This window comes from Mus caroli, unplaced genomic scaffold (genome assembly GCF_978045245.1).
Source record: "Mus caroli unplaced genomic scaffold, Mus_caroli_1 scaffold_16, whole genome shotgun sequence".
Classification (NCBI taxonomy): Eukaryota; Metazoa; Chordata; class Mammalia; order Rodentia; family Muridae; genus Mus; species Mus caroli.
Genome location: NW_028227271.1, coordinates 47,027,641 through 47,099,729, shown reverse-complemented (window position 1 = coordinate 47,099,729; position 72,089 = coordinate 47,027,641). Strand labels below are relative to the sequence as shown.

General features: G+C 36.9%; 1 protein-coding gene across 1 annotated transcript; it reads right to left on the bottom strand.

The window, feature by feature from the left end:
* Positions 1 to 23,560: 23,560 nt before the first annotated feature.
* Positions 23,561 to 46,966, bottom strand: LOC110310888 (solute carrier family 22 member 22). Its single transcript, XM_021184035.3, has 11 exons — positions 46,900 to 46,966; positions 45,074 to 45,489; positions 41,009 to 41,112; positions 38,461 to 38,615; positions 37,334 to 37,502; positions 36,430 to 36,553; positions 33,051 to 33,166; positions 31,785 to 31,999; positions 26,880 to 26,988; positions 24,221 to 24,424; positions 23,561 to 23,982 (listed from the first exon to the last, which is right to left on the bottom strand). Exons 2-11 carry the CDS (start codon positions 45,470 to 45,472, stop codon positions 23,913 to 23,915), a joined length of 1,665 nt encoding a protein of 554 aa, XP_021039694.1. The 5' UTR covers positions 45,473 to 45,489; positions 46,900 to 46,966; the 3' UTR covers positions 23,561 to 23,912.
* Positions 46,967 to 72,089: the final 25,123 nt, after the last annotated feature.

Genomic DNA, 72,089 nt, shown 5'->3' with positions numbered 1-72,089 from the left:
TAGCAAACCCTTGCTCTTCCAAAGGGCTTTGATTTGCTATGTATCAGACAATGGAGCAACTTGTGGCACAGGAAATTATGAAAATTAATAGAGCACTTAAATACAACTTGTAGAGGCTCAGTGCTCCATGTAACTATAAAAGAAATGTCAACCAGAGATTAATAGAAGAGAGGAATGTGACAAAGAGAATCCACCCAAACTCAGTCAGCCCTGGTTTATTAGTGACAGTACTCATTCACAAAGAGACACTCTGAGAAACAAATGGAGAAAGAAATTCTAAGCTACAAGTACCAGGCTGGACAGCAATCAAATTCGACTCCCTAAGCAGTAAAGCAGTTGGTTAACCACCAAAGGATTCACGCTAAAAGATAAGATAAAAATCTCACCCAGGCAGGAGATGTGACTCCATTTGGTCAGTCAGTGGTTTTTCTCTTCTCAGTGCTAACTCAGGAAACACACAGAAACCCACTTTTAAAACAAAGGACAGATTACACTCTTGATTTTTCTAGGGTGTAATGAGCTTCCGAGCATGAGGACAGAGTAAAAGTCCCAGAACTAAGGAGCACTGGTTACTAAGTATAGTCCTATAACTCCAGCACTTAGACGTAAAATAGATTTGTGATATTTGCTGCCAGGAAGCCATCACCTCTAGGTTCAGCAGGAGACTCTGGCTCAAAGAAATAAGGCAGAGAGTAATACTGAAGGAAATCGCAATCCCTCCTCTAGTGTCTGCATGTGCAATGACTACATCCATTGACACATCGCATGCATGCATACTAAACACATAAACATCAAGCTTTAAAAAAAATATAAAACTAAAGCTAATATTTCCATAAACACTTCTAGATTCCCAAAACATTTAAAAAGTCAGAGCTGCAAGAGTTAAAATTGTAAGTCTTAAAAGAAACAATGAGGGAATATTCATGACATATTCATTAATCACTTATTGGATCTGATCCTGAAAACTGGTACCAAACCACAGATAAATGACAGTTCTTAGCAATGTGTAACTTTTATGTATCAAACAGTACTGTAAACAAAATACAACTTGCAGACAGGGAGAAAGCATTATAAATGATATATATCTGCAAAGAGATTCAGATGGGCAGCAGAGACTCAAAGGCATTAGCTTATCTATAGAGAGAACCAGGAGGTCTTTGTGCTCACAAATAAGCATAGTAGAAATCAGCAATGTTAGGCACTAGGGTTTGCCTCTTCAACTAAAGACCTGTGTATACACATTTTCCACCCAGAAGGCTGGAAATGGATGTTGTTAATAGCCTGCTTATCTGTGCTATCTATAGGGCCAAGCCATACCTGATTCTCCCAGACCAGCAGTCCTTAATTTATGAGTCATGACTCTTTGGGGAATCTAATGATCCTTTCACAGAGGTAGTCTAAAACCATCAGGAAACACAGATATTTGCAGTATGTTTAAATTGTACCAAAATTACAGTTACGAGTAACAACAAAAATTATTTTATGGTTGGGATCACTGCTTGGGGAATTGTATTAAAGGGTCACAGCATTAGGAAGGTAGAGAACCACTGTCCCAAATGGTTATGTTTATCCCAGACACTTCCTCCCTAGAACTTTATCTTAAGCATTGTTTCTCAGTCAATTGAAATTGTACTTAGAGGAGATGTCACAGGTGCTTTATAGCCTGATGGTATCTGTTCTGTTTGTATAACCAAAACCTTACCAGATCCTAGGTTCTTAAGCTATAGACCCCATCTTTGTGATAGAGGTCTCATGTACTTTGCAGAAGAGTTTCAATGTACTCACATCTTAAGCTTTCTTGTACATGTATTTGAACCAACATTGGCTAGCTATTGAGGCAGCTTTAGATTGTATTGTTTTCTGTGGTTTACACTTTTATTGATGGCTATTTTTAAATTTTTTATTATTATTATTTTATTAGGTATTTTCTTCATTTACATTTCCAATGCTATCCCAAAAGTCCCCCATACCCTCCCCCCCAGCTCCCCTACCCACCCACTCCTACTTCTTGGCCCTGGCATTCCCCTGTACTGAGGCATATAAAGTTTGCAAGACCAATGGGCCTCTCTTTCCACTGATGGCTGACTAGGCCATCTTCTGATACGTATGCAGCTAAAGACACGAGCTCCAGGGGGTACTGGTTAGTTCATGTTGTTGTTCCACCTATAGGGTTGCAGACCCCTTTAGCTCCTTGGGTACTTTCTCTAGCTCCTCCATTGGAGGCCCTGTGATCCATCCAATAGCTGACTGTGAGCATCCACTTCTGTGTTTGCTAGGCCCCGGCATTGTCTCACAAGAGGAAGCTATATCAGGGTCCTTTCAGCAAAATCTTGCTATTGTATGCAATGGTGTCAGCTTTTGGAGGCTGATTATGGGATGGATCTCTGGGTATGGCAGTCTCTATTTTTAAATTTTAATCATATTTTCTCCTTTAGACATACAACTTAACTGTTTAATGTAAAAGTTAAAAATCACTAGTTTGATGAATTTAAATCTATAACCTATTCTGCAACAATACATTGACCTGCAATTCACTTGTATATGATGTTTTCATTTTTCATCAGCTCAAAACTTTCTGTTTTTTGATTATTTATTGAACTTATAATTAATTACTATAAAGTATAAATCCTACATATTTAGACATTTTCCAAATCTTTGTACCTTTTTAGTTTTCTTTTTACTTATAACTTACTTATGTACTAGAAGAGAAAATATTTAAGTACTCATTATTGGCATATTATAAGAATAGAAGCATGTGACATAATAATATTACATACAATGCTGAATCTTCCATGAGCAGTAAAAATATTGTGTCAGCTCAAGCCTTGTGACAAAGATGTTTATGTCATTTATGGACTTACTAATTTTCTACTATTTATAACTTCTTAAAACTGAAAGTTTCAAATATTCCCAAGTAATGTAGATTTCTTTAATTTTCCCCCATTTTTTAGTTCTAATAATATTTGTGTTCTGTATTTTGAGGTAATTTCCTTAAGAACATGGTTGCTCATAAGAACTAATCAGTTTTCATTATATTAATATTGTTTTTTCTGTTTCTGAAAATAACCTCTACTTGAAAATCTGTTTTTATGATAGTGATAATACCACCTCAATTCTTTCAAAAAGTTGAAATGTGCCAACCTTATCTTTTTCTTGTTCCCCTAACTTCTATGAATGTAAAAGACTAAAGTGAGTTTCCTGCAGACGGCATGCAGTTTGTTCGTGAAATATACCCAGTCTAACCATCGCTAGTTTGTTATTAGGATGCTTAGAATAAAAACAGGAAAACTTTTCTGAAGAAGGCCTGATCATACATGTTTTCATGTTTGCAGCCCAGTAGTGGTCTGTCACAATGAAAAAGTTCTGGCAGTATAGTTTAAAAGCAGTCATTATTGATGTACAACCAGCAAGCATGACTGAACTTGGCTAATGAACCATACTTTGCTCACTGCTGGTTTAGATCACTGACATTTAATGTTATTATTGATATGGTTGGATTAAATTCTTTGGGCTGTTTTCTGTTTATTTCATCTGTTCTTTGTTTCTGTATGCACTTTTTTTCTGCTTCTTTTGGACTGGGTACTGTTCTTTATTTCTCTTTGTCTTTTCCATCCGCTTATTAGAGTTCACTAATGTGTTTTCATCTTCCCTGTGGATAACCTTTGGTTTTAATATATGCATTTAGTTATAGTGACCAGCATTGAATTAATAGTCTCTTACTGTAGCTGCAGTGATCTCAAACTATATACCCCCAATTCATTCCTCTGATTCACTGCAATAACTTTGTATCATATTTTACAGTTTTAAAAACATAGTATACATGCTTAAAATATAGATTTTTTTTAGTATTTAGTACATTTCTGTAGTAATGATAGTCTGATACTTTTTGAACTAAGAAAACAACATAATCACAAATATATTTACTAATACAAACTAATGACCCTTGTTTGATGATGGGTTGCAATTTTGCTCTTAAGAAAGATGTTTGCTATGCTGCAGAGATAGCTCAGTAGTAACGGGTACTTGTTATTGAGGGGACCCAGTTCCCAGCATACATGTGGCAGCTCACAACTATCCCTAACTTACAGATTTATGGGATCTGACACTGTCCTCTAAACTCCACAGGCACCAGGCAAACATGTAGTGCACATACATACAACACGCATACATATAAAATAAATAAACCTTAAAAAATAGAGATGATTGCTTTAGCCAAATATTTAGTCACTTAGGTATGATTAACTTCTACCAAAAGTGTGTTCTTCTAAAGAATCCAATTTAAATGATTTGTATATTGTTTCGGTGATTTTCTCCAAACAAGACTACATCTCATTAGAAAAACCAAGGAATTGTGTTGCTCACACCCAGATCTTCCAGTTGTGCATAATACAGGCTTTTCTCTAAGGGATCCCAGATGCACAGGATAAGGAAGGTGGCATTTAGATTGTAATCATGAAGTCTTAACAGCAATTACAGCAACCACTACCAAAACATCAGTTTTAATATTACTGTTTGAGATTTTCTGTAATCTGGGCACACACAAAATGTCTTCAGAGTCTAGATTTATTCACTGTATCCAGTAATCAATTGTGACATTTTAGGGCAATCTTTTCAAAACAAGGGTTTCAAAGTGCAACCAAGTTAGCAGAAACCATCATCAGCTCAGAGTTCTTGACTGTTACCAGAATGAGAACTATTTCCTTGTGATGAAAATATTTTGTAAAAGGTGATTCATCTAGCTTTCGCCTTCTTTATGCCTTTTATATTCACGGAGCTACATATTCTGGACCATTTACTTTCATTGTTCAGTACAGTGAAGTTGCTCCTCAACAGATAGGTCTCAGTGGAATTAAGAAACACTTCTTTATTGACAGTTGTTACAATACCTCAATTAGAAAACATGTTTAACTTATGTCTTGGGTATTCATGACTCCATGTGCATCTTCACTAAGTGGTTTTCCCTTTCTGTGTTTTGCTATGGGTTCAAAACATTTAAGGGAAAGTCCTTTGGCTTCAAGTTTGTTACACGTTGGTAGGTTTGGGCATTACTAGTTCAAATTAACCCCTTGCATGTCCTTACATGATGCTGTAGACCATGGTTTCTTGAATATCTCCCGGTAGCTCACACACCTGGTTAAGGTTTTAGCAGCAGTAGTTTTATCAACTGTGAGTGAATATTACAAAAAAATAGTGTTAGGTAGCCAACCACTGCCCCAAACAAACAAAACACCCAAAAAGATGGAACTCAGGGCTAGAGCACCCATTTTGCTTTTATACTTGCCAAAGCAGAAAAGGCATGCTACTTTTCCGATAGCTGTGGTTCTGTGTTTCGACTTGCTTCTCTGGGTATCTGTATACTATTGGCTCAGAGAGGACAGGGCAAAAATCAGAACAGGTATGGTCTGCACTCCAATTCTTCCCTCTGTCGAATTAGGTGCCATTGTATGCCTGGCCAGAAGGAGAAGCAGAGTTCAAGATAAGCTTTCTGAGATGATCTTAGCTTGTTTGTATTAGGGCTAGGTTTAGACACCTATATTTTATTTGTGGTAAACCAAGGGTTTTATTGTTTGGGGAGAGGGTGTGAGAATATCCAGGCAGGGAAAAGTTCATTGGCTGAAGGCTAAGGTTACTGAGATGCCTCATTTGCACAGGGAAGAAGTCCAGGTGTTGTGCTCTGTGAGTGACTATTTGTGACCACCTGGTTGGGGGGGGAGGTCTCTGGGTTAGCACAGAAACAGCAACAGAGTTAGCCCTACTCCTGCATGTCTCAGAATGAGATTCTAATATCAATTTTTGACATTTCTGGGGATCAAACATGCTCAAACCTCACTCATTCCATGACAATGTCTCTGATGGCACAGTTCACTTATACTACAGATAGCCATGTTTATTGGCAATTTAAGGAAATGTTTTCTATACTACTTATGTCATTTAGCCACTTAGTTGTGGCCAACTTCCATTTAAAAGTTGTCCAAATCATTTGTACATATTCACGTTTCTATCAGATACTATGCTCTTTTGTAAGGACAATGTCCTTTACAGCATCCATTCCATAGTAATGATTTCCACAAATGTTTTTCTTTTCTTTTTTTAAATATATTTTTATTAGGTATTTTCCTCATTTACATTTCCAATGCTATCCCAAAAGTCCCCCATACCCTCCCTTCCCCACTCCCCTACCCACCCACTCCCACTTTTTGGTCCTGGCGTTCCCCTGTACTGGGGCATATAAATTTTGCATGTCCAATGGGCCTCTCTTTCCAGTGATGGCCGACTAGGCCATCTTTTCATACATATGCAGCTAGAGTCAAGAGCTCCAGGGCACTGATTAGTTCATCATGTTGTTCCACCTATAGGGTTGCAGATCCCTTTAGCTGCTTGGATACTTTCTCTAGCTCCTCCATTGGGGGCCCTGTGATCCATCCAATAGCTGACTGTAAGCATTCACTTATGTGTTTGCTAGGCCCCGGCATAGTCTCACAAGATACAGCTATATCAGGGTCCTTTCAGCAAAATCTTGCTAGTGTATGCAATGGTGTCAGCGTTTGGAGGCTGATTATGGGATGGATCCCTAGATATGGCAGTCTCTAGATGGTCTATCCTTTTGTCTCAGCTCCAAACTTTGTCTCTGTAACTCCTTCCATGGGTGTTTTGTTCCCAATTCTAAGAAGGGGCAAAGTGTCCACACTTTGGTCTTCGTTCTTCTTCAGTTTCATATGTTTTGCAAATTGTATCTTATATCTTGGGTATTCTAAGTTTCTGGGCTAATATCCACTTATCAGTGAGTACATATCATTTGAGTTCTATTGTGATTGGGTTACCTCACTCAGGATGATGCCCTCCAGGTCCAACCATTTGCCTAGGAATTTCATAAATTCATTCTTTTTAATAGCTGAGTAGTACTCCATTGTGTAAATGTACCACATCACAAACGTTTTTCAAAGCTGAAAAAGTAATTTATATTTCATTATACTTGTAACCTATTCCTACTAGTTATAAAAGTCAAACCAAGATGAGGTTAGGGACCTGTCTACTAAGCACTCTAAACCAGGACTGAAAAAAATTGAAAGAAGACAAATATATTTCATTAGCAAAGTATCCCTTCTGGATGCATTACAATGAGCACCATCTAAATGTCCATCTTAATGAAAATCATTCACAAATTTAATATAGTCTTTGACAAAATTCACAGAAATAGTCCTAAAATTCTGATGGAGCCGAAACTTTCCCAAAGTAGTAACAGCCATTTCATTCAAAAGCAACATAGCTAGAGATATTACACTGTCTAATATCAAAACATGAGTATCATTATTCAAAACAGCTTACAAGCACAAGAGCATATGCACACATCAATGCAACAGAATTTAGCCCTGCGAAATGGGTCTCCTCACTGGAAACCAGCATCAAAACCATGCCATGGAGAAAAAAAACAGCCAATTCAGCAAATAGTGTTGGAACACTAGAAGTACAAGATTGAACATATCTTACTTCATGCATAAATCAGTCCAAATCTAAGATGAAAAGCTAAAAAACCAAACAATTAAAACAGAAGAACACTTGTTGACATCTGCCTAGATTGATTTCCTGGATACAGCTCTGAAGGTATGTGTAACCCATAGAAGAATAGACTCATGCGATTCATCAGGCTGCTGTGAAGTTAAGGAAGTTATCAGAGCAAGCTTACAAATTCAAGAAAGAATCTCCAAACTGTACACGGAGAGGCATGGCTGCCCAGTGGTAAGAAAGGAAACAATCTTAAGAAATAGTCAAAGGACCTAAAAAACATTTTTTTCTTCCAATACAGACATACAAATGGTCACAAGAAAAAAAAACGTTAAGCAATCATCAAGAAAAAAACAAAAAGGTGTTAGGGGTGTAATTTAGTACTAAGATGCTCTCCTTCTGTGGCATACATAAAGTTCTCAGCTTATTTATGAAACCTCAAAATCAAAACAATCAAACAGCAAAAAAATCACAATAAATTATTCTACTCAATTCTTCTTGGAATAGAGATTATCAGACAAAAATGAGTCTTTAAAGACAAAATGGTGAGGCTGGAGGGATGGCTCAGAGGTTAAGAGCACTGACTGCTCTTCCAGAGGTCCTGAGTTCAATTCCCAGCAACCACATGATGGCTCACAACAATCTGTAGTGGGATGTGATGCCCTCTTCTGGTGTGTCTGAATACACCTACAGTGTTCTTATATATATACAAATTAAGTAAATAATTTTTTAAAAAAATATATAAAATGTTAAGTGCTGGTTAAAAATGTGAATGAGGGACCTCTTCACAATTTGTGAGAGTGGAAATTACTAAACACATGGAAAACAGCATCAGGACCCTCAAAAGGCTAAAACTAGAACTACCCTATGATCTAAAATCCTTCTTGTGGATACATCCACAAAGGTAATTAAATTAGTATCTGGAAGAGAAATATGATCCCCCAGTCATGGCAACAGTATTCAAAATGGCCAGACACAGAGTGAAACTAAGCATGAGCAAATAAAAGAGTAAAAGCGTACATAAAACAGTAAGTTTCACGTAGACAACTGGATATAATTCAGTGTTTAAAAAGAAATAAGTCCCATCATTTGCAACAACAGAGACAAAACATGGTAGGCAACATGCTTAACGAAACAAGCCAGGCTCAGAGAGACAATCTATCATCTTACTTATATGTGGGATCATTCATGTATATATATATATATATATATATATATATATATATATATATATATATATATATATAATAGAAAAGGAGACAACAGAAGGTGGTTAGCATTGACTAGAAGGAGCAATGTGATTGAGGAATTGTCTGACAAAAGATAAAAGAATCTTGTTAGACAACAGGAAAGAGTTTGGAAGATGATGTTGACTATTGCTAATGACCACCTGTATGTATACGTGAACATTAATTACTAAATGGCTTTTAAATATTCTCAGTGCAGAAGCAAAGTTAAACATAGGAAGTAATAGAAATATTGCCTTCCTTGGCATGCCCGTCCCCTGGTATGTAAAACACCAGGCTCATGCACGTGCTGTGTATTTATTTACTGTTTAGTCACCCCAAAATATCATGTGTTATTCTGTTATTACCAGCGTGCATGTGAGAAACTCTTCTATTATTTTGCAATGCATGAGGCAGCTTTCAAAGTGGAAAGCACATTGTACTTTGGAACAGATCCAAAATGTGATAAACAAACATATTTATTTTAAATTAATTATGTACTTTTTATATTACCAGGAAGTCTATTTTTATCTATCTTGTAAATTAATTGTAATATTTTGTTTTGTTTTTTTGTGTGTAATCTGGATAGTAACACTATTGTAAGGGTGGCTGTAAAAATCACCTGTTATTATTGTACTGGGGACTATTTGTCTTTTTGTGTTGAGTACTTTTTGTTTTATAAAATGAGTTTCTTCACATTTGTGTATTATGATATGACTGTGTGTATGTGTGTGTATGTGTATTTACACAGGTCATATAATTTTTGAAAAGCTATTCTTTTCATGACATAATGATATTCTTGGTCTCTTCCGACTGATATTATAGTGAAGTTTGTTTTAATAAATATAGATGAATTTCTCCTAGATTGCTTTTGAACTTCATTTCCTTTGGATAAATTTACATACTTTCATTTTATGAGTGTGTACATTACTATCTGTTAGGGGTGCGTGTGCATGTGTGTGTCCTGAAAGTTGTGTCTTTTAATTGAAAGATTAAGACCATCACATTTAAGGTTACTCTTGAAAGGTATGTTATGCCTATGATTTAGTTGGTTATTCTCCTGGTTATTTCTTTTTTGCTGTTGTTCATTTTTGACTTAGGCATGCTTGATTCCTTCCTAGTTCTTATTTGCTTCTGTAGTCCTCTGGAGAAACTGCTTTTTGTTTTTCTTTTGCTTTTCTTTGGACTTTGATAGCTTTACTAAAGCATACCATGAAAACATTATTTTTCTTTTTGTTCAGATTTAATAGAGTTCTAAATGCCTCTGTACTTGAATAACTATATTTTCCTAAAACTTTGGCAATTGCTTGCTCTTATTTTACTGAGTTGTTTGCTATGATTTTTTTCTCTTAAATTTCCTGTATGCTCTATCCATCCAACTTTTGCCTTATTACTTCCTGAACATGATAACCCACTCACAGTATCTTCAGGTTAAATATGCTTAAGATCTTTAGCTGGAGTTTGGATTTTACATCTGAGTTTTTATTTTTAAAAATTCATGTGTGTCTCATTTTCATAATTTCTATATCTATGTTGAATTGGTCATATATATATGTATATATGTTACCCATATATATTAGCTAAGGAATATATATATATAATTATATATATATATATATATATATATGTATATATATATATATATATATATAATTCAGCAGAATATCCTTTGAATTAGTTAATAATTTAAACATTATTCTTGCGGATTCATTATTGAGCATGGTATTCACTTTGAAAAAATATTAAATCTATCACTACAGATTTTCTGAAATTTGGAGGGGTTGGTTCACCTTTGTCTGGGGATGATTTTATTTTTATTTTCTTGTAGACATAACATCCACAATTTTATTGTTTCTCTCTGCTGTTGCTATGGGAGTGAATGTTCACAATGAAGAACTTAGCCCTTCCCCGTGTGACTGTTTGGGACTGTGGCCTTAGGCAAGCATATTTATCTCCTCTGTTCATGTTGAACATTCACTGGTAGTTGAGTGCACTTGGAGTGTGGCTACAGAATGTGCAAACTTTTTTACAGTTCAGATACATTTATACCCCAGTGGCAAAGATTCTGTAAAATATGATAGAAGTGCCAAATTTCATTCCTAACTCACTTACATATAAAATGAGAAAACCACATTTGCTTTGCACATTTCTCTCTGTTACCTTCATGGTGATCTTGTTATTTAGCTGTCTTTAAATTATTTTATTAATTCTCAGCACTTTTTTTCTTTGAAAAATTGTTTATCCTTTGTTGTCCTGCCTCTTTTGCTCTCAAAGTCCTAAATTACATCATTTGATTCGTTCATCTTATCTGGAAGACTGAATCACCCATCCATGTGCATTAGGCAGGTACAACTAGTAGTCAGAGACCTCGGGGTATTTTGAACAGAAAAAAAAAAAAAAATTAAAACAGGGAATGAGATGGGCCACAGAGATGGCTCAGTGGGTACAGACACATGCTGAAAAACATGATGACCTGAGTTTAATCTCAAGGATTTACATGACACAACCATGTAAAGAACAATCCCCACAAATTGTTCTCTGACTTCTACACATATGCTGGGCCTACATGGCTACTGCCCCTCCCCCTACACACACATACAAACTAAGCACAAAGAAGGGATGAATGATAATGTTTGGATATTTACATATTACTAGAAAATAAAAGAGATTTTTATAAACTACCCCTAAATTGAAAAGATGTAGCCATTAAAGAAACAAGTACAAGTTCAGATCCACATCACAGTTGGGGTTGATCATCACTGACAAGACATAACTACAGCTCCCTGGATGGGAAGACGTCTCCTAAAGTATTTAGGCCAAAGAATTTTCCTACAGCTGGCACTAAGGGTCTCAGGAGATGAGTTTGACAGTTCTGGAGATGGAAACTAAGGATGGCATACAGTACATTCCCAGAATAGAGTACAAGAAGGCTGTGGTTGGTGGTCAGGAAAGCACTGTCTTAGGATACTGAAGAGTTCTCAGTCTGTTTATGGTGACTTTGAAAGAGCTAAGAAGCTAACTAGAGGACAAGAGAGTCAAAAAACAGCTCTTCAGAAGGAGCAAGGTACACAGGTACCTTACAAACTGTGGGAAACTGACAAGGGAACTTTAGTTACCAGGAAACTGGTTGTGTTGACCTTGCTGATCAAGAAGAAACCAGCTGGCTGCACATAGCATTCAATGGAAGCCAAACAGCAAAGAAACTATTAGATTTACTGGGATATTTAGCTTTGGAGAAACGTCATTGCTAACCATTCAGAGGAAACCATGATTGGGCTATAGAGACTTCTGGGAAATGATAGTGGCTTCTGAGTCTCCCAGAAGACAAGTAGGGTTATACACATGTGATATGATCACTGACATTCATCCAGGGTCTTCCCTTCTGGAGTCAGGCATGGAAACTTAGCTTCCAACATGGGAACAGGATGAAACTCTTCAGGGACAGTTCAAAAACCCATCTTCTAACAATATCCCTCCAGTGCCCTCTACTGTCAAAACTTTAAACCATTTCAATGCCACAGAAAGGACAAGTTGGGGACTTTACATTCAATAGATAACTAAAACATTAATAAATAAATTCCTCAAGCTTAATCCCAGGTAGAGGATCAAACCAATCCCAGTTTTCACACCCTTGAATTCATCTCTTGGTAACACATTTTGAACCAAATATAGAGAAAATCAAGATCCCTTCAGGAAATGAGAGCAACCCAGTGGTGTGGATATTAAGAATTAGGAACTCTTCACAAGGAACTGAAGAATAAGAAGAACTTAATAGCATTACCACTGCTTAGTAGGAATACCCCAGGAGGGTATTGGCTTTGAAGGCAATAAAGTGTCTAAAGGCTGGGTTGGAGACTCCAAATAAGAAATGTTGTGTACAAGTGGGATCTGTGAAGCACTGACTTGGCTTCTAAGGCCTGGAACCTCCATGTGAAATCTCTGTGTGAAATCTCCATGCAAGAGCCTGCTAGCAATCTGACTCTGAATATCCAGCACTAGAAACACTGAATATTCAGACTCCAAACACTGTTGTGATGATCTTTCCTTTGCTTTTTCTTCACTTTCTGAACCCAACTGGCTCAGGTTCCATACATTCCCTACCTCGCTACTACCCCTTTCTCCCCGAGAAACTAAACATTACCTCTCCATTTCTTATTTGTTTTCTGCTTAATTTCATGTAGTTTTCCTCGTTTTTATTAGAACTGTTTAAGTAGCATTTTTGCAATAGATTTCTCAAGCATCTGACCTTTTCTGTACTTCTAAGAATAGCAATGGAAGTATTAATTTATTAACCATTTTTACAGAAGCCTGTGACATATAAAAATAATGGTTGTGTGTCTCTCTTGATCGCTGCTGTAATTTTGTTGCCTAATTTACCTAGAACTCTTGAACATAATATAATATAATATAATATAATATAATATAATATAATATAATATAATATAATATAGTAGTCTTCCAGAGCTTAAGTACTGAAACAAACTAATTCTTTTTCAAATGTGTAGATTCTTCTCACAGGGATGATTTACTGCCTTTAGTGTCTGTGTAGACTTAATGCTCTTATTTTCATTGTCAGCTGGATTTATTCTATGATGAACAGTGACTCAAATTGTTGTCACATTCCATATTTATGGCCAGGACAATGACTCAAACATCATATGTGATTATTTTGGAGATCGCTAAGTCTCATGAAAAATAAGGTCTAAACAACACTTGTTACAACCACAGTGTTGTACTAATAAGATGACTCAGGAAGTCTAAGTGCTTGCCACCAAGACTGACAACCCAAGTTCAATGTTCAGGACCCACAAAGGAGAAAGGGAGAACAAACTTCCAGAAGTTTTCTTCTGATGACTACACATGGACTATGGCATGTGGAAGCACACACATATATATGGACACACACAATTAAAGTGAATGTAACAAATATAATCATTGTGTTATATGAAGAAGACTAAATATGTATTTTAATAAGGAATAAGTCAGAAAGTAATCTCAAAGGATTCTACAGAAAAATAAAGACTTGTAAAAAAAGAGTAACTAGAGTCTACAAAAATAAGCTTTCAGAAGATAAAAGGGCAAATTTCAGGTTTTGATTGAAAATCAGAATTAGAGCAAGCAGAAGAATTGATGATAGAAAGCCTGATAATTGGATAAATACTATAAAATAAATATCTAAAGTTAAGTGCTATCAAGATACAGGGAAAAATGTGGTACATACATACTTTAGTTGCATAATGTTTGTTTAAACATTGTGACTGGACTCATGCTCCGATTTTGAAACATTCTAAGGTAGGCTAAGCAAGTCTCATTTTCTGTATGTATCATGGGGTATAGAAAGATGTATGCAATTCATCCAATATGATAAGCTGGCTTTGTAAAGAAAGACTTGACAGGGCAAGCAAGGGAGTTTGGAGGACCTTGTCTCCTATACACAGACTATTTCATAGACATTTCAACAAAGAAACTATAATGTATTACTCACAATTTACTAAGAATAAGGCTGTATAGTGGCATTCTAATACAGCATTTGATGACAAGTAGCTTTAATTTTTTAAAATTTCATTTAACTTTTAATTTATGGAAGACAAAATTTTGTCATGTGATTAGATTCTGTACACTAAAGAAGTAAATTTGTATATTCAGTTGTTTTTCCATTCTCCCTCTTTTATTGAAAATAGATTCTTTCCCCATATCCTGATTACAGTTTCCCCTCCCTCTACTTCTCTCAGATCTTTCCCATCTCCATTCCCATCCAGATCTACTCCAGGTTCTAACTCTGAAAAGAACAGGCTTCTAAGAGATAGCAAGGATGCATAACAAAGTAAAAAAATGATAAGATAAAACAAAAACCATGACATTGAAGTTGGACAAGACAAACAAACCAACAGAAGGAAAACAGTCCAAAAGAAGGCACAAGTCATATATTCGCACACTCAGGAGTTCCATAAAAATACTAAGCTGAACGCTATAATATATACAAAAAGGAACCTGATGGAGACTCTGCCAGGTCTTGTGTCTGCTGAATCACTCTCTATGAGTTCATATTAGCTTTGCTCAGCTGGTTTAGGGGTACTTGCTCTTCTGGTGTCTTTCACCCCCTCTGGCTCTTACACTCTTTCTGCTTCCTCTTTCACAGGGGTTCCCTAATCTCTGGGGGTGGGGGAGAGATTTACTAGGGACATTCATTTCAATATGTGCATTCTAAGATGTCCCTCTCTGTCCTCCTCTAGTGTGATGTGATGTGATGTGTGTGTGTGTGTGTGTGTGTGTGTGTGTGTGTGTATAACTTTTGGCTGTAGGTCTTTATTTGTTCCCATCTATGCAAGAGGAAGCTTCTCTGATGATGGCAAAATAAGGCACTGATCTATAAAAATGCCAGAATATCATTAGGAGATATTTTGTCACTGCTATTTTTAAGACAACTAGTATTTAGTTTTATACTATGTCTCTGTGTTATATGCTGTCTGATTCTTTGTCACCTAAGCAGTGTCAGGAATAGATTCAATTTCATAGAGTGGCCCTTTAGTCAAATCAGGTGATGGTTGGATATGCTCCCAAACTCTATATCACCATTGCCCTAGCGTATTTTACAAGCAGACATCATTGTAGATCAAAGGGTTTATGTCTGGGTTGGGCTTATACATCTTTCGTGGTAGCCTATAGAGTATCTTTTCTTAAAAAAACACTAAATGCCAGGGTAAGCCTTCTATGCAGGTACCAGTTTGCTCTCCACATGGTCAATGAGTTATGCATGTGTTGTCATCACCAATGGGAGCTTGCTGTCAATTTGTGCAATCTATTACATTGGGAATATTGTGGAATGTTTGTGGATTTCTATGGCAAACCAACAGCTCAATTTGACATAACTCAGTCGTGGTACTGTAAGCTTCATTTGGTGACAGGTGATGGCCAGATGGGACTCCACCTCCCTCACTATTTGGAGCCTTCATCAGATAATCTTTGTATATTTAAGGAAGGTCCCACTGTACTAGGTTTGCATACTATTTCCCAAATAACCCTCAACTCCTTCCATGGATATTTTATCCCCTTTACTACTCTACCCTTCCTCTTCCAACCAGATCATCCAGTCCCTGTCTTCCTGCCCCCTTTTCTTTTCTTATTTTTTTTCTTTTTTTTATTGAATATTTTCTTTGTTTACATTTCAAATGGTATCCCAAAAGTACCCTATACCCTGCGGCCCGCCATGCTCCCCTACACACTCGCTCCCACTTCTTGGCCCTGGCATTCTCCTATACTGAGGCATATAAAGTTTGCAAGACCAAGGAGCCTCTCTTCCCAATGATGGCCAACTAGGCCATCTTCTGTTACATATGCAGCTAGAGACATGAGTTCTGGGGGTACTGGTTAGTTGATATTGTTGTTCAACCTATAGGGTTGCAGACCCCTTCAGCTCTTGGGTACATTCTCTAGCTCCTACATTGGGGGACCTGTGTTCCATCCTATAGATGACTTTGAGTATCCACTTCTGTATTTGCCAGGCACTGGCAAAGCCTCAGACAAGACAGCTATATCAGGGTCCTTTCAGCAAAATCTTGCTGGCATATGCAATAGTGTCTGTGTTTGGTAGCTGATTATGGGATGGACCCCTGGTTGGGGTAGTCTCTGGATAGTCCATCCTTTTGTCTTAGCTCTAAACTTTGTCTCTGCAACTCCTTCCATGGATATTTTATTCCCTATTCTTGGGAGGAATGAAGTATTCACGCATTGGTCTTCCTTCTTGATTTTCTTGTGTTTTAGAAGTTGTGTCTTGGGTATTCTATGTTTCTGGGATAATATCCAATATCAGTGAGTGCATAGCAAGTGAATTCTTTTGTTATTGGGTTACCTAGCTCAGGATGATATCCTGCAGATACGTAGATTTGCCCAAGAATTTCATAAATTCATAGTTTTTTTAATTAATCTTTTATTATTAGGTATTTTCCTTATTTACATTTCCAATGCTATCCAAAAGTCCCCAATACACCCCCCCCCACTCCCCTACCCACCCACTCCCACATCTTGGCCCTGGAATTCCCCTGTACTGGGGCATATAAAGTTTGCAAGTCCTATGGGCCTCTCTTTCCAGTGATGGCAGACTAGGCAATCTTTTGATACATATGCAGCTAGAGTCAAGAGCTCCGGGGTACTGGTTAGTTCATAATGTTGTTCCACCTATAGGGTTGCAGTTCCCTTTAGCTCCTTGGGTACTTTCTCTAGCTCCTCCATTGGGGGCCCAGTGATCCATTCAATAGCTGACTGTGAGCATCCACTTCTGTGTTTGCTAGGCCCGGCATTGTCTCCCAAGAGACAGCTATATCTGGGTCCTTTCAGCAAAATCTTGCTAGTGTATGAAATGGTGTCAGCGTTTGGAAGCTGATTATGGGATGGATCCCTGGGTATGGCAGTCTTTAGATGGTCCATCCTTTCGTCACAGCTCCAAACTTTATCTCTGTAACTCCTTCCATGAGTGTTTTGTTCCCAATTGTAAGAAGGGGCACAGTGTCCACACTTTGGTCTTCCTTCTTCTTTTTTTTCTTTTTTCTTTTTAGTTTTTTGAGACAGGGTTTCTCTGTATAGCTCTGGCTGTCCTGGAACTCACTTTGTAGACCAGGCTGGCCTCGAACTCAGAAATCCGCCTGTCTCTGCCTCCCAATGCTGGGATTAAAGGCGTGCGCCACCACGCCCGGCTCTTCCTTCTTCTTGAGTTTCATGCATTTAACAAATTGTATCTTATATCTTGGGTATCCTAAGTTTTTGGGCTAATATCCACTTATCAGTGAGTACATATTGTGTGAGTTCCTTTGTGATTGTGTTACCTCACTCAGGATGATGCCCTCCAGGTCCATCCATTTGCCTAGAAATTTCATAAATTCAGTTCTTTTAATAGCTGAGTAGTAATCCATTGTGTAAATGTACCACATTTGCTGTATCCATTCCTCTGTTGAGGGGCATCTGGGTTCTTTCCAGCTTCTGGCTATTATAAATAAGGCTGCTATGAACATAGTGGAGCATGTGTCCTTACCGGTTGGGACATTTTCTGGATATATGCCCAGGAGAGGTATTGCTGGATCCTCTGGTAGTATTATGTCCAATTTTCTGAAGAACCGCCAAACTGATTTCCAGAGTGGTTGTACAAGCTTGCTATCCCACCAATGAAGGAGTGTTCCTCTTTCTCCACATCCTCGCCAGCATCTGCTGTCACCTGAATTTTTGATCTTAGCCATTCTGACTGTTGTGAGGTGGAATCTCAGGGTTGTTTTGATTTGCATTTCCCTGATGATTAAGGATGTTGAACATTTTTTCAGGTGCTTCTCTGACATTCAGTATTCCTCAGGTGAGAATTCTTTGTTCAGTTCTGAGCCCCATTTTTTAATGGGGTTATTTGATTTTCTGGAGTCCACCTTCTTGAGGAAGGTACCATGAGGTGCTGAGAAGAAGGTATATCCTTTTGTTTTTGGATGGAATGTTCTGTAGATATCTGCCAGATCCATTTGATTCATAACTTCTGTTAGTTTCACTGTGTCCCTGTTTAGTTTCTGTTTCCATGATCTTTCCATTGGTGAAAGTGGTGTGTTGAAGTCTCCCACTATTATTGTGTGAGGTGCAATGTGTGCTTTGAGCTTTACTAAAGTTTCTTTGATGAATGTTGCTGCCTTTGTATTTGGAGCATAGGTATTCAGAATTGATAGTTCCTCTTGGAGGATTTTACCTTTGATGAGTATGAAGTGCCCTTCCCTGTCTTTTTTGATGACTTTGGGTTGGAAGTCTATCTTATCAGATATTAGAATGGCTACTCCAGCTTGTTTCTTCATACCATTTGCTTGGAAAATTGTTTTCCAGCCTTCCATTCTGAGGTAGTGTCTATCTTTTTCTCTGAGATGAGTTTCCTGTAAGCAGCAAAATGTTGGGTCTTGTTTGTGTAGCCAGTTTGTTAGTCTATGTCTTTTTATTGGGGACTTGAGTCCATTAATGTTAAGAGATATTAAAGAAAAGTAATTGTTACTTCCTGGTTTTTTTTGTTGTTGTTGTTAAATTTGGCATTCTGTTCTTGTGGCTGTCTTCTTTTAGGTTTGTTGAGGGATTACCTTCTTGTTGTTTCTAGGGTGTTGTTCCCGTCCTTGTATTGGTTTTTTCTGTTATTATCCTTTGAAGGGCTGGATTCCTGGAAAGATAATGTGTGAATTTGGTTTTGTCATGGAATACTTTGGTTTCTCCATCTATATTAATTGAGAGTTTGGCTGGGTATAGTAGCCTGGGCTGCACTTTGTGTTCTTTTAGTGTCTGTATAAAATCTGTCCAGGATCTTCTGGCTTTCATAGTCTCTGGTGAAAAATCTGGTGTAATTCTGATAGGCTTGCCTTTATATGTTACTTGGCCTTTTTCTCTTACTGCTTTTAGTATTCTATCTTTATTTAGTGCATTTGTTGTTCTGATTATTATGTGTCGGGAGGTATTTCTTTTCTGGTCCAGTCTATTTGGAATTCTGTAGGCTTCTTGTATGTTCATGGGCATCTCTTTCTTTAGATTTGGGAAGTTTTCTTCTATAATTTTGTTGAAGATGTTTGCTGGTCCTTTGAGTTGAAAATCTTCATTCTCATCCACTCCTATTATCCGTAGGTTTGGTCTTCTCATTGTGTCCTGGATTTCCTGGATGTTTTGAGTTAGGATCTTTTTGCATTTTCCATTTTCTTTGATTGTTGTGCCGATGTTCTCTATGGAATCTTCTGCACCTGAGATTCTCTCTTCCATCTCTTGTATTCTGTTGCTGATGCTCACATCTATGGTTCCAGATTTCTTTCCTAGGGTTTCTATCTCCAGAATTGTCTCCCTTTGGGTTTTCTTCATTGTTTCTACTTCCATTTTTAGATCTTGCATGGTTTAGGTCAATTCCATTGCCTGTTTGGTTGTGTTTTCCTGTAATTCTTTAAGGGATTTCTATGTTTTTTCTACCTGTTTAGCAGTGTTTTCCTGTAGTTCTTTAAGGACTTCTACCTGTTTAGCAGTGTTGTCCTGTAATTCATTGAGGGATTTTTCTGTTTCCTCTTTAAGGGCTTTTACTTCTTTAGCAGTATTCTCCTGTAATTCCTTGAGAGTTTTTTTGTGCTTCCTCTTTAAGAGCTTCTACCTCTTTAGCACTGTTCTCCTGTATTTCTTTAAGTGAGTTATTAATGCCCTTCTTTAAATCTTCTACCACCATCATGAGATATGATTTTAAATCCCCATCTTGCTTTTCGGGTGTGCTGGGTTATCCAGGACTAGTTGTGGTGGGTGTACTGGGTTCTGATGATGCCAGTATTCTTGTTTTCTGTTAGTAAGATTCTTATGTTTGCTTGTCACCATCTGGAAATCTCTGGTGTTAATGATCAAGCTGTCTCTGGTTGGAGCTTGATCCTCCTGTGTTTCTGTTAGCCTCTGTCAGCACTTCTGGGAGTCCACCTCTCACCTGATTTCCAGTGTTCAGAGCACTCTCTCCAGGCAAGCTCTACTCTTGCAGGGCAGGTGTCCAGCAGTCTGGAGCTCTGATCCACCTCCTGAGTTCTGGGGTCAGAACCCTCCCTGTAGGCCAATTCTCCTCTGGCAAGGAATGTGCCCAGGGTCTGGGTCTCAGCTCCACCTCCTGACTGAGGATGAAGGCCTGAGGGGACCCTGACCAAGAAGCTCTGTTGCTTCTATCACCCACATGCTCTCAGATGATCAGGAGGTCCTGGGTGTTCTAGGGGTCCTGTGGTGTGGAGAGTCCTCTGGTGCCCTAGATGTCCTCGTCCAGGTTCATGCAGAAGATGGAGGGGCTGGCCCCAACCTGAATGGATCCCAGTCTCTGGTCAGGCGGAGTTCCTCCTTCCCTGTTCCTGCTGGCACAAGACCCTCGGCGATTCTTTGGAGCTGATGCTGTGTTCCACTCACCCATGTTCCAGAGGTGATCCCAAGGTCCTGCAAAATGAAGAGCACTCTGAAGCCCTTAGGAGCCTCCGCTGGGCTCAGAAATATGATGGCAGGGTGACCCTGACCGGAACAGATCCCACCTTCCCCCTTTTCATCTATAAAATTTATTCTATTTCCCCCTCTTATGGTTATTCATGTGTCTGCCACAAACTCTTCTAAACCTAACCTTTCTGGGTCTACAGATTGTAGTTTGGTGATCTAATATCTAATATCCATATAAAAGAGAATAAGAAGCATATTTGTCTTTGAGGTCTGGGTTATCTCATTCAGTATGATTTTCTTTTCTTGTTTCACTGTAAAGAGAATCTTTTGTGCTGGCCTAAGGAGCCTGTGACCACCCAGAAAAAGGGACCAAACAGGTGGGCAGAGACAAGGTCAGTAACATGCACAACATGCTGGCTGAGCAGCAAAGAGACTGAGCAGCAGACACCAGCTACACACATATGGAAATGTTGGGGGAAGCTGAAAAGTCAATAGACTTCTTGCTAAGATACTTGGTAAGAACTCCTTACAGAGAGAGTTAGAGATTAAAAATATTTTCTATGCTAAAAAATGAAGAAAAAGAAATGACAGCAGGCTCTTGGATCACATATAATTTTGTTCTGATTACCAGCATGCAAATAATTATATATTCAGTAGTTGTATATATCCTTATTAAGAAAGATCAAAAGAAAACAGACTTAGATAAGGTGAGGACTGAAAGATTGAATGCTAGGTTGCAGGTCATATAATAGAAGTTAGTGGATTTAAAAAATCAAAATAAAGAACCTTCAGAAGAATCCAATCTGTAACTTAAAGTAACAGCAAAAGGGGTAGTTCCAGATGGGAAAAATGCACAAAACTTTAAAGAATAAGAATGGTAAGCCATAGAGATGCAATACTGTGAGTTAAGAACCCAGAATCTTCTTAATGATTCTACCTCAGAGCAATGTCATGGCATAGATTGTGTTTCATTTTTTTAGAGTTTGGAGAATTAAAGTATGCACATACATTATTTCATCATACAATTGATTCATACTCAGCATTTCAATATGCTTTTGCCTAAAAAGGCTGGTTTTGAGATTTATTAGATCTTAGAGATGCCTTTCCATACTGATGCTGATGATGCTTCGACATGGCTACCCATTAGAATACAACAATTTTTAGACATTATCGCATAAAATGGTTGCAGATATATCTTATAATCCTAGAGGTCAGGTAATGATGAAGAGATCAAACAGAACTTTAAAGGAAGTGCTCATAGAACAGAAAAGAGATGCAGAATCTCCCAAAGATAGGTCAAATAATACTTTATTGACTTTAAATTTTTTAAGTGTCAGTGAGACTGATAGCACAGCTGCTTAAAATAAGAGAAAAAATGTTGCAGTTGAAAAAGAAACATAATTAAAAGGAGGAGAGCAGAAAAGAGGAAAGACTAAATAGTTAAAAATTAAAAATTGAGTGTTAGGACTCCTATCTGCAATCCATGTGCTTGGGAGACTGAGGTTCAAGTACCACAAGCCTAAGGTAGGCTGACGCTATAGTGAGAACCAAACTTAACAAAGAACATAGAAAAAGAAAGAGGATTAGGAAATTAGAAAGAAAAAAGAAGAAACGAGAAAATAAGAGAAAAGATAAATTACAGTAAAACTTGATTGAAAACTTGTATGTAAATATTTAAGGCAATCTGATCTGTTCAAAAGACTCTATAAGGAATGGGGAGAGGGTCAGCTGCTGCCACCAATCTGCCATTTTTAATGGAGAGGAATGACTGGCAAGCTTTCTACCAGCCTGCCAGCTGCTCTGAGGTCCTCAGAATGATCAAATGAGGTCACAATAATCTACACCAAGGGATAGTAGGCAGACAGAGTTTGTATGGCTCATTCTTCTCTCTCTCTCTCTCTCTCTCTCTCTCTCTCTCTCTCTCTCTCTCTCTCTCTCTCTCTCTCCCCCCACATGCATACCTGCATGTGTCTGTGTCTGTGTCTGTGTCTGTGTGTGTGTGTAACTAGTTTTCCTAATTAATGGCTATGAAAAGGTATCAACCACAATCCTTCCTACATCTCTGACCTGCTTCTCATGGCACATCTCTCAAGGCTATCACGTATAGGGGTCATTTCATGACCTTGGCTCAGAAGTCCTGAACACAGATCAATGGAGAAGCTTTGAGTTCCAAGCCAAAGACTCAGATGAATTGTTTCAAAATGGTGTCTCAGTCCATCAGTACAACCAAATGCCAGGGAAAGAGGAGAGAACTTGGCATTAGCGTACTACAGACTCCAAAATAACATATGATGAGACCATGTTTCTGCTTAATCTTGGCACTACTCTAAAGCTGTTTTCTGAGACTTACACCATTTCTTTCACCTCTGCCATAGCCTATACCCCACTTGTTTTCAGGTATATTGTTTGTTGAAGTTCTCTGTTCCTCAATTCTAACTTACAAAATGTCAGGTTTTCTGTATTCCCCCACCCCCACCCCCCGCCCTGCCCATGATTCTGTCTGCTCACTTCTAAAACTTCAATACCTTTCCACTACAAAAACACCTGGAGCTGTAAGGAAATTGGTGGATGTTACAAGTTAGCTATGTTTTTATCTTTCTAATAATTAAACACTGGAAACCAGACAGTGGATAAACAAACTAACATACCACACAATGAATTACAAATTTAGAGTATGAATTTAATAAGCAGTTTCTTCTTGAACAACTATAAGCATACTAACAAATGCATATTGCGTTCTCTCTCCAAATATACATAATTTTCAGGGAGAAGATATTACTATTCTTACTACAAACAAAACTTTCAGAAATAGTAATTGCTTATAAATTGCTACAATGAAAAAGAAAACAATTACCATGTAATTAAAAATCACAGTAGTACATTTATCCTCTAAATGATTATCATGTTGTTGTTCAACAATCTGTAAGTTTCCAATGCTTATTCTTATCAAGATTTTCAAATCAAAATATAAATATTTCAGGACAAGCACAAAATAAGTTGTGGTTTTTCTTTTTGTTTGTTTGTTTGTTGCACAGATTTGCTCTCACATTTTTTATGAAAGGGGACTGTACTCCAGTATTTGATAAAAACCTTAGGACTTGCATCTATATAACGGATTGGCTGAGAGATTTACTTTTGCAGTAGCTTCACTTAATAAATATATCTGTAACTGCTGATCAATGGGTAAAGTCTCTAGGGTACAGGACAGAATAAAGAGTCTTTATGTGGATGGAACCCTGTGGATCTTGACTCTCTTTAGCACTCGGTAGTTTCCAAGAAGTCTTGCCCTTCTTTTTTACTGATGTTTTTGCTCATCAATCTTTTCCTGGAATCAAAAAAAAAAAAAAATTAACAGCATCAGATGAATGGACATAAAAGTATGACAGAGATATTAAAATATACAAATAATGTTTATTTGGACTGCACAAGACATTACACAGCTCTCTTAAATGTTCATTCAGACTTCCCAACACACTTGTTTTTCTTTCCATAATTTAGTTTTTGTTCAATTCACATATCAGTCACAGCCTCCTTCCATCCTCTTCCCCAACATGAAATCTCACCTTTTCTCCATATCCTTGATAATGTCAGTATGTGGGAGATTAAAGGTCTCTGGCAGAAAGATGATGCTGATTGTTGCCACTATGGGTAGGACTCCATAGAGTATCATGGGAAGATGTACAAAATACTTTCTAGTAGCAAGTGTTAGTGCAGACAGGACCCCAGCTAATCGAGCAACAGTTAAAAAACCACCATTTAGAGTTGACCTTTAAAAAGAGACCAAAGATGCGAAACCTGAATCTACAAGGCTGGTTTTAATTGCACCATTTCAGTACAGATATCTGACATTACCCATGATCAATATTCACTTTCTGGCATATAAAACAATGCCTTCTCGAGTTCCATAATAAGCATTATTTTCAAGCAGACACAGAGTTTTTGCATCTCTTGAACATACTATAATGTGTTAAACCATAGTTGGTTGATAATGAAGTATATACTCTACTGTGATCTTTAGATTTCTCATATGTAAGATGGACAAAATAGATGTTGTATCAATGTTCATTTAATACAATATTAGTGTTACTAGATAAAACAAGATAAATTAAATTTAAATTCAAAATAAGTATGAATATTATTTTAGTATGTAGTACCCAATATTCACTTACTTACTGTATAATTTACACCAAAAAATCCTTAAATCTATATACATTTTAGATTTAATAAATTGACCTTACTTTCTTCCTTCTTTTTCAAGTTAAGTCCTGTCCTAGTACATGGACTGTCATTAAATATTTTATCAAAAGTAGTTTAAAAACTAGAGATTCATTACTTGGCTGATAGCACTTTCTTACAGAACTTTAGAAAATAAAATGTTGCAAAAAAATGAAATCTAAAAAGTAAAACACATAACTTGACAATTTTATTCTAAGATTGAGATTACATCTCCAATTTTCAAACAATTACATGAAATTGCCATTTTACATGTATTTTCTCATTTAACTTCTACAAAAGAAGGAAGAGGAGGAGGGGGAGGGGAAGAAGAGGAGGAAGTGGGGGAGGGGGAGGAGGGGGAGGAAGAGGAGAAGAAGAAGGAGGAGGAGGAGGAGGAGGAAATATCCACCACAAAGAAATGTAAATGATGAACCAACAAGCAAGATTTTTAGTAACTTCCAAAACAAGTTGTCTGATATTCCCCATTACTCAGAAAATCATTTAGATTGTCAAAATGTTTTGAAATTCTCAATTGAAGAGAAAAAAATTCTTCCATTAGCAGTGGAAAATGTATCCATAAGGAATACAGAAGTGAGTGTTATGTTTGACAAACAAACATGGGGGTTCATTTTTGTAAGGTAAAGGCTCAGATTGGAACATTTGAAGCTCTAATGTCCTTGAACACACATGGATGTTTAGGGCTGAGTCTTAGGACTGTCATGGTATCATACATCATCCATTCCTTAATATGCAACATTTTGTTTTTGTACACAAAAATACCTTCAGGAAACTACCTTTTAAAATTTTGTACACAAGTGGTCTTTGAGCCATCAAAGATGCAAAATAATAGGCTAGGCTAGACTATTATTTTCAGGCTGATGAGATAGAGTAAGAAGAAAATAGTAGTCTGTGTGATGAAACTTTTGTATGTAACCAACATTTTTAAAGTGTCTTGTCTCTAACATTGTGGGAGGACACTTCCTGTTTATCTTATCTTTTAAGTTAGGTTATGAGATGATGGGTTTAGCTAAGATGCTTTCATACATAGGTAATTATGTATAGTTGTTATTCATTACTCTCTCCTCTCTCCCTCCTCCTAATCCCCAGTCTCACAGGTCCTTCCCCCACAGCTGTCCCTCCTTCTGTTTTCATGTCATATGCATTTCATCCCATGCTCCTTTTCTCTTTCCTCTTGTATTTTCCCTTCTCTTTTCTACTTGTATGACCTATAACATAAACATAAACACACATACACACACATACATGCTCACACACACACATGCACTCATACACATATATTTCATCACATCACATCAAACTCATTTGCCTTTAAACAGGTTGTACTGCTTAGTTTTCTGTCAACTTGATCCAAGGTAAAGTCACTGAAGAAGAGGGACCTTCATTTAATAAAATGCCTCTATAAGATCGGGTTGTAGATAGGTCTCCAAAGCATTTTTAAAATTAGTGATTTGGGGGGAAAGCCTAGCCCATTGGATGGTATCATTCCTGGGCTGGTAGTATTGGGTTATATTAGAAAGCAGGCTGAGCAAGCCATGTAGAGCAAGCCAGTATGCACTCCTCCATGGCTGCTGCATCAGCTGCTGTCTCCAGGTTCCTGCCCTGCTTGAGTTCCTGTCATGACTTCATTTGATGATGAAACTGTGATGTGGAAGAATAAGCTGAATAAATCTTTTCCTCTCCAAGTTGCTTTGGTCATGGTGTTTCATCACAGCAATTGTAACCCAACCAAGACACGTATCATCCAAACTATGAGTCAGCATGCACTTTAGAGCTAAACCACACTATAAAGCAAATAGACCTACCAAATCTATAGACTACTCTGTCCAACAGAAACAGAATATACATCTTCTCAACACTCCATAAAACTTTCTTTAACATAGGCTAAAAGCTGGAAATGTCTTGTAAAATGACACCCATTTTACTCATTTAAATTTTTTAGAATGTTCAGCAGTATTCAGAATGAACCACTCCAGTGTCTTTTCTTACCTGAGTTCTACTGGTGAGAGTTCATTGCTGTATGCTGTGCTTACACAATTGAAAGCTGCAAAACATCCTTTTCCCAAAACGAAAATAATAGTACGCAGGACATACATCTCTGAAAACATTGTTAAAGGGAGAAAATACTTATTCTATCAATATTTATTGATCTCTAATTCAAAACATTTACAATTTTTTTTTAAAAATATTAACTACTAAGCCATTATCTGGAACCAAGCGCTACTGTTTTATTAAAAACATACATATTCTGATTATGGTTTTCCCTCCTATAACTCTTCATAGATCCTCTCTACCTCCCCACCCACCCAAATCCACACCCGTTCCTGCACTTTCTTATTACAAACAAAATAGGCATCTTAAAAAAAGAAAAGAAATAATAAAATAAAATAGAACCAGATTATAGCAAGCAAATTAACAAAAATGTCTTTATTGCTTAAACAAATGAAATATTATGCATAAAATGAATTAGTCTCAACCTAACTAAAGTCATAAATGAAAATCCCCTGCCAAGATCATATTCAATAATGACATGTGAAAGTTTTCATAAAGATATGTAACAAGGCACATGAATTTCTGCAGAGTGAAATGGAATCTATAGAATGGTAACAAACATGTACCTTATAGGGTGTTATATTCCACATTATTAAAGAATTTCTATGGCTGGAGAGATTGCTCAATGGTTAAGAGCACTGACTGATCTTCCTAAGGTCCTGAGTTCAATCCCCAGCAACCACATGGTGGCTCACAACCATCTGCAATTTGATCTGACACCCTCTTCTGGTGTGTCTAAAGACAACTATAATGTACTCATATACATAAAATAAATAAATCTTTAAAGAATTTCTAAAACTGCACAACAAGAATTCAAGTGGCTTGAATGAAAAATAGGCAGAGGATGTTAACAGAAATGAAAATAGAATGCTTTAGAATGGTGTTGGTGGTAGGTCATTCTAAGTGAATGAAGTCCCGAGTGTATGTGCACTGTGGAAATAAGCAAGCCATTTCAAGGACTCCCAGATTCATGGGAAACCTGCAAAGCCTGCCTCCCTTGGAAGGTGAGACTCTCAGGAATGGCAGAGCCTTGCTCTACTCTGTGTAAAACTGTTGATAGTGTGTGCAGAAAATGATCACCATTGCTGTATCCCCTCAAGATAGTTATGGCCTGAAAACTCTCCCCTACAGAGGCTTCTCCTACTTAAATAAGGTCAACCTACCTCCTTGTTCCACTGTATACAATAACTCTGTCTCTTCATTTATCTGTATGTAAGAATCCCACCTTCTAGTTTAGCTGGATGTACTAATCCTGTCTCTATGTTCAACTGTAAGTAATAAACATAGTGAGTTTCCAAGGAACTATAATTTCTCCATCAAAGAGCTCAGTCCACCTGTGTGTGTGTGTGTGTGTGTGTGTGTGTGTGTGTGTGTGTATGTATGTGTGTGTGTGCACTCGCGCATGTGTGTTTGTGTGTGTGTGTGTCCATCCTTTACTTTGTCTGTCTGTTTGCTATCTGTCTGTCTGTTTGTCTATTATATCTTCATTTCCTTGCCACCAAAGCTCTGCAAGCATATAACAAAAATAGAAGTCCTATTTGGGAATAAGTTTGATTGATAGTGAATAGATGTTCATCAATAAAAATAGTAAGGAGAAATATAAGACAATATCTTTGGAATAAAAGTATAGGTTTAGGTATTGTATGCTTAAGGAACAAATATATACTTGTCCCCTGTCTAGGCCATGAGAAAAAATTAATTCTTTATCTTAAGCACACCAAGCACATATTAAAATATTTGACAGCTATAACACATGTAAATTTTAACTCAATGTTGGTCATAAAATTCCTCTTCTTGTCACTAAATGCAATTTCTCTAGAATCTTTCATAAAAACATGAAAATCTTTGCACCAGTTAATTCTAAAGCATTTAGAATTGATTTTCAGAATTTCTTTTATGCATGCAGTTACAGTTTAAATGAGAAATGTTTCCTCACAGCCTTATGTACTTGTACACTGTTCCTCATCCAATGGCACTGTTTGTGAAAGGTGTGGAACTTTTGAGTGGTGGAATATCCCTGGAAGAGGTACATCATTGGAGACTTGAGGTCAACAGCGTGGTCTTGTTTTTGTTCCCCTCTGGGTCTCTCATAACACCAAGATGTTAGAAGACAGAGTCCTAGGCACACAGTAGCACTTTCCTGGACCCACTGCCCATCCTGCCTTCCAATCACGATGGTGATTATCTCCCCTCAAGCCATCAGTGAAAAATAGGGCCCATCCCTTCAATTATTTCCTGTCAGGGACTAGTGACAATCACAAAAAAAAGTAGCTAATAATCATCAAAGACCTTTTTTTCCCCCTCTTTCTTTTTCTTTTTTTTTTTTGGTTTTTCGAGACAGGGTTTCTCTGTATAGCTCTGGCTGTCCTGGAACTCACTTTGTAGACCAGGCTGGCCTCGAACTCAGAAATCCGCCTGCCTCTGCCTCCCGAGTGCTGGGATTAAAGGCGTGCGCCACCACGCCCGGCTTTTCTCCCTCTTTCTAAAGAAACTTTCCTCTGTCGGATTCTACGTGTCTCCAATGTAGATTAATCACAGTCCATGATTTCTGCCAAAAGTTATTTAAATACATGCTCTGAAATACTGTCATTCCAATCATGCCTTTCCTATTGGTAAAGAACATCGATTGAATACTTACTAGATCATAATATATTAAATAGTCTGTAATCAACTTCCTCCTTACCACCTACATCTTAGTTATTTATAGGTGACTAACACAGTCACACCAATTTTCCAAACTCTATGTCCTCCTTCCACTTCCGTGACATCTTTGTGTGTGTGTGTTTCTGCACCAAATTTCCATTTGGCTTTAGAGGTTCAACATTGAATGGCCCCAGAGAGATTCTTTAAACTACTTGTGTGTAGTTATTGTCCTTTCGACATGATGACTTCATGCCAAGTAATATTGTTGATGTAGGCCTCCCAGAGATGACTGTTGTCTTGATTTTTTTATTGATGATACATAATTAGTGCTATTAAAATCTGATGTAGAGCTTCCAAGTTTAAAGAAAGCCATAAAGTTGTAATTCTCTTTACTAAAGAATTCACAGCCTTTAAAATGTCCTGGCTTAAAAGTAGAGTGCATAGCTAAGCTGGTAGAGCTACAAACAACACTTAAGACGTCAGTTTGGTCCCTGAAGCTCAAGCCATAGAAGGAAAGAAACACTGCAAGTTGTTATTTGACCCCTGGAGGAGCTAGAAAGTCAGCCTGGTTCCTGGTTGAGCTAAGACTAGAAACCCCAGTGACCCTAAAGTGATGGCAGTTGTTTTATCCTAGTTCCCAGACACAAGGTTCCTGTCATGAGGCCGAAGCCTTCCATAGATTTGTGACCATTGGTCATGTAAGGGCAACACCCCAGACTCCTCCACAGATAGAGGCTGTGACCTAAGGGCACGTAGACTCAAGACAGATCTCCATTTTTATGAGGTACCTAAAGGCCTGGAGGACTTAGCCATTAAACTCTCCTTTCCAGACACTCCACCCTACAAATGGTATTTAACCTCAGGCCCACCTAATAAAGGGGGTATAGTTTTACTCATCCACTTTCCACCATGACAATAAATTCCTTAAAACCATGAACTGCCTCTTATCACCGGGATCTGCCATGGGGAGCCTCCCATAGAAGGCCTCTCTGTGCTCCTGGTCATGGCCGCCAAGCCAAACCAAACCAGCTTCTCATCGACAAGCCAAGGACTCCTCCCGCCCCCTTGGGTTAGCCAGAGCTCCCCTTTTCCCCTTTCCTCCCCTCAGCCCTAGGCTAGATTCCAGCTCCATTCTCAGCCCTTCTGTGGCTCCCAGCAGTGCCTGGGTGTCCGAGAGCCTGAGAACAAGATGGCCCCAGCCTCCTCGCAGGCCCAGGGACCCTGCGCCTCCCCCAATCCCCGAGCAGTGTCTCAAGGATTCCCAACAGCCAGACCCTTGCCAGGCACAGTGTGGGGTAAACCCAGTCAAAAAATCCCAATCCTGCCTCCCCAAGCAGCTAAGCCCTGTGGCAGAGCAGAGCAGAGCAGAGCAGAGCAGAGCAGAGCAGAGCAGAGCAGAGCAGAGCAGAGCAGAGCAGAGCAGAGCAGAGCAGAGCAGAGCAGAGCAGACGTAGGGCACTACTAACCCTACAAACCTCCACAAGGACTCTTTCAGTGCCTCATTTTCCATATAGAATGTTATGCGATTCGTCTTCCTCTTGCTACTCTTAATCTAGTGCAAGCATTCACCATGCAATCCATGTACATTTAGAAAAATCATGTAATTTCTGCTATGCTCATTTTTTTATCCTGAAGTTTAACTAAAAATAATATCATAGGAGAAAGCTACAACATATAACTTTAAATGTCTTATGGAAATATCACTTTTAATGATTCTATCCTTTCTACTGTTTTCAGGGAGAGAGAGGGAGAGAGAGAGAGAGATAGAGAGAAAGAGAGAGAGAGAGAGAGAGAGAGAGAGAGAGAGAGTTTCAAATATGGGAATTCCTTTAAAATAAATAAATAGGGAGCTGGGGGGGGGGAGCTCAGCAGTTAGAAGAACCTACTGCTCTCACAGAGGACCAGAATGCTTTCCCAGAACCCACATCAGGAAGCTTATGCCCAACTTCCCATAATTCTATTTCTAAGAGATCTAATACCTCTGACCACCTAGGGCACCTACAATCACATATCTATACATTCACATATAGCATGAACACACACTCAAGCATATGTATAATTAAAAATAAAAATTCAAATAAATAGGGTCTAGTGTTCTTTTAGGCAGTAGAGTATAAGATACTTTTTTTTTTTTTTGAAAATCTAAGTCTACATGGATATACATTAATAGTAAGATTCTGGACACTGAGGGAGTCTTACCTTCAGAGATGAATATGGTGATGGTAATAAAACTTCCAGTTGTAAGTAGCAAAAAAGCAATTAAAGGACGACGGCTTACATTTCTTATTGTAAAATATGTGAGTGATTTACTGGGCACGTCTATCAAACCTAGAAAAATCTGGGTCAAGAATATGTTCTTTCCCAACAGTTGAACATTCAACAAGAGGCCAATAAAGCTGAAAAATTCTGCAAAACTGAGAGAGAGCACACAAAGGCATTCAACCAACTGGGGAAAAAAAACATTTTATTACAGTGTGTGTGTGTCTGTGTGTCTGTGTGTCTGAGTGTGTGTATACTCTGGATGATTTCCTTTAAATATATAACTAAAATAAATATTTCAAATATTGGATAAAATTGAATATTATAATGTTACAGTACCTACTTAAGAAAAAACATAAAAATAAGGTAATTACAGAAATGATCAATACATTTAGCAGAGTTTACAAGGAAATTTATATTTAAAACATTCTTAACTTAGTTTACTGCTCTAATAGACCCTAGATTTGAAGTATGTCAAATCCTAGGCAGGGAGTATGAAGCTGTCTTTAGTGATCTTTTTTCTATATAGAAAACCATGGGCTCAAAAGCTGCATCTTGCAACTCTTGATACAGTGCAAGAATATATCATGCAAGATGTGTATATTTAGGAAAGTCAAATAATTTATGCTGAGGTCACTTTTCTTTTCCTGAAATTTGGACTACAAGTAGATTCACTGGAGAAAGCTGTGGTTGTGTAGAAATGTATTATCACTTGCAGTGATCCTGCCCCACCGTTTTCCTATAATTGCCTAATGGGTTGCAAAGATGTCCATTTGTAACATCTGGAGATCAAAAGAAGACCAGACACTTTGAGCAAAACTTGAAATTTGTGTGGATTTGATTTCAGTGTTATGCATTGAGGATTACTGCTTTGTATAAATAAAATTGTTTGATTTCATTAAAAACTTGCTTTATCATTCTCATTATTTAGTGAAACTTAGTTGAGGTGTAAATTGCCTTTTTAATTTCATGCTTACATTTCTCCAGTTACTGTAAATTACAGCCATTCTATGAACTATTAAAAAAAACATAACCCATGTGAGTTGTTTTTAATTCTTCCCTACATACATTTGTAATTAGGTTTCTAGTGTCTTGAATAAAGGGGAAAGGACACACTTGTTTACCCGAGACATTCCTCGAAGGGCTTAGCACGATGATGACATAGTTGACTATATGACAGTGAAGGAAAGAGGGTAAAGTACTCACAATACAATGGAATTTGAAAGCACTATTTTACGTATCATGGGATTAATAAAGATGTCCTTTATTCTGAAAAGCTTTCCAGTTGAATTCACATCTTCCTTAAGTTTGGATCGCAAGTCCTTCAAAATGAAAGAGATCATGGCAACATATTTAGGTTGAATAGAAGTTTGAAACAAATTCTCCACAAATTATATTTCACTCTTCTATGCTGCCATACACCATCTATGACTAACCATCATACTCCAACTATCTAAAAGGAAAATAGGAATGGCAAGATTGCCTAAGGTGAAAGCACTTGCCACAAAGCCCCATGACTTAAGTTTAATCCCCACACCCACAGGTAAGTCTAGAACTGACTCCAATAAATTGTCCTCTGACCTTCATATGACCTCTCTTGCAAGTGTGTACCCCAAATACATGTACACAAAATGAATAATAACTACAATTAAAAATTTTGAAGCAAACAAGTAAAAAATAAAGATAAAAGATAAAATGCTAAAATGAAGATGTATATACTATATATGTTGTAAAAATATTTCATGGTAAAAAATTATAAAATTACTTTCTAATAATTCCTAAATTGTTTTTCATAAGAAACTATTAGAGCAGACTAGTCTGACAAGGTCATAACTAGATAATTGATGCTCAAACTGAGTGACTGTTGTCAAATGCTTTCTAGGAATCCCCACTGTACCAAGTAAATTTCATGATGAGTCAAGTCCTATACCTGATTAACTACTAGAAAAGTGACAGTTAGTTTTTTATTGTATCTTTGCAGATTTTTATATATCTTATATTGCTATTAACTTATGTGAAATTGCTTTTTCAGCAAATTCTACATTAAATATTAACTTTTAGACTCAACTTCTAAGATGATCTTTAATTAGATTTTTTTCTTTTCATATTTTTATTGATTATCTGAGAACTCCTCATCATGAGCTCTAATCACGCTTCCTATTCCTCCCAGTCTATCTCCCACCCTTGTAACCTCCCCCATGAAGAAAAAGAAGAAGAAGAAGAAGAAGAAGAAGAAGAAGAAGAAGAAGAAGAAGAAGAAGAAGAAGAAGAAGAAGAAGAAGAAGAAGAAGAAGAAGAAGAAGAAGAGGAGGAGGAAGGAGGAGGAAGAGGAGGACAAGGAGTCCAATTTGTGTTGCTCCTGAGCATTGTCAAACTCTCAATGTCCAGTCCCTTAAAGAAAACTGAGTCACTCCCAGCTGGCACTCCTGCCAGAAACCATCAACCATGGAGAACGTATGCTTTGGCATCCTTATCACCATTTCTAAGAGTTCTCATCAGTGGATTTCTATCCAGGTTTTTAATTTTGGTGGTGGGTTAGGCTGGAAGTAGTGGTTGCCTTATAGGCCTTCTATGTGTCTCTTTCTCAACTGTGAGTTTTCAGTCATCAATATCATGACAAAAAGTAGCTCCCTTGTCCTCTACTGTCACCTGGACATGATCTCAGGGCTGAATGCTTGGTATTAGATAACCAATTTGAATGAGGACAGGGTGTCTTCCCAAGAGCATTTCTCCAGGTGCATTTTAGAAAGAAAATTCCCAACTGTTATTTTTGATCATTTTTTCCATTTAGAAAATATTAATATGGTAATAGACTATAAATACAATATTAGGTTTGAACTCAAGTTACTAAGTCTGTGAGACTTTTGTTTCTACCATGCACAGCATGACACATACAATGCAGACTTCTGACATGCCTGCATACATCCCTCTATATATTCAATTCTTTTCATACTTCCAACACAATCTTAAAATAATGCTGAAAAATTATAAATGCCAAGAATATTTGAAAAGGGGTACTTGTACATCCATGTTCACTGCTGCTAAATTCACAATAATCCTTCAACTGATGAATGGATAACAAAAATGTAGAACATATAACCTTATTTAGGAATAAAGAAAGTAATCTTCTTTCAACAAATCCAAAAGAAGATAGTGATACAAACATAATTCCACCTCCAACAATAAAAATAACAGGAAGCAACAATCACTGGTTCTTAATATCTCTTAACATAAATGGACACAATTCCCCAATAAAAAGACATAGGCTAACAAACTGAATATGTAAACAGGACCCAGCATTTTGCTGCATACAGGAAATGTACCTCAGTAACAAAGACAGACACTACCTCAGAGTAAAAGGTTGGAAAAAAAAATTCCAAGCAAATGGTCCCAAGGAGTAAAGTAAAATGAAACTATGAACTTTGCAGGTAAATTGGATTGAAGTGCATCTAACCTGAATACCTCTTCTTTAAGAAGCTGTGATAGTATAGGAAGGCTGCCAAAGAAAGGAAATAACAAATAGTCCTATCCCAGATGTGATGCCTATGAATTCCAAGAATGGGCAGCATCACAAAATATCACTAATGGTATGATAATGGGCAGCATCACAAAATATCACTAATGGTATGATAATAGCGAGCATATCTTGGTAGTAGACAACAGTTTTCTAATTGGGTGCAATGCTCACTCAACAGGCAGGAAACTAATCTGATTACCTAGAGCCAGCAAAGTCAAGGTTCTTTGAGGAAGATCTACCACCACTTTACTAAATCAGAACAGTGTCTAACTGCACTCTGCATATAGTCCTCATCTCTGATCAAACAAAATTCTCTCTGCAAAAGAAAGAAACTGTTACAGAAAACCACAACTGATCTAAATGTAAAGAACAACTATTGATCATATAGTCCCGAGCCCCAGTTGATATATCTACTTTACAACTCCTATATATTAGAGTCAGAAGATATCAAAGAAGAAGGAGAGGAAAGATAGTAAGAGTCAGAGAATCAGGAAGTCTGTTATGCTATTGTGACTCATATAAAGAACAGTGGAGCATCATCCCTGCTATCTGGATAATATGGCTGCCTTGACAAGAAAAACACCAATAGACTTGCTAACATGACTTTTACCAGGCTTCACCCAGACAAAGAGATATAGGCAACTAAGGGATGCCAGAAGATTGAGAAATAGTCATCTCCAGGGAATTGATTCCCTAATTGGTTATCTAATACCATGTGGTCACCCTTGAAATCATATACATGTAAATAACACTAAATAGACTGAGCAGATTGTATTTATATATTTAGGTGTTCATAAATAGCAACAACAATTAAAGAAAAAAGAGACCATGAATTCACGAGGAATATGATGAGGGTGTCATGGGAAGAATTGAAGGAGGAAAGTGAAGGGGGGAATTATATATTTTAATTAAAATAGACATTTTAAAGGGGTAGTAATAATACTCATATTATTTGAGTCTATCCCCAAATTCCTCTAGTTATTGGGTATGTTTACCTATTTCACTGTGCTTTTTAATTATTTGATGACAACAAGGAATTTAAAGATAATAACTATGTGTGTCTAGTACCTCAGTAGTTAGATTTTGTGCAATGCCTTTCTTCCCATTGATGGAGGCAATTCTCTGGAGTTCCTTCCATGCTTTATCTGTTTTGCCAGTGATTATGAGCCACCGGACTGATTCTGGCACCCAGCTGTTTAAAATGCAGTGAACAGAAGGGGAGGTCATATTCCAGTCCAGATATATTCCTGTTCTATCCATAATCTTATAGAATATGATTCCCCCTAGCAATAGAGGACATTCCAGGATCTAACCAACCTTTGATTTATTCATTAATACCACTGTTATATCCTGTTGCTTAGCCTGTTTAATACGCGTTTACAGCTAAAAATATATTTATTCTTAAAAAAAGAGGAAAGAATTGATTATTAAAGTCTAAATCTGTTTTTCAGTATTTTTAACTCAAAAAATTCACTTCAATTTTAAAGAACAACAAAATAGTAATAACTTTATATTGTTTATTTAAAAGGATATCTTGTGTTTTATTTTTAAGAAGACTAATTAAAATTTTAAGGAATACCAGAATAGTGGCTTTCAGAAAGAAGACTGTTTTGTGTTTGCTTTAAGAGGGATCAAAAAAAAAAAAAAAAGATCTACTTTCAAGCCTCTCTGTCCTTAGCTGTCATGTAAATAGATTTTCCTGTGACTTGATCTCACCAACCAAGAGAAAAATAAATTAATACCTGAGTGAAATTTTGAGCCACCAGTCACTTCATTTTATAAATTAACCGAAGGAATTATCCTGTTATTGGTTTTCCTCCTAAGTCTGTTAACGTTTATTTCCTGCATGTTATACTTAAAATAGCCTAGAGTACATGAGTAAATGGGAAAATATTTCTCAGTGGATAAGTCCATCATCCTGTATTCTAGTCATTGGAATGTAATGGGTTAGGACATATCAACGTTTACATACCAGAACAAAACAAAAAAGATGAAGACGGGCAAGGCACATGCAAGTTGAAGTAAGTGCCAATCCGAAATCACATAGGCTAGTCCCCCAAGTGCAACCTGGCCAATACTGTAAAACAGTCCACTGAGTACTATGATTGTGGGGTACCACTGGGCTGATGCTTCTTCCAAAACTGAAAGAAGAAGAGTTCTGCATTAGTTTGCATTTTACGGGTATTTTATTGCCATGACCAATAGTGACTTAAGGAAGGAAGGTTTCTTTTGTTTTGTTTTGTTTTGTTTTGTTTTGTTTTGTTTTGTTTTGTTTTGTTGTTTTTATCTTAGAGCTTATTGATAATCATAAAGAGAGGGGCAGGAATTTGGAGGCAGGAACTGAAGCAGAGTGCACAGAGAACTGTTTCCTGGCTTTCTCCCCATGAATTTCACAGGGCATATGGGGCCACTCACAATAGACTAGACCCTCTAATATTGATCATTAATCAAGAAAATGTCCCAGATACTTGCCTATAGTCAATTCTGTGGAGACTTCTCATCAACTGAGGTTCCCTCTTCCCAAATGAGTCTAGCTTGTATCAAGTTGACAAAAACGAACCAGCACAATATCCAATACTTTTTGTTTGTTTGCTTGATTGTTTGTTTGTTTGTTTGGTTGGTTTGTTTTGTTTTTTCGAGACAGGGTTTCTCTGTATAGCTCTGGCTGTCCAGGAACTCACTCTGTAGACCAGGCTGACCTCGAACTCAGAAATCCGCCTGCCTCTGCCTCTGCCTCTGCCTCTGCCTCTGCCTCTGCCTCTGCCTCTGCCTCTGCCTCTGCCTCTGCCTCTGCCTCTGCCTCTGCCTCTGCCTCTGCCTCTGCCTCTGCCTCTGCCTCCCAAGTGCTGGAACTAAAGACGTGTGCCACCACTGCCGGCCTATATGAGTATACTGTTGCTCTCTTCAGAGACATTAGAAGGCATATGGACCCCATTACAGATGGTTTTCAGCCACCATGTAGTTGCTGGGAATTGAACTCAGGACCTCTAGAAGAACAGTCAATGAACTGAGCCATCTTTCCAGGGCTCCAACACTTTTTAAGAAAGATAACTTCTAGAATGTAAGATAATACATGTGTGCACATCAAGGCAAACTTACCAAGGATAAGAGAGTTGATCAAAATAGTACTTTGGAAGGCAGATAACAGGAATCTCAAAACACAGTAAACGGAGAAATTGGGGGCAAAGGCACAGTAGGACCCCAAAGCCCCATAGGCTAGGCAACAATACATCAACAATGGCTTCCTTCCAAACCTATGGTAACAGTTAAAATAGTAAAAGATCTAACAACTGGTTATATACACATAATTAGCATGTTCTAAGATAACCCTTATACTCTTAGATCCTTTTCTGGGATCTATATACTATCATAACAAAACAATTAAAGTCATACATCTTCATATAAATGTCACTATAAAGAGAGTCACTATATTTATGTTTCTAATATAGCACAGTTTTCTATTTTGGAGCTGCACCATCACATCAAGTACATACTAAACTTTTTTTAAACAGTTTGTGCATGTGTGTGAGAGTGAGTGTGTGTGTGTGTGTGTGTGCGTGCGCATGTGTGTGTTGGGGGGGTTGAGGCATGTAGGCACCCATGGAGACCAAAGGGGGATATCTGAATTCAATCTAGGTCCTCTGAGAGAAGAATAAACACTCACTACAGAGCTATCTCTCTAGCCCCACCATTTAAGTTTCAATACTAACTTTTCTTCTTTCTTGTAATGCATATCCACACATACTAATTAGATTATCCCCTTCCTCATAAATATTAATAACTAACATTAGTTAATAATATTATTCTCAAAATAGTATTATTCTTTTTTATTTCTACTAAATTTTATTAGATATTTTCTTTATATACATTTCAATTTTTAAATGCTATCCCGAAAGTTCCCTATACCCTCCCCCCGCCTTGCTCCCCTATCCACCCACTCCCACTTCTTGGCCCTGGCATTCCCCTGTACTGGGGCATATAAAGTGTGCAATACCAAGGGGCCTGTCTTACCAGTGATGGATGACTAGGCCATCTTCTGCTACATATGAAGCTAGAGACATGAGCTCTGGGGGTACTGGTTAGTTCATATTGTTTTTCCACCTATAGGGTTGCAGATCCCTTCAGCTCCTTGGGTGCTTTCTCTAGCTTCTCCATTGGGGGCCCTGTGTTCCATCTTCTAGATGACTGTGAGCATCCACTTCTGTATTAGCCAGGCACTGGCATAGCCTCATACTAGACAGCTATATCAGGGTCCCTTCATCAAAATCTTGCTGGTATATGCAATGGTGTCTGGGTTTGGTGGCTGATTATGGGATGGATCCCTGGGTGGGGTAGTCTCTGGATAGTCCTTCCTTTCGTCTTAGCTCCAAAGTTTGTCTCTGTACTCCTTTCATGGGTATTTTGTATTATATTATGAAAGACAGCATTTTCAACAAATGGTGCTGGCACAACTGACAGTTATCATGTAGAAGAATGCGAACTGATCCATTCTTATCTCCTTGTACAAAGCTCAAGTCTAAGTGGATCAAAGACCTCCACATAAAACTGGAGACACTGAAATTAATAGAGGAAAAAGTGGGGAAAACCCTTGAAAATATGGGCACAGGGGAAAAAATCTTAAACAGAACAGCAATGGCTTGTGCTGTAAGATCAAGAATCGACAAATGGGACCTCATAAAAATTGCAAAGCTTCTGTAAGGCAAGACACTGTCAATAAGACAAAAAGGCCACCAACAGATTGGGAAAGGATTTTTACCTATCCTAAATCAGATAGGGGACTAATATCCAATGTATACAAAGAGCTCAAGAAGCTGGACTCCAGAAATTCAAATAACCCCATTAAAAATGGGGTACAGAGCTAAACAAAGAATTCTCAACTGAGGAATACAGAATGGCTGAGAAGCACCTGAAAAAATGTTCAACATGCTTAATCATCAGGGAAATGCAAATCAAAATAGTATTATTCTTAACCCATCTGTTTTAAAATCTTTCCTTATTTATCTGGATGTGATCTACTCTTAACTCTCTATTTTTCTTTCTAGAAATTTCCCTGAGTGTTCACCATACTCAGTCTTTGTTTTTGTTTTTTGTTCATTTTTTTGTTTTACTTTTGCCTACTGTCATGAACTTTCTTGTAAACTTCAAGCAAATGAATTTCCCTAAATGAACACATTAATCATACTACATAATTTTAAAATATGAAAATGCACATAGCATTTGGAGTTGCCACAATTTTCTTTTTATTGAATTGCCATAATATTCTTGTTATCCAGTATATCAAACTTAAGAAGAAAATGAAGATTCAGTTCTTAAAAATTTAGCTACTTAACTTTGTTTCCCATTGCTAAATCTATGCTATTTCATTAATCGCATTTGCTATATAACATTTTGTGATATTTTTGTCCCCTTACATTTTTCCATCTACCAACTGTTAGGATTTTATGAACCAGTTCAAAGTTTACTTTCACTGGAAGCCTATCACATTGATTTCTGTCTTCCAAAGTTGGTTATTCCTTAAAATATATCTATCATGTATATTGTATACCCTCTACCCAGCTTCTTTAAATGTTCGTAATTTTTAATAAAAACATATAATCTTTTAAAACAGTTTTATAGATGTTTCTTTGTAAAAAAAAATGAAGCTTACCTGTCAGAAATAATGCCAGATATAGGACCAGATACCAAATGTCCTGCCAAAGAGGTGGCTTGTGCATAGTATTTGAATGACTGAAAATCACATACTAAATCCCACTATAAAAGAATGAATACAATTATTATAACTTGAATAATTATATTTACTAGTATTTAAAAAGAGACCTCAAGTAAATCTAGAGAATAAACTTGTTGAATAATAAGAAGTGGTCTATGATTAATATTTAAAGTTAACAATTACTGCATCCTAGGTAAGTTGGGGTCACACATGTCATTGGCCCTAAGGGAGAATCTACCACTATTATTTTACTAAATATATGCAGTAACAAGCTGGCTCCTAATGACTTACATTATATGCATAGATTCATGCATCTTCCACTTCTTGTCAGAGCATTTTATGTCAAGAGCCATCTAGGAAAGGCTAAGGCTAACAGGTGGCCTTTTTGGAGGTTGCCCACATTTTTGCATGGACTCCGATGGGTGAGCTCTGAAACATAAGGTCCCAAAGACACCTCACCTCAGGATTGCTTCTTGCAGCTGATATGCCTTTCCTGCCATTATTAAACTAATATAATAATCCATGGGCATTAGTCTACCCTATTGAGCAGATTTCCTACAGACCAACATAAAGAATGAATTAGTTGTTTTCCTAGAAAGATGTAATAAAGCTAGACTCAAGACTAGAATGTGTGCTGGGCAGTGGTAGTGTACACCTTTACTCCCAGCACTTGGGAGGCAGAGGCAGGCAGATTTCTGAGTTCGAGGCCAGCCTGGTCTACAGAGTGAGTTCCAGGACAACCAGGGTTATACAGAGAAACCCTGCCTTGAAAAAACAAAAACAAACAAACAAAAAGAATAGACTGTGCCCACTTAATGAATGTTCATAATTATACTAAAAAAAGAGAAGTAGGCTTGAGACAATTTGTGTTCAAGGAAAAACACTCAGATCCAAGGATGAAAACACAGGTGTGCACTATGATAAGGCAAGGCCACATAAAAACTGTTACTTTGAACTTATAATGACCTTACAGAATCAAGCACTGCTTTGAACTTAATATCAACATCCTTTTGTAGTTTCCCTTTCATATAACATTTTATCTATGAGGTAATTTTTCTAAGAACTTTTGTCTATAAAAAGGCCAGAGAAATGGGGTGACTTAGGGGACTATTCCACATACATACATACATACATACATACATACATACATACATACATATAAAAATACAAAAATACATACATACACACATATGTCTCTTTGTTTATATGTACATGTGTAGGTGTATGTGTATATAAGTAAAGTAAGCATGCATGACACTTGTGGAATTGATTGAGAGAGATAGCTGGGCCCAACCACAGTGTGTATGTAAAGGATTTTAAGTCATTTTTTTGTAGTATTTTATCTAAATGCTATAAAAAGCTAAAAGCAATAAATAAAAGGTGGTGTAGCCATTTTCTGCTTTGCTGTGTGTGTGTGTGTGTGTGTGTGTGTGTGTGTATGTGTGTGTGCGTGTGTGTGTGCTCTGTGTGAATGACTAATTTTTTTTCTTTTCTAGTCCTTTTCTGTTTGCTTGGCCAGAGACGGAAGTGCTAGCAATGAATCCTTTACCTAATTATAACAGGTGTTAACTCATCTCAAGTCATCAGCTTCTGGTTACAGAAGAACAAAGAACTAAGGAGACTAAATATTATTAATACTAAGCAACTTTTACTTCTGCAAAACCAAGTTTTTCCCGCTCCATGCTTCACTTCCTTGGCTGCCTCCTGGAGAGAGACAGTGCTCAGGTCAGCTCCCAGTCATTTCTATTCATCATAGATGGTGATCAACAAAGAGATCCAGTACTTGTGAACACACATTAAATAAGAAAAAGCGGAATGTTCAGCTTTAATTGGATCATATATACTGTACACCCCAATTCAGATTTCATATATTCAGGTATTTCTAACATAGTTGATATTCATGGAACATTTCTAAAGGTTTTCAGTGTTATTTTTCTCTTCCTTTGTACTGTTCTCTCCTCTACCTTATTTTCCCGAACCCCAAATTAACCATTTTTTAAATTTTATTACTTCTTTATAATCTTTTACACCAGTCTATTCTATCTCACCTCTCTTGAAACACTCTCCCCTTGGCCCCTTAGCAATTTCCTGACCTATATTAGTATTCAAAATAAAACATATATATGAATATTCAAAACTAATATTTAAGGATGACAAAAAGCATGCAATACTTGTCTTTCTAATTCTAGGTTATCTTACTCAAAATGGTAGTTTCCATCTCCATCAATTTATCTGTGAATTTCATAATTTCATCTTTCTTAATAGTTTCATAATATTCTTTAATGGTCATAACTATAGCAAATGGAAGAAGTTAAGTTTTCTTACTCTGTGTTCTACAATTTCAACCTCCAATGAAGAAGACTTCCCTATCCTTTGTACAATGCAAGACACTTGTATTGGTCTGGATGCAGGTTTGGGATACATGAAACAATAATTTCTAACAAGAGATGTGTTCACTGGTAGTACAATAATATGATTTAACAATCATGGCATAACTAACCACGTTTACACTGGATTTGAGGCCTTCTTCACAGGGGGAAATTTCATGCTTGGTATGGTAATACTGGTCAGAATCCCAGGGCTGAGGAGGTCATAGGCCCTAGGGTGGAAGCTATACTATGAACTTGTTCAATGATAATAGTGTCAAATTGTCTTCTTGTGGCAGAATACGAATGACTCTCAAGACTCATATGTTTGAATATTTGGTTCCCATTTGCTAGAACTCTTGGGGAAGTATGTAAAGGCATGGCCTTGTTTTGTCTCTGGTAGCAGAAATTGAGACTTCAAAAGACTCATGATAGTCCCAATGATTGCTGTCTGTCTCACGGTTATGGAACAAAATGTGAGTGCTCAGATGTTTCCTTACTCCTCCATTATGGACTCTAAACCTCTGAAACCATAAGCCAAAAAGAACTTTCTTGTTTTTTATTAGATATTTTCTTTATTTACATTTCAAATGCTATCCCAAAAGTTCCCTATGCCCTCCCCCTGCCCTGCTCCCCTACCCACCCACTCCTGCTTCTTGGCCCTGGCATTACCCTGTACTGAGGCATATAAAGTTTGCAAGAACAAGGGGTCTCTCTTCCCAATGACGGCAGACTTGGCCATCTTCTGCTACATATGAAGCTAGAGACACGAGCTCTCAGCCACCATATGCAGACACTATTGCATATGCAGCAAGATTTTGCTGAAAGGACCCTGATATAGCTGTTTCGTGTGAGGCTAGGCTAGAAGTGGATGCTCACAGTCATTTATAGGATGGAACACAGGGCCCCCAATGGAGGAACTAGAGAAAGTACCCAAGGAGCTGAAGGGGCCTGCAACCCTATAGGTGGAACAACAATATGAACTAACAAGAACTTTCTTTTATAAGTTGCCTTAATTATGGTGTTTTATCACAGCAATAAAAACTTAACTAATATACATATGAATATTTGTGTGTATAGCTATAGACTTAATGACTCGCATTATTTTTCAGAGAAGATTCCTTTAGAGGTAGGCAAGAGTCAATGGAGAGACACATCCTTGCATCCACTTTAAATCTAAATAGTTATCATCTCATGGGGAAAGTTAGAAATTTTAATAATGTTCAGATGACATCATTAACCAGAATTTTCCCTAAAAACAGTATATAAAGTAACACTGCCTTAAATATTAATAAAGTGAAACATAAAGCTGCTTAACAGTAAATAATAGATCTAAGATTTTTCACCCAAATAAGGTAAATCATGTGAATACACTACTGACCACAGTATCTGAATACAATCATCACATTCAGTTAATCCTTTTGTAGACTGGTGGTATTACTCTTTTCAAACATATGGATATTTAAAATATGTATTTACATATACAGACACACACAAATGTACCCAGAAACACACACACACACACTTATCCCCTTCCTTAGTCTCAATGTTTTGTGAAAACTATCTTACATCTCATTACTAGATGTCAAGGTTCTATAGTCAATTCACTAGACATCACTATATTTAAGCATCTTACCTCAGTGACAATGGTAGAAGTAAGAACACTGTGGTCATATGTCCATCCATCTAGACACGGCTCAGTCTCTAGCTCAGTGCTGTTAAAAGTTGATATGTTGGAATCTAAAAATTGCCATTGGGTGTACCTAAAGCGTCGGCATTGCTCGGGTTTCTGATCTGGGCCCATTGGGATGGAGACCTTCATCAAAGCTTCAGTAGTCAAGTTCATGTCAGTACTAACTTCAGATCTTGAATTGTCAAGGTTTATACGGCAGTGATGAGCAGGGCTGGCTGCTGTAAAATTCTCCAGGACATCATGAGGGGAAAACACCAAGGCTAAACTGTTGAGAAGGATGATCATACAAATCTGAAATCTTCCACTGTCACCTACATGATGTAGAATTTCATCAAAATCCATGGCTATTCTTGCAAATGCTAGATGTAGAGGCATAGATACAATGGTATAGAAAACACAAATTCAAAATCATGACTTTATTAATTTAAATATATATCTTTTCTGGATCAGATATTCAAAAATTTAAATAGTTACTATTTTCTCAACAAAATGTACATTCCTTCCCTGCATATTAAAAAGTAATAAACAGTTTGCTTTTCACAGCATTGACAGCAGTATATTTTTTCATAATGACGACGAATTCAATTGAAAAATGTTTCAGATTTGACAACTTATAGAATGAACTCCATTTTATAAATATAGTTAACATGTAATATATTGTATTCTGCTCAAGTCTTGATAAGTAGATTTTAAAATATACTAACAATACAATCTCTCTGCCTCCTATGAGACTATGTCTTCTTTATAAAGCAGGAAAGCTATACTGTGAAATCTCAATATTATAGAAGCCCTAACCAAAATCTGAACAATGACAATGTCAGTTACCATGCCAATATTAACAGCAAAAATCTCCCAAAGCCTCACCCCTAGATGAAAAACTATATGCAATTAATAACTGCTGAGAGTGATAGAATCAGTACCTTCCAGAAATAATTAACCCCATAGGTAGTTTGAAGTGGCACATGGTCAGTCCTAAAACTATATATATATGAAACACTAAATGGACTCAGTTTTATTTATGTATTTATATGCATTATACATATATATATATATATATATAATATTTTAAAGAGAAAAAAGCAAACAATAGAGTTAGTACATGAAAATTGAAAAGTATTTGAAAGGTAGATAAAAGAGAGGAGCAATAATAGGATATGATAATAGAGAGCTAAAGATGACCAAATGTATTATTCACATAAACAAAATGTCATAATTTAACCCATTACTTGGTGCAATTAATGATTGCGAATAAAAATGGAGATGAGATACTAATATACAAACATAGACGCATTATATTCTTATATTCAAGACATAAAATGCCATGGTTGTTTACTTGACAAAATCAACTGATTTAGCTGAAACTTCTAGATATTTGAAATGACATATATGTAAATTGCATTCATTGAATCATAATTCTATGCTCTATTTTGTTGATAAATTATAAGATCAAAACCTACCACTATAACTTGCCAAATTATACTTTTTAAAAAGTAAATATAGATAAGTACAATAAAAGCCGTTAAGGCTCAGCAGGAAACTGGTATTTATATTCATAATGCCAAAAGGTAGCAATTTAAGATCTTAAAATAGGAATTCTCATAATGCTATTAATTGATTCATATTCATTCCAGATATGAGACACAAGTACAACCAACAATGTTTCATATTTTGCATCTAAATCAAGAATTTTTTGATTTGATGATTTAATTCCTTATCCTATATTAACCATTATTTTACATGCCATTTAAAAAAAAAACATGGAAATTTACCTATATAGGACTTCTGTTGCACACAGCCAAATCACACATAGAGAAAAGCTATGTCTCTTTACCAAAAGAAGATCTACTGATAGTTATAAAGTTACTAATTTACCCCTAGTCCACTGTTCATTGGAACTAAGTAACTGAAGTGGACTTTAGAGTTATTTGTAGTTTTTGGTTTTAAACTGAACACTACATTAAAATAAGAAGTGCTGATGTTTAGTCACTCTATGGAAAAAAAACAAAGTAGATTCCCAGACAACTTTCAGGATGGACCCAGAACAGGACCTAGAACAATGCCATGCAATTTTTATCAGTCTATATTTCTGTGTAGCTTTCTCTCATTACCATCATTTTTTCCAGCATTGACATTTCTACCTGAATAAATTAAAGGTTTTAGAGAAAATTTACCTTTGGTAATCCATCATTTTTACCTAAAAATGACTTCATTTTTCTCTATTATAAATATTTCTATCAGGCATACACTAAAGTATGATCATATTTATTCACACTTTCCCATCCTCACTCATACCCTGACAAAAGATCATTGTGCCAACTTTATGACTTTTAAAATAACCTACTAAGGTCAGCTACTGCTAACCACATGTGCATGGGTACCTGACCACTCATTGGTGCATGACAAATATACCTGTGGCCATGTAATCAAAAAATAATAATTCTCCTATAGCTCCTATAGAACATTGAATCTTTAGAAATTATAAATCCAGTATGTATCTACTTAGGATACAAGTCAATCATACAATTCATTACACAATAATTTACTCAAGCCAGTTAATGATCTCTCAAGTTCCAACTTAGTGATCTTCAACATATTCAACTAAATTAACTTTGATAATGAGTGAAACATTCACATTCCCATGGATTTGCTTACTTTATCCCGAAGCCAGGAGTAGGAGCAACAACAACAACAAAAGTATAATGATATTCTCTGTCTCCACATGTCTCACATCTGCTGATACTTTACGGAACAGAGCAAGGAACATTACAAAGTAAGAACAAAGGTCAGAGATCTAATCTAATCTTGCTCAGTAAAATAAATTACAAAACAATACAGAAGAAGTCATGGATACAGAAATGACTGACAGATTTGATACATAAATTTAATGCAGTAAGTTCATTAAATATAAATGAAATCCTAAATTACCTTCTCTTCTAGTATTAATTTCAGTTCAGAATTTTCACCCTCTTTTAAATGAATTCCACAGTTTTTGTTATTTAAAGTGTATATAATGGAATATTAAATGCTTTCCTTTGAAGAAAAAAAAAACAGATGATATCCAAATCAGTGCATGAAGGGGTCTCAACCAGCCTCAGTTATTCATGTTCTTGCTGCTATAGTGAAAGCAGGAAAGATTTATGAAGATAACTAGGGAAGCTAGGCATGCAGCTCAGTGGACATCTAGCACATATGAGGCCTGAGATTTCTTTACAACCTCAGGAAAAGAATTTATTCAACTCACAGTTCTATAACTTCAAGGACATGATTCTGCCATTGGCACAGATCTCATGGTGACCTCATAGAAGATAGTGTCAAAAGAATATCTAGGAACTTCAAAAGGCAAAGATGAAAACAATTTTAAAAAATTTGCCTGGACCTTAACTGAGAGTTCTCAGAATAAGAAAGACATGGCTAACAAGTACTTCCAGAAAATGTGCATCATTTTTAGCAATTAGTCAACTGGAAGTCAAAACAACTTTAAGACTTCATCATATCCCAGTCAGAATGGCAAAGATCAACAAAACAACCAGCTAGATGGCTGGACTGAGGTAGGGAAAAGAGAACCCTTATTCATCATTGGTGGAATTGCAAACTAGTCCAGCCACTCTGAAAGTCAATGTGGGTAGTTCTCAAAATGCTAAAAATGAATGCACCATGCAAATCAGCTATACTACTTCTTGGCATGTATACAAAAGACTAGAGATTCGAGTCCACAGACACATTCTCTGCCATATTCATTGCTGCTTTATCTTCAATAGATAGAAAATTGATACAATTCAAATGTCTTTCATCCAAGGAACTGATAATGAAAATGTTGTACCTACACACTATGGAATACTATTCAGCTTTAGAGGTGGGAAAAGGGAAATCATGAACTTTGCAGGTAAATAAATAGAACTAGAAAAGGTCATATGCAGTGAGGTAACCTAGACCCAGAACTACAAACAGGGTATGTTCTCTTTCACCAAAGTCTCTCAGCTCCAATTCTTCAGATGTGAGGGTATAGCCTGATATAACTATAGAAACAAGGGAAGAAAAATGATACAGTTGTTGGGGCAAGAGGGTCAGGGAAGAATAGAAAGGGGGATGGCAGGTTCCAAGTGATCTGTTAGAGGAATGGGAAGAGTGGGGCACTTAAGGGGGGGATAAATATAAAATAAGATGGGAGAAGAGTTGTGAATTTTGTGGAGATAAGAGAAAATGAAAAGGATGCAAATATTTCAAAATGGTGGAATGAATGCAGTGAGAAAAAATTAAGGTAAAGGAGAAAATGAGGGGCTTAACGTTTATCTGTTTTGATTTATTATTTGTCACGAATCATAAGTAATAGGCTTCATAATGTGGTGGAGACGGTGTACACCATTAGGATGGATCAACTCTCTACGGGAACAATCACAGGCAGAAATGGCCCATTGCGTCTTGGGGACCCTCAGTGAGTAGAAAGCCAAAGAATGATAACAAAGTTAGAAGCAGCATTTATGCTCACATTAGACTTGCTAAGCCTCTTTACACAACATAGAAAACTATCAAGATGATGGGGGATACTATAAAAATTAAAAATTAATATTAGAATCAAAACTGATTCTGAACTGTTGCAGGATTTGGGGAAAGTGGGTTTTGTTTGTTTGTTTCTCTACTTCCTGTGTTCTGTGACATTAACTTCTTCTAAATATTATATTTTCAAGAATAATTTCTGAGATTCTTACAATTTGTTCAAGTGTTGAGACTGTGTGTGTTCACTAATACAACCACCACTGGAAGTCAACAATGGCTCATATTGCTCTGTGTGGCTTTTTTTTAACCTTAACCTTTAACCTTTTTAACTGTCTTGCTTATATACTATGATTTCAATTCTGTGATTTTATTGGTTTTGTTTCTCGCTCTCTCTCTCTGTCTCTCTCTCTGTCTCTCTGTCTCTCTCTCTCTCTCTGTCTCTCTCTCTGTCTGTCTCTCTCTCTGTCTCTCTCTCTCTCTCTCTTTGTGTGTGTGTGTGTGTGTGTGTTTATGGGTGTATGGGTGTATGTGTGTGTGTTGTGTGGTACATGTTTAAAGTTTCTTATATTCTTTCATTTGTTGTGTGTATTTTTATTTGCACTTTTTCCTTATAGAAAAAAAGGCACATTGATGGAAGAGTGGGGAGGTAGCAGAGATATGGAAGATGAGAGAGGGAAAACTATAATCTTAATACATTGTATGAAACAATAATTTTCAATTAAATAAAATAAACAATGGGTCAGGTAGCAGGAACTGACAGCCCAGTTCTTGTCTAGCTTGTTTAGGGTCCTGGTTTCAGTCCCTAGGGAAGGAAGGAGGGAGGGAAGGAGAGAGTCAGTCAGTCAGTGAACTTAGTCTGCTGGGTGAAAAACTACATTGATGCCCAGGTAGATTCTCTTACAGATGCTAAGCTTTCAGCTCTTTTCATCACTGGTTCTCCAAAGATACACCAAAGAACAAGACAAGTTTCAATTACCTGGTAGTATTTTGCTAATCCTACTAGCTCAAGTGCCAAACAGTAAAAAAGTAGAAGCTTGACTTGTTATTGATATAATTTTGGCTTTATTTTGAAATTTCTTATGTTAGTACATCGGTACATCATTTCTACCTTTCAGTCTACTGTCTCTGAGTTGTCCCATATGCTCCACACTTGCTTTCAAATTACTGGTGTCTTCTTTAGGTCTCTCTCTCTCTCTCTCTCTCTCTCTCTCTCTCTCTCTCTCGTTCTCTTTCATTACTAAGTCTATTCTTGAACTTTATTTTCTTCTTTTGTAATTGTATGCTGCAGAACATATTCAAAATAATAGTCCCTATTCACACCTATTGTTAAGAAAAAATTGTGGTTATAGGTGTGGGTACTAAAGTAATTATTTTATTAACATGGAGCCTGAGATTAATTTCCCTTAACCTACATTTTTAAATCCAAAAAAATAGGAATAATGTCAATCCCAAAGGATTTTGAAAAATGTTCCCAAGGAATGACAGTTAAAGTGGTCTTAGCCTATATGCATGTACATCATATACATATACATCATATATATATATATATATATATATATATATATATATGTGTGTGTGTGTGTGTGTATGTATGTATATATATGTATATATATGTGTGTGTATCATATATACATATATACATCATAAACATACACATATATGTATACACACACATACATCCTTACATACTTGGGCCATCATTCACATTTACACACACACAAATATAAAAACCTAATAGTACATGATTTATTTACCTATTTGTTTATAATTACCAACTCTCAAAATGATAGATTATGTGAGCTCATTGACTAAGTGTTCTGCCAAAACTGCTACAAAATCTAGCACTTACCATACATCAGATAGTTGTTAACACATAACTAGTTCAGTTACAAAATAAATACTTCATAATTTTCCTTTACCCAACCTTATATGTTTCCCTACACTGTATTCTGTTGTTCTAGGAAAATAGAGAAAGCTAATCATGGTGCTATTTAACTTGTAGAGGTCTGGGATTCACACAATACTAAGGGCTTAAAGGACTTGAATGAAAAAAAATAATCTGTATATTGATCCTGAACTCATAAATTTATACATTATAAGACTTTCTGCTCTTCTAGCCCATTTAGAACTTGGGATTCTTCATAAGGCTGTGTGATTCTGCAGACCTGGAACCTTAGAGCAAACGAGTTTAGCTGTAGAAAGAATATCTCTTTGTCATCAAAGCACCAGCTTTTCAAAGTACCCACTTTTATCTGAGGACAACTGTGTAGAGCTTGGACAAGAGCAAGAAACAATACACTAATCATATTTCAATCCCAGGAAAATTTAATACAGGATACAGATTGCTTTAAATGATAAGTATGCTGAACTACTTAAAAAGAGGATAGGGATGATAAGAAATTACTCTCTCCAGTGCTAGACAGTAATGGTCCAAAGTTGAAGAAATTTCAGCCTGTTCAACACCAAGGCAATGACTACTTGTAAATAAATCCTACTGAGTCATTCTTTCTTTCATATTCAGTACTTTACATATACAATGTTCCCCTTAAATCTTTATTTTATTTTAAATGTGTGTGTGTGTGTGTGTGTCTGTGTGTGGTGTCTGTGTGTATGTTTCAGGTGAGCAGATGTCATAGTGTACACGTGGACAGACATCATAAAACAATAACTTTTAAGAGTCAGTTCTTTCCTTCTACTGAGGGCTCCAGAGATTAAATACACATCTTCAGGCTGGCAAGACAAATAGTTTTGATTCAGTGAGCTATTTTACCAGCCCATGAATTTGACTTTTTTACATCTGAAATAGTCTCCTACTACCCACTTAATGTTTTTCATCTAACACTTTGTTAATGTTGTTTGATATCATTCTTGATTGTGTGGTTGTATAAAAAGAATTGATTATGTAGTCCACATTTTTAATTTGTCTCTATAAACCCTTAAAACCAATGTAATCAGGTATTAGTCCTTTTTATTCCATTATAGTTACTCATTAAGCAACTCATGCTTCCTGTATTGGTAATTCACAGTGGTGAACCCCATCACTGTTCTTGACTTAGTAGGAGGTTTGAAACCCTGATTACTGCCTCTTTGATGGTTGCTTCTAGAACATTGCCTTCTCGTGATTGTCCACCATTTTTGCAACTCCTTGGAAGACTGTTCATCTTATATTGGCTGATTTCTGGCTTCTTGATTCAACTCCATCTCTTGGAGGAATGTTTCCAATTGTGTGTCTTTGAATATTCTATCAAAGTCCATCTGTTTTCTATAAGTCTTTTACCCACCTCAAAGGATTTCAGTAGCATTTACATAAGAACCACATCACAATACCATCAAAATAGGATGGATATGAGCCAAGAAGAAAAAGACGGGTGACTCTCCATAATTCATGGACAAGAGTATATGTTTCTGAAGCAGTAAGTCCTAATGTGATTTTCATGAATTTATTCAAATGATTAATTCTGCAGTTTGTTCATCAGAGAATGGAAATACAATGAATACCTTGACCTGAGCATTTTGACAGCATCCCCTCTACTTCATATAGGAAACCTGTCTAACACTTGCTCTCTCATCTAGAATTCAATATTGTCTGCCCCTATGTCTCTATAGCCCAAATTATCATCCTTAGGTCTTCAGAGTATAGAGAATGCTCTTACTTCTACAGTTTTACATAGGATCTTCCCACAGTACACTCCTACTCTCTGCATTACTGAAGTACAGGTACTTTTGTTGGAACATTGTGATACTATAGTCAATTTTCAGTTACCTCCACTAATCTATTAGCATGTGGGGAAAGTACAAATTCTGTTCTATCTTGTTATGTCCTGTTAAGATCACAGAGGCCAATCAATACTCTATCTGAACCAATAAATGAAAGGTAACATGCAGGTTCATACCAGCAGTACACCAAGGTTCTAAGATTCCTTGAAAAATTGAATTTCCTCTGCTCTGATTTATTCAGATCTCCAGTAATACAGCTTAGTCTTCTTGTAGGTATAAAGCAAGAAAGAGGCAGGACTCACCACTAGAGATCCAGGTGGTCTGGACAGTGTCTTAAGGTAGGGATTGAGATTGTGCTAGATACAACAATTAGTTATGATAGCAGGGAACATCTTGTTTCTAACACGAACAGAGAAAGTGCCTGGGGAATAAGAGCGCCTTCATTAAATCAAAACAGAATCGCTTTGCTTTCCATATGCTGGCTCCAATTATGATCCTCTTACTTATGTTGAAACAAGCCAACTTTCTTTCTTAATATACATTTTAAAAGCCAAGAAGCTGCTAACAATACATAAATGATCACAGCTCAGGGCTACTTCAGGCAATGACAACCTAGACATCCTTGACAAAGGACAGTAAATAATGAAAAATGTGTGACCATCATGGAGAGGAAACACAGTTTAGCCATAGCTGAATATTATTTTGGATCAATTTGGCAGGATCAATTTAAGGTGAATTAATTTCTTTTATTTTGCTCAGTTTTTTATTGTCTCCTCAAAATTCAATCATGTAATATCAAACAGATGGCTTGAAAAGTGAAAAAATAGGTCATAAGAGTTCTGTATACTTCATTGTTCTGGTTTATGGCTAAACACAGCAATCAGGTTTTGTTGAAACTGGATAATATTGCAAGCTTCACTTTGTTTGAGTTCCAGGTGATCTGGAAGAAATAAAACTTTTCCAGGAGCACGTGTTCTTGGAATCCCTACTTCATGTAATTTGCCCAAGAAATTGATTCAGTCCCATGAGGGCTTCCAAGCTATAGAATGAATTGTTTTAAAGACCTATGATAATCATGTCTTTATCATGATGTGCCAAGACCAAACATGTCAACTAATTAATTACATAGATGCACTGCATTTTAAGTGAAGAAAATGTAAAGTTTGAGTGGAAGACAAAGATATAGAAAAGGTAGAGGGTCTGGTGAGTCCTGTGAATACTCAGATAAATCAGCAAGCACACCACAAACATCTGTAGTTTGATGAGCAGTCTTTACAGACATGGCACAAAGAGTGGGACCCCCTTATTTCTCCATTTTGAGAAGACATCGTGCACTAAAATGTTCCACCATGGCCTTTTCTGTAGAGAGAGAGAGAGCTTAGAGGCTTCTTTGTTGTACCTCTGTGAAGACCACAGAGGATTAACTGAAGCATGGAGCATTAAATCATAGGCAGTGTAATCAGTTTGATAAGACAACAGCCCCATGAACACAAGAGTTTTAAAATACACCTTCAAAGTGCACCTTGAATGCAGAGTTTTTTCATTTAGAGATTTCTGATTATTTGAAAATGAAATGTAGTCTAGTTCAATAAGACTGAATTAAGACACAAACACTTAATACTTAGGATATTCTCTTCTCATTTAATACAAGAAATATGCAAAATCTATTTTTAAAATAAAAAATACTTGCAGAAGCATACTATACATGGTAAGTAAATATGGTAAGTAAAATGAATTAGACTCAAGAAAGCAGGCATCTTATGATTTTTCTATGAGGAACACAAAACTTTTAAGTACATATTTATGGCATGAAGGTAGAAAAGGGACTCAATGGGGAAGCTGAAAAAATATCAGTTAGAGGAAAGAAAACAGAAAGAACAGGGTGATGGAGGTGTGACTACAAAGTACATGGACAGACATGGCTAAAATTTCCATCATGAATCCCATTCATTTGTATACTAACTAAAGTATTGGTAATAAAAGAATTTTAAAGCAGTTGTATAAAGCTTACTATAGGTTATAGTATATTAGTTTAATAAAGTGCTGTCTCTTTATTTCTACTGCTAACCTTTATTCTGCCACATTGTGCTCCTCTTTGATTGAGCAGTCCATTTGTGCCATTAAACTGCATATAGCACACAACATGCCTGAAAGCTCAATGCTTACATTACTCATACATCACTGATGAAGAGTAGTCCATTACTAGCTGAGTATGTAAGGGGAGGGATGTCCAAGGTCAACATGTCAACATGGAGGTTTTGAGCAGCACATGACTTCACATGCTAATTTCCATATTATTCATGAGCAAATCATTTAACAAGTTATAAGGTTAAGAGACATTATATGACTCAGCCTCAAAGTCAACACTATAACAGAAGCCTCTAAGCAGTTATTAAACATATGACCTTTATGTGTTAATGGTATTTTCCAAACAAGTATGGAACACACATAAGTACTACACAAAAATAGTGTAAAAATTATAAAGTGGACTCTGAACTCAATGCTACCATCTTTCCCTAAATTTATCTTCATACTGGATAGTGTTGTGTTTTAGTACAGTTTGTCTCTTCAGACACTAGTGCTAACATTTGCCTTTTCTGTATTATTGTGACATTGGACCCGGGGAGGATCACTCAGTTTCTGTAGTCAAGAACGGCTTAGCTGAGAATCCTCTGTTTAGCTCTGTACCCCATTTTAATAGGGTTATTTGGTTCTCTGGAGTCTAACTTCTTGAGTTCTTTGTATATATTGGATATTAGCCCTCTGTTGGGTGTAGGATTGGTGAAGATCTTTTACCAATCTACTGGTTGCTATTTTGTCCTATTAGGGAAGTACCCTCATAGAGGCAGGGATCAGGGTGTGGGGGAGAGATGGGATAGGGAATTCTGGAGGAGAGACCTGGAAAGGGGATAAAATTTGAAATGTAAATAAAGTATCCAATTAAAAAAAAAGTACAGTCTCTCAGAAGTGATTCCTCCCACAGGACTAGATTATATGCCACAAGATAAGATTGATTTAAGGTGAAACAGTCTCTTTTTCACATTCTTTACTTTGTCCTTCTGTTTCTTAGACTACAGGAATGGGAGGCCCACTCCAGCAACTCAGCCCATGCTCACTGTACAATTCTACATTACAGTGACATGGGCAAAAAGAAATCTTTTTCTTATAAATATCCCAGTTTCAGGCATTCCCCATGATCAATTTTAAAATAAGACTTATTGTGTGGCATTGGGCTAGGCACAGACAGGCTGGTCTCCAGTTGAGCTGAGGTCTGAACCCCGAAAAGGGTGATAACGCACCTACATGACATGCTAGGTGTTCCCTCATGCTCCTGGAATTCTGGCTCCTGCCTAAGTTACAACCCCCCCCCCCCACACACACACACACCCACAAGAGAAGCATGGCTAGAAGTCTCGGAGGCAATGGCCCAAGCTTCTGACCTTCAGGCTAAACTCCTCCCCAGTTACCTAGCAACAGTAAAGACCATAAGAGGGGCTGTTAGGCCCCCACCTCACTCTCTTACCTCTTACTTGTCTCCCTCTTACCCCTCACTCTCACCCTCTCCTCTCTACTCTCTCTTTGTCTTCTCCTCTCCTCTCTCTTCTCTCTTTGTCTTCTCCTCTTCTCTCTTCTCTCTTCTCTCTCACTCTCGTCAGTGTTGGGAACCTCTCTCCCCTCATTCCTTTCTCCCATAACCCCAGTGGATTTAGACAAGTAGCTCTGGGAATCCCAGGTAGGGCTGCCCCTTGGCCACCCCCTGAAGAGTGGGTCAGAGGCTTGAACGCCCACCCAGGGATGAGTGGAAACCCTCCCACGCCTGACTGACCAGAGAATAGGTGGAACTCTGGCAGGGTATGAGTCTTCCCCTTCCCCCTCTTCCCCAGGGCCCCCTTTTTAGTTCCCAACAACCTATAATCTCAGTTCCTAGGTGGTGAAAAGATCTCTTCCTTGTTGTTGCTTCTAAGACTTTCTTATTTATGCAAAAACTAATGTCCTGTTTATCTTACATCCAGAGCCATCTTTCCAAGGGTTGATGATTTTGTGTTTTGTTTTATGTCATTGTTATATCTATTTTGTATCTTGCTCCAATTCCTACATATATATACATACATACATACATACATACATACACATATATGCTGCATGCTACTTCAAATGGTTCCTGGATAAGAACAAATATCCCTTTTTCTTATATATTAGATACTTAAGATTGCTGTAACAAAAATACATTATAAATAGTACAGCTTAAGGACTATAAGTATATATATATTCTTAAATATAACCTGCCCAGTCTGTATAATGTTATTTTTAAGTTTTAAGGGCTGTATGCAATGATATTTTTAAGGCCATGGATTTAAAAGAAAATAAGGAGGGATACATGGAAGAGTTTGGAGGGATGAAAGAGAATGAGGACATGATGTAATTCTATTATAATCTCAAAAAGCTAATTTTAAAGTGTTCAGTTTTACAAAGTATATAAATCTACTTTCTTGTGGTTCAAGAAAATAGTAGTCTAAATCAAGGTACTTGAACCCTTTGCATCTGTCCAGCTATAATGCACAAGGACACTGCCATTGCCCTGGGGTCTTGATGCATAGTGACATCAGTTAAATTTCTCTCCATCTACACAGGACTTTCCTCTGTATGTGTAGATCTCTACCTCTACATCTCTATTTACAATAACTCTTTTGATTCCTACAAAGACTATTTTTAATAATTTGAATGTTTTCTCCCAACCCTGTCTGACCTCATTTTAACTTTATTACACTGGTGAACAATCTATCTTCAAAAAGACTATATTAAAAAGTGCTAAGAATTAGGGTTAGAAGGTACTTTTTGTGGGGTACAACTGAATTACAATTTTGCGTACTCATACAGATTCATATGATCCATCAGTCTTTCAGCTTGCATTATTGTATGAGTAGAAAAATAATCATTATAGTATCATTGACCAATCTTTAACATCACTGCGGGGGGCGGGGTGAGGAGCTCCTATATTGTGTTTAATCTTTGGCCTAGTACAGTGATATGAAAACCATGGTGGACTTAGAGAAAATTGGGGGTTTCATCCCAATTCTTCGGTATTATAAGGACCATAAAATGTAAACCATATGTCAGTTGAGTTAAATTTGGCTTGAACCCTGATTCCAACCTTTTGCCAAAGCCCAAAGCCCAAAGCCCTTCCCAGGACATCTGTTGATTCCCAAGTGCTTGCTTTCTCAGGTTTCTCTGACTCAGCATCCCTGCTTCAACTGTAGTGCTCAGCGCTGCTCACATTCATCTGAGATCATTAGAAAATACTATAAAATATCTTTAAAAGGCAAATCTGTTGTTGGGTGTCCTGCATATGCACCTTTCCTGGTTATTTGTGCCCACCATGCCTCTCTCAATTGTAGGAAAATGGTGGTAGTACCAACTGTCACTGTTAGTCATTATAGTCATTTGTCAACAAGGTTTAATTGTCCTTCTTCCTACTAGTTTTGCATACATAGTGGCCACTAAACATTTTAACTCTCTCAGCTTTCTTCATTTTGAATAAGTAACCATTGTGATTTCCTTTGAATAGTTTGTGACATCTTATATATTCTCCTATTAATTAGTAAATTATAAAAAATATTTTAAAAGTTCATTTTATTTTTTCTCACAACTCATAATTACATTTTTAATGAAATTATCATTTAACAAGGCAAAGTCTAGTATTTTCAACTCAAACTAAAATACTTAGGTTAGCCACAGTGGCATATCAAGAGTTTAGCAAGATTTCTAAAGCTGAGGTACAGGAGGGGAACAGAGAAGGATCTGTAGGAAAGCCTTTCTTTATATCCTCAGATTTCCCTAGCATTTCCATGTAGTATTATGTACTTGAAATCAACCATACAAAATGAAAATTACTCTATACATGTTCATACCATGGAGCTTCAACCAGCACTATGAGAGATCTAGCCAAATTATATCCAAAGTTTGTACCAAAATATTGAAATAAATAGACCTTTCTACTTACAGAAAGTTGAGTCAATTTTTCTGAGCCCTCATTACCACCCAAAAGTAGCTGGTGGTACCTATCTCACAGGAGTGTATAAAATTTAAAGGTGATGCTATATAAAAAGTCACCTACTAAAGAATAAAAAAAGGTTATAAAAAGGGTTAGCTGAACTTCTTACATCAATTTAAATCAAATGCAATGTTGATATAGACTGGCCTAAAGTTTAAAGTTATGGGATTTTGTGTAAGTTCTTGGATGGCAACCATTTCATGAGTTATGTCCTTTTAACCTAAGGGGAGTTAACATTCTATATCTATTCTCATCTAGAAATCAGCAATTTTTACAAGGATTCCTTCCCTACTGCTCCTATATATAAAAATACATGTGCATTATTTGTCTGGAACCAATGCTTCAAATTTTGTTTAGTCTGAGAGAGGTCTTGCATGATTACACTCTGTTGTTTATATTATCACTAAAATATTATCTCTCTCCATGTTCCCATTTGAACCAAAGGATTACTATTCTATTCTCATGAAGCTAGAGACACTTCTATAGAGTTAGGAGTTAGAAGAGCTGGAATAGCAGGGATGCCATACCTGAATGACTTTAAGTTGGACCTCCATCTGAAATCTAATTTTAATTCTCATAGAAATCTATCTCTTCAGTAAATCTATATCCTGAGATCTACCTTAGACACTAATCAACTGGGAAAGTCTTTTAGAATTTTGGTTTTCCTATATGTTACTTTCCATTCACTTTTTATAACGGGAGTTCCAATGTCACTCTAAAAAGTATTATTCTTTAATTTTTTTATTGAGTGAGTACTGGTTACCAGTCAAGCAGCTGAAAATCCAAGATTGTGTCTCTTATAGTGGAACAATGTCCAGGCATAAAAATCAAAGAAAATATTCAGATGTATTCAGAGGGAAGGGTCCAAGACTTGGGGGAATATTTCAAAAGAGGTGGAAGAAAGGATTCAAGAGTCACAGATAAGACTGGAAATTTGTGTCTCTGTTTCCTTGCCATGGAAATATTCCTTTCTAGAAGTCAGAGTGGATTTGATTGTACTCAGGAAATCCATGAAACTTACAAAACCCGGGGGGGGGGGGGTTCTTAGAAAATTATAAGACTTATGAGACTCTTCCCTGAGGTTATTTATGTAAGCATTAAAGAGTCACTGGGAAGGAGCAAATACTTAGTAAAACTGCATGCAAGTGTGGCAGGGACCTCAAGTGACACAGAATGCCTGAGTCATCACAAAACCTAGGTGGTCCTGTGGTGAGTAGTTTTCTGAGTCACTCACACTCCAGTAAGTCACCCTAATAGGAGGCTGATTGTTTCCCCAGGCTAGATTTGGGTACATTCATTTCTTTATCTGCCATCAAGTGCCCCCTGTCTTTGAAGAGATGTGTGTTCAAGCCTTTCTTTGACAAGTCTCCTACTGTTAAGAAGTTTATAATGTGTTATTGCCAGTGATTTTTTTCTTTCCTATATGTTTTACTAGATTCTGAATTCCATAAGGACAAATTTTTCAATTTAAAGTTTACATTTTTCAAAGTGAGGTCTTGATTATATGTAATTATATGAAGAGTAACCAAGTCAGTTCAAAATGAAATTAGATGAACAGTACTTTTAAAAGGTCCAATTTCACATTGTATTAAAAATGCTGCTAGTTGCACATTTGTGTGTTATACCAGGTAACCATCAATAAATTTTAGTTAGGATGCTATTCATTCTTTTTCTTTGAAAGACTTCATTCCAGATGTAGTAGCCAATGACAGTGCAAGAAGCAATATCACCTAAATCTAACTTGGTGAACCAATGATGTCATTACCGATAATAAAATATGGGTGACTCAAGGAGTAAGATAGTTTGGCTATGCATTAAACTTATTTAAAAGTAATTAAGACAACTTGTCTATTTTTTATGACTCAATTTTGGTAACTTATAAGTTTTCTAACAATTTAATTATTTTCTAACCACATAAATAACCAACTATAATATTTATATAATATTGCATCCTCTTTTAAATACTTTATTTTAATTATATTTTATATTATATATTCATTTACTATATAGTTTAAATAAAATAGATATTTAATATTAGTAGCAAAATATTTATATAACATTATAATGCAGAAGTATCTTCTGTTTCTGAGTTATATCAACCTGGAGCATGTCTAATATTTCTGATTTTTATCCTCTCTCTTTGTTTAATTCTAGACAGTTCACATTTAATTCCATTTATTTAATTCCAAGTTTATCTGTTTTATTAATGTATATTATTATTTTTACCCAACAGCTGGGTAAGTTTGGAAGTCCTTCCTGGGAAATCATCCAATAAGCATTATTAAGTTTGAGAATGTACCCTCAATAGCTCAAGTTTGGAGGAGCTATTGATGAAGATTAACTCTAAGGGAGGCTAGTAAGTGCCTGCCTCAAAAGACACCTGTGGCCTCTGGGGGAAAAATGAGAAAAAGGCATCTTTGCAATTGTTAAAAGTGAGTTGCACCAAATTTAAGTATTGCAATTTCTGGAAGCAATGCTTGCAAAATGAATAAAAGACTGGGCAAAAATCAATACAAGGTCCTCAGAAATAGAAGTAGAATGGCTAGGCTGGAAGAGCACAAGTTTATTTGAAAGCATAGAGATAGGATTAAATAAAACTCATATGCTTTAGTTTATCAAACTTGGAGCAATAAGCTAAAAACAGTTTATCATACTGGCTACCCATTTCTCAGCCATGCGCAGAAGGTAACACCACTAATTTTCAGATGATAACAGAGAAGTGTAGGGTGTATGGTGTATGTAGGGTGTATGGTGATTGTTTTCCCAAACAATCATATGGCTCTGGATACTTAATGCTTGTTTGAGTTTGAATGTCATCTTAGTTACTATTCTACTACTGTGAAGAGGCACAATGAGCAAGAAATCTTATAAGAGAAAATATTTCATATGGGACTTATTTGCTGTTTCAGAGGGTGAGTCCATTTCTGTCATGGTGGTAAGCATGGCCATGGGCAGACAAGAATGGCCTGGAACATAGCTGAGAGCTTACAGCTCATCCACATGCAGAAACAGAGAAAGGGAGGGGATGGGGAGAGGGAGAGGGATTGGGAAGAAGAGAGAAGTTTACTGGCCCTCAAAGCCCACTACCAGTGACATACATCCTCCAACAAAGCCACACCTACTAATCCTTCCTAAGAAGTCCACCAGAAACCAAACATTCAAATATATAGGCCCAATTGCATGTTTCCATCCAAAGTACCACAAATGTGAAATGTTCCCCCATTGACTCATGTGTTTGAACACTTATTGCCCAGCGAGTGTTACTGTTTGTGAAGACTGAAGACCTGTTAGAAGGCAAGGCCCCAACTGAAGCATGTGAATTACTGGAAACAGACTCTCATGCTGGATAGCAAAGCCTGAATTCCTGTTCACCTTTTGCTTCCTAAGTGTAAATCCAGTGTGACCAACCTCCCTGTTCCTAACATCATATCTTTCCCCACCTGCTGCCATGTCTCCTTACTTTCTATGATGGACTGTATGTATCTTCCAGGTACTATAACAAAACCCTCTCTCTCTCTCTCTCTCTCTCTCTCTCTCTCTCTCTCTCTCTCTCATTCTCTCTCAGAAGAAGAAGAAGAAGAAGAAGAAGAAGAAGAAGAAGAAGAAGAAGAAGAAGAAGAAGAAGAAGAAGAAGAAGAAGAAGAAGAAGAAGAAGTGAAAGAAGAGAAAGAAGAGAAGGGTAAGATTCTGGGAGGGATTAAGGAATTGCAAATAGCTTGGACGTCTTTTGTTTGACCTACTAAGGAACTATGAACCACCCAAATCTGGAAAGTTAATACTTACTGGAAGTATAATCAAAGAGACTTATATAGTCAGTCCCAAGGAGTTATAAACTACTAGGGCAGAAAATATTTACCATAAATAATAATAATGCATGTTAGTCTATTGTGAAAGATACATCTACTGTTACAAGGAAATGGAAGGTTCTGAGTAACCTTACAGGTCTTTAGCTTTTCTAAATTATGAAAATGGGAGAAATCAAAGTAGCCTTTCTGAAGGAGCAATGCTGAGCTAAGTTTAGAAGAAAGTTTGGTAGCTTTTGAGTCTAGAATTTTCTATTACGTTACCTAGTTTGATTTGGGAGTTTTGTTTGTTTGTTTGTTTTTGGTCAAACTATGAAATCTGCATGTGTAGTTAGTAAGTTCCATTAGATATTCAAAAATCAGGGAGAGATATATACATATGTATGTATATGTTTCATGTTTTCTTGGTTAAACATTTATAAGTATACACATACATATATATTTATTTACCTATACACATAAATGTTTCTATATTGTTATTATTTTAAAAAGGCCTCATTTGAACACAAGGGAAATGAGTGAAAACATATTTGATAATTAAGTTATTGATTGGCATGGGAAGACAAAATTAACAAGTTAATAAATACAAGAGATTTTTTGAGAAATGTTTACTGCCCCTTAAGTACCAACTTAATATAGATATTATATTTAATGAATAAATAGTGATGACCTTTCTTACCATAAACTCAAAAGAAAATATCTGTGTAAATTATGTGTAAAATATTTAATGTTTATTCTCTGCTAAACACAAACTAATAACCAATTCAAGTAACTAGCAAGATCCCTACATAGAAGCAGACAAATATCAGAGGCTAAAAATGTACAGGTAAGCCCAGCAGGACATGTGCTCCCACCAGAGGCATAGATTCTGTGTGATTAAAGAGTTCTGGACAGTGGTGAAATTCTCTGCTGGCCCAAGTTCTACATCCTGAGTGTTTGATGGTCCTAGTGAGATGGATAAGCCATTTGAGTTAATGAGTAATTAATGGTAGAACCATTTGATGGTGGAGAAGTATTTACACACTTTGAACATCAGTATGCCTTGAATTTGCTAGTAAAATGTATTGAAAGGTGTTTACCCATGTCTTAGGCTATTTTTCTGTCAAGAATCTCTGCCCATATAAAAGGACTCTTGTCTCCAATGGCTAATTGCGTTTAACCTCAGGTATTTCATATACCCTTCACAAATAGTAAGTTTATAGATGGCTGTCACACTTAAATTTGTATTTTTGCCACCAGATTGGCCTAATGTTTCTTTACAGGAATGAGATATTAATATATTCATAGATGTTTTCTGGAAAGTGTTTTATCCTGGAAAGTGAACATGATCAGCAGTGGACATGCATAAAACACAAGAGGGCAAGACTCATGTTGTTACTATGACTGTCTGCTGATATTCTAAAGAAGCAATTTGTGTTTCAAGGACACATGGTTGGTATTATTGTCAGGTAGACTGAATGGTATTTGAATGGTAATTAAATCTGAAAGTATAGATTACAAATATTCTAAAACTATTTTATGACAGGTTAACACAAACAAGGTAACTAGTTCATTGCCTAAAAACAGACATGTAATATAAAAATAAAATAAAATAAAATAAATGGCATGTCAAAGAAACAAAGACTATAAACAGCATGAAGATTTCAAAGAAAGACTGAAAATACATGATTTTCATTTATTTCTGGATGTATTACAAAAAAGGATCCCTAGACACTGGTTAAGAGCCAATTAAATAACAACCATCACAACTTTGGGTTAGAGGTCCAATCTAAATAATGGGGAAAGAGAGCTGTTTGTAGTCTATTTCTCTTGGGATGTAAACTAGTGCCAACAGTACACATGGCCTTGGGAACTGGATACACCTGTGTTGTGTTTCCAGCTCTGTAGCAGTTGTTTCAGTCACCTTGTAAGACTCACTTGATCCCACTGGGAATGAAATATCTACCACTTATTGTTATGTAAATTAAATCAGAAAATGTTTCCAAAACACTCAGTGTATAACTTAACATATATTACATGGTCATCACAGTTCTTTCTGGAAGGTTTAATGTGATTTCTCCCCTCATGTCCCCTATCACTAGTTGGACCAATAATTCCATTGTTGTATAATCAGCTTACATCTACAGGAAAAAGCCCTATGTAAGTCTCAACAACAGTTTTCAGCAAAATTTGAGAGAAGAGCTAACACAACCATCACTGACAATCCAATATAATAATAATAATAATAATAATAATAATAAACTTTAAAACACAAATTCACTCTTCTACCCCCAAACCAGACTCATTGTATTACCAATTTCAGAAAAGTTTAGGAGGCAAGAAAATTTGGAATTCAATGGAACAATGGCTCAAAATAAATGGCATGTTAGAAAAAACAATGAATAGAAACAGAGCTAAACATTTGCAAAAGTCAATTGACAGAAGGGAGCCCAGATACATGTTCATTTCAAATGGTGATTTACTGTTTCCAGTCAAAGGAGTGCATTTATTTTTAACTCTCCAATCAAATTCATAAAGTCCATTTACTAAACTGAATCATTTTCATGCTGACGGTTCTGGTGTTTTATATCAGCTCCAAAGATTAGGCCAAGAGACAGAAGAAATGAGTACAGAAATTATTAAATATGATTCCTTGGTTTAAAACCGTCCCAGGCAGCACAGAAACCTGCATGATGCCATTCTCCCACATTTATATTAACTTCCTCTTCCTCACATGCACAGACAGTGAACAGGCATGAAGCTCCAGATCTACCACTTCTTCTATATTCCCTGAATCAATCCTCAGGGCAGGATTGCTGAAGGTGAATTCCTGTTAATTACTGAAGTGAGATTCCTTTCCTTCTTTTCCTCAACTATTCAGGTGTTTGTCACCATGAGGAGAAAAATCAGAATAATGGTCATATTTTGTTTTGTCTAATCCACTCAATGGAAACTCACCTGTCAGAATCTGAGACACACTGATGTTAATTTATCTCCACTCAAAGTCAGGGTCAGAATGGTACATCTCCATATCACCTGACAATAGGTGACAAGCAAGCGATTCCCTTTCATTCTGAATTCTACAGATTAATTTAGAATGATTTTTTTTATTTTATTCATATGAATCTCTTGCCTATATACATGGATGTGTACCATGTACCATGCATGATGACCACTGAGGTCGGAAAAGGACACTGGATCCCATGAAACCAGATTTATAGATATTTCTTCACAACTATGTGGGTACTGGGAAGCAAATTGGAGTTCAGCGCAAGAGAAACAAGCCTCTGTAGCTTCTGATCCATCATATATAACAAGGAATACTATGACTAAAGATCATTGACTCTAAATATCTTGCATTAAAAGTTTTACATTTTCTAAAAATCAGTCATCAGGGAAATGCAAATCAAAACAACCCTGTGATTCTACCTTACACCAGTCAAAATGGCAAAGATGAAAAACTCAAGGGACAGTAGATGGTGGTGAGGATGTGGAGAAAGAGGAATGCTCCTCTAATGCTGGTGGGATTGCAAGATGGTACAACCACTCCAGAAATTATTCTGGTAGTTCCTCAGAAAACTGGACATATTGGACCTGAGGACCACTCCTAGGCACATACTGAGAAGATGCTCCAATGTGTAATAAGGACACATGCTCCACTATGTTCATAGCAGTCTTATTTATAATAGCCAGAAGCTGGAAAGAACCCAGATGTCCCTCAAAAGAGGAATGGATACAGAAAATGTAGTACATTTAAACAATGGAGTACTACCCAGCTATTAAAAACAACAAATACATGGAATTCTTAGACAAATGGATAGAACCAGAAAATATCATCCTGAGTGAGGTAACCCAATCACAAAAGAACATGCATGGTATGCACTCACTGATAAGTAGATATTAGCCCAGAAGTTCAGAATATCCAAGATACAATTCACAGACCATATGAAGCTCAAGAAAAAGGAAGACCAAAGTATGGATACTTCAGTCCTTCATAGAAGGGGCATCAAAATACCCATTGGAGGAGATACAGAGACAAAGCATGGAGCAGAAACTGAAGGAAAGGCCATCCAGACACTGTCCCACTTGGGGGTCCATCACATATGCAGTTACCAAACCCAGGAACTATTGTGGATGCCAACAAGTGCTTGCTGACAGGAACCTGAGATAGCTGTCTCCTGAGAGGCTCTGCCAGTACCTGACAAATACAGAAATACTCACAGCCATCCATTGGACTGAGCACAGTATCCTCAATGGAGGTGCTAGAGAAAGGACCCAAAGAGCTGAAGGGGTTTGTAGCACCATAGGAGGAACAACAATATGAACCAACCAGTACCCCACCCCCAGAGCTCCCAGGGACTAAACCACCAACCAAAGAGAACACATAGAGAGACCCATGGCTCCAGCCACATATGTAGCAGAGTATGACCTTGGTCAATGAGAGGAGAAGCCCCTAGTCCTGTGAAGACTCGATGGTACAGTGTAGGGGAATGCCAGGACAGAGAAGTGGGAGTGGGTGGATTAGTGAGCAGGGGAAAGGGGAATAGGATGGGGGGGAGTCAGAGGGGAAGCAGGAAATATAAATAAAGAAAATAATAACAAATTAATAATGTATAAACTATTGTCATTCATTTATAAATAAAAACAGAATCACAAAATTAATCATTATATTAACAGTGAGAATCAACTATGACTCTGTCACCCTACCAGATGAAGGGCAGTTGCTGTGCTAATACTGGGGAAGGAACATACATCTCTTTTAAAAGGAACATACATCTCTTTTAAAATCACTTGTAGCAGTGACTTCAGAAGCCAAATCATAAACCTCAAGAACATAAATGGGAAGTCTGGAGAAGAACAGACCAGAAATTTGCTTAAACAAAACAAAACAGAAATAGAGTGTCCGTCCTATCCTACCTTCTCAGACTTGTTAGGTCATTTTCAGCACTAGCCTTCAACAATCCTTCATCTTTCAACCTATTCTAGTCTTGGACTCATTTCCACCAAGATCAGTAACTTAGAAGAATCAGCTCATGGATATGTGGCACAGACATCACCCTCACTAACAAAGTCCTTCTTGGATGTTTATGTCTGGTGACTTCTCACTACAATATTAAAGAGGTACAGGCTTCATCCTCCATTCACATCAACCTTTAATGGCCTCTTGAGTTCCAGAGCATCTGATTGGATCAACTGAAGCCACAGTGCCACTGAATCCCAGCTCAGCTACTTCTTTACCTGGTCCTACTCTAGTCTCTTTCCCATAGTTTTTGAAACAAGAATACCCTATAAGAAATTGAATGTAAATAGTTCTCTATGTCTGAATATTTCCTTTAATTTCAGTTGAGACAATGTCCTAGTCAACCATTGAATGCATCATAATTGAATTTTCTTATTCAATCTGATAAACCAGATTCTTGACTGTTGGAAACCATGCCATGGCTAACATGAACTGGGTTACACATGAGAGGCAAACTGGGGCTGAAAAGAGAGGGGAAACTAGGCAGCTGAGAGAGAAATGGAGCCAAGACAATGGTCTCATCAAGGCCCAAATGTTTAATAAAAGTCTGCGCTTATAAAGAGAGAAACCCATCCCCTGTCATGCCAAGTTTCTCGATGTTGAGATGCTAAATTGTCAGCACAGCCTTTTAGCAGAAAGTTGCCAAATTCACAGGTTGCAGTTAACTCTGGAAAATCTTGGAGAACCAGTTCAGCCTCATGGCAGGTGGCAGGCAGTGTTATATCAAAGGAAAATAGTTGAGAAGCAGCACCACAGGTGGCCCCGCCTCAGTGGCATATGGTCTGAACCAGCCTGCCTAGTCTGAAGGAGGTTACACTTGACCATTGTTTTAAAAATTATAGTTGACCCATAAAACTCATTCCAATATTTTCTCCTAATTAAATCATGAAGTGAAATAAATTTGTAGCATATTTAAAACTTATAAGCCATAGGCTTACAGATGACCATACCAACACTAAAACAAAATCTGAGCTTTTCCAGAAAATTCAACCCTAGAAGCAGATTTATAAATCAGTGTATTTAAGTAGAGTGACTACTATTGTGCTATGATTAATCACCCCAGTTAACACATATATTTGATGACTCGAGGAGGAGGAAGAGGAGGAGGAGGAGGAAAAAGAAGAGAAAGATGTCATTTCTTTCAACTCTCAAATTGCTATCAATTTCGAAAACAAAAAAATGAGCTTACTTCATTGTGAGGAACTCTGTGTCTCACAAATCAGTGAATATGAACATTACATATATAGGGGAAGAGAGATAAAATATAGGGAAAATGTGCTGGAAGTCAAGTCATGATGAGTACATAAAGAACACTGCCTTCCCTTCCCTGAACATCAGAAAGACAGAGTAGAATGAACTCAACGATTATTTATATATTGACGATTTCCAGAGATACGTGCTGTGCCATTAGATTTCATGTCATGCCAAGGATATTGCTTCATTATTAACTCACATTTCGCAATTTCTCCACTACCAAGTGCCTGTAACTTTTATAACAGTGCTAGGAATCTGTTTTATCCAGAGAATCCATTTGAAATCTATTATTGTTCTTAGAAGTTATCAGAGATGTTAAACTCTTCCATGATCCAGATGAGCCACTATTGAACACAGACACTAAAATCAAAGAGAGAAACTTTATTTTGCAAAGGGAGAAAAATCACATGGAGGAACAGTATTCCATAGCCTTACTCAGTTACATATGAAATCAGCTAGATAAAAGGTAGCAGTTTATCATTACAAAATAAAACCTAATGTTAATATCACTCAGAGTTTATTTTGGCTAAGTACCAAATATCTGCTATCCACTCAGCTCTTATAAATCTTTGAAGATATACTTTTCAAAACAAACAAACAACTCACTACATGTCAGCCCAACTGAATTCATTTCGCTATCTTATTTCATAAAAGTTCGGGAATAATGATGACCATAGTTTCTGAGTTTTCTTGACAAGGATATCAAATAATCTGAAAATAGATGAGTGTGTTCTAGAAAAGAAGTCAATCAGAAAAGGGTCGTTATTGCCTCCATCTTCCTTCATAGTGCCTACAAGAATATAGTGACTGCTCCAGGTGTTTACCAAAACCTAACATTAGGAAATTAGTGGACAGATGGACTCTGAAACTGGAAGCAATAGCAAAAAGAAATGCTTTGGAACATTAAGAGTTCAATAGAAAAGTTAAAAAAAAAGAATAGTAAACTTAAAAACCTAAGTTCTCCTTATGAAATAAGAAATTGTTATCATCAATAGACCTGTTGTCTATAAGACAGGTCTGCCCACTCAAGTCCATAGCCAGAAAGGCCTCATATGTTATAGGTGGAAGGAGAGAATCTGAAAGTTTGGCAACAACCTTCATCGGTCATCATAAGTAGCTCTATAAAATCTCAGAGAGCTTTTTTCAATATTATTTTGGACCAAGAAGAAATTTCAATATATATAGTACTTAAGTTTGGATAAGAAAAATGAGGTTTAAGTCTAATTCCACCATTTATATATGGGGTCAAGTGCATAATACATTTCATATTGCTTAACTGTACAAAGTAAATAACATTACTGTCTTCATTTGACATAGGAAAAAAAAACCTGGGACATATCTAGTCTCCATATATCTCCCACATCTAATGTGCTCTCACAGGTATAGAGAGAACAAACATATATCAAAGATGAGTCATTACATTATTTTTAGTATCCATAATTGCAGAAGGAAACAGGCAATCTTGGGAGGTAGGAGGTGTAAAGGGGGCTCTAGAATGTACCAGAGACCTGGGGGACTATTAGAAGAAAATACACATAATCCTCTGGAGGACAGCAAAAGAAAAACTGCACAGGAAGGGAGGAAATCATTCTTGACCAACCAATAAATATAATTCCCCATCTGTCTTTATAAGGTCAGTGTCATATAATTAAGTTCATTCTTCAGTGGCAACAAAATAATGCAATCATCATGACGCTGTTCATGATAAAGATATGACTCAGGGCATAAAAATACTTGCCACCCAAGCATGAGGACATGAGGCTCATTCATAGAACTCATACACATAAAATCTGGACTTGGAGGCTCATGCTTGTAAGCTCAGAGCCTAGGAGGAGACAGTCCGTTCCTCTGAGCTTGCTAGCCAGCCTGTCTAGCCTTCATGACAAGTTTCAAGCTAGTCAAGGACTCCAACCTCAAAAGCAAACAAGATAGACAATGTTATAAATCTACCACCACCAGGAATAATCTGGCCTCCACATGCATACACAAACGTGTGTATGCTTGAGCACACATATACCAGTACAGATGTGAACATGTATATACATAGAAAATATGAAGTTATTAGAGATATTAAGTGTTGTCATATCACAGAAGTTTAATTTGGTTAAAGCCTGTCTCATCTAGACTGAGCAGGAATTACTGAGAAATTCATCATCTCCGTATCCTAATCTGTGTGTTTTCAAAATTCTTTACCACCAGGAGACCCAAGTCATTATCTGAACAATAGACAGCCTAGCATCCCAAATGATATGACAAAGGTCTGCACTAACATTCTCATATATTAACAAATATTTGCCTTAACACCTACACCCACTTACTTCAGCCTGAGAAACTCTCTGGACCAATAGAAATGTTCTGTAGTTTTGTATGTACTTGTCAGCATCAACTGGACAGTGCTCTTGTCAGCTGTACATTTCATAGTATTCAAACTATACCTCAAAAACTAATAATGAGAGCAATAATTTGGAACACAGGAATAACAAAATAAATTTAGTATATTTTAAGGAAATGAATTGCCCTGTTTTTTTCTGAAGATCATATATTAAAGCAACCAATTATTATGTCATTATTGTACAGAAGAAACTGATCTGCTACCAAAAGGGATGTATTCTGTGGGACTGAATAGATAGACTGTCCCTT

Excerpts from the sequence above, each read along its gene's own strand:
- LOC110310888 (XM_021184035.3), bottom strand. The coding sequence starts at position 45,472 with ATGGATTTTGATGAAATTCTACATCATGTAGGTGACAGTGGAAGATTT. Across the intron at positions 32,000-33,050 it reads CTTTCAAATTCCATTGTATT|TTTTGCAGAATTTTTCAGCT; the intron begins GTGAGTACTTTA and ends GCTCTCTCTCAG. Across the intron at positions 24,425-26,879 it reads CTCTCACCAGTAGAACTCAG|GTCAACTCTAAATGGTGGTT; the intron begins GTAAGAAAAGAC and ends CTCTTTTTAAAG.